The 72,089-nt window shown below is 37.5% G+C and overlaps 4 protein-coding genes across 6 annotated transcripts in view; 3 read left to right on the top strand and 1 right to left on the bottom strand.

Annotated features, from left to right (window-relative positions):
- The window catches only part of LOC122045753 (ribosome-recycling factor-like), a 6,471-nt gene extending 4,490 nt beyond the window's left edge, over positions 1-1,981 (top strand). The window contains exons 7-8 of the mRNA XM_042606113.1: positions 1,390-1,458; positions 1,544-1,981. Of these exons, the coding sequence (XP_042462047.1) occupies positions 1,390-1,458; positions 1,544-1,624 (150 nt within the window). The 3' untranslated portion in view covers positions 1,625-1,981. The remainder of the gene's footprint in view (positions 1-1,389; positions 1,459-1,543) is intronic.
- Positions 1,982-2,272: 291 nt separating this feature from the next.
- Positions 2,273-5,872, bottom strand: LOC122045752 (ankyrin-3-like). Its single transcript, XM_042606112.1, has 3 exons — positions 5,231-5,872; positions 4,223-4,498; positions 2,273-4,159 (listed from the first exon to the last, which is right to left on the bottom strand). Exons 1-3 carry the CDS (start codon positions 5,579-5,581, stop codon positions 2,450-2,452), a joined length of 2,337 nt encoding a protein of 778 aa, XP_042462046.1. The 5' UTR covers positions 5,582-5,872; the 3' UTR covers positions 2,273-2,449.
- Positions 5,873-38,727: 32,855 nt separating this feature from the next.
- On the top strand, positions 38,728-41,258 carry LOC122045751 (receptor-like protein CLAVATA2). The gene has a single exon (XM_042606111.1). The coding sequence runs from the start codon at positions 38,868-38,870 to the stop codon at positions 41,070-41,072; it is 2,205 nt and encodes a 734-aa protein (XP_042462045.1). The 5' UTR covers positions 38,728-38,867; the 3' UTR covers positions 41,073-41,258.
- A 6,506-nt stretch (positions 41,259-47,764) lies between these two features.
- On the top strand, positions 47,765-63,250 carry LOC122045750 (diacylglycerol lipase-beta-like). Of its 3 annotated transcripts, XM_042606107.1 has the most exons (14): positions 47,765-48,227; positions 50,010-50,139; positions 51,789-52,008; positions 52,085-52,185; positions 52,783-52,904; positions 52,983-53,074; positions 53,674-53,779; positions 55,827-55,981; positions 57,105-57,232; positions 58,444-58,574; positions 60,660-60,757; positions 60,841-61,109; positions 61,236-61,602; positions 62,738-63,250. In XM_042606107.1, the coding sequence occupies exons 1-14, from the start codon at positions 47,796-47,798 to the stop codon at positions 62,805-62,807; spliced, it is 2,421 nt and encodes an 806-aa protein (XP_042462041.1). In that variant the 5' UTR covers positions 47,765-47,795; the 3' UTR covers positions 62,808-63,250. The 3 variants fall into 3 exon arrangements, with proteins under 3 accessions (XP_042462041.1, XP_042462042.1, XP_042462044.1); XM_042606108.1 differs by lacking the exons at positions 61,236-61,602; positions 62,738-63,250 and having other exon boundaries at positions 60,872-61,099; XM_042606110.1 differs by lacking the exons at positions 61,236-61,602; positions 62,738-63,250 and having other exon boundaries at positions 60,879-61,016.
- The last annotated feature ends 8,839 nt before the right edge of the window (positions 63,251-72,089 follow it).

Raw genomic sequence — 72,089 nt, 5'->3', positions numbered from 1 at the left:
TATGTCCCTATGACTGCATAATAATTGCTTGGTGTTGATCTGCAAATTGGTTATTCTAATTTCTATATCAATACTTATTCCGTGTGCTAATAAACTAATTTTGTTGGCATTGGTTTATGTACCTACAAGCTTGCTAGGCGACGTGCAAGTTAATATGCAATTCAATAAATCTATAGTTTGGCCATTAAATTGACAGAGTGGAGCTCTACCAGTTAGATTCTCTATTCTGTTTTTATAATTATGCCACATAAAAATGTGCATGAATCATTCATGTTCATAGGCAATTTGATGATCCTTATCCTCACCCATGCCCTTTCCTTTCCCCTCCCATCTGAGGTTTACTAAACTGATGTGAGGGGAAAAGGGGCAGGGAGAGGGAAAGCAATACAAAAAATATACATGGGTGAACAATACTCAATGTGCAATTGTATAAAATTTTCCCTCTCTCCCTCCTATCTTTCTATCAAATTAAGCCCAGCATTAAAGTCCATTGAGAAAAGAACACCAAAAGAACTATTATTTTAAAAAGTGGTCAATGCTTTATTGCACCAGAGAAGCCACATGCATGGCCATCATGCAGTCAAGCTGAAGGCAATCAGCTATACTTGCAATAATATACTGAATTGCAAATGATTCTATTGATAAGGGCCCATATACTGTATGTATTCATGTGCAATGATCCGGCTGCATAAGGTTTATACTAAATTTTAAGCATAAGTGAACTGGTGTTATTGAGAATTATGTGTGGTACATATCCATGTTAGATTATAATTACAAAGCATATGCTTTTGAGATGTTTAGAAATGCTAGTAACCTTTTATTTTTGTTAGTTGTTAGTCTTGTTTTTTTAGGTTGTAGCATTAGAATTTAATTTTTTGTTGCATGAAGTAAGTTTCTTGTTTCACATTAGTATTATATTTTGATGTGGACTAAAAATTGATAACTGACCCAATTCAACTTGATCGAACTCAGATTGGGTCCAATGTATTCAACTTGGTATAGGATGCAGTTTCAGAACAACCTTTCTCTGATCCAAAAATCTCAGTTCGAGTCAAATTTTGTTGATTGAGAACTAATCCAATTCAATGCACATTCACCCACCTTCCACTGCTAAAATTGATTTCTTGTTACATAGTAACCATAGTCAAATTGCTTAAGCACATACTTGCTTTAGCACATATTTTTTGTTTTCTGCTTGTAGTTACTCTGCAGACCTGTGCTAATTAACCTCAGAAACTCTTGTTGACCCATATAGAAATCCGACCTGCTCCTGAAAGTGCTGGACAATTAGTAGAGAGAACCTATCTGAAAAACCCTAGCAGTTGAAAGATCATTTTTGCTAATCAATACTAACTAGTGACTTAATAAGTTGCATTGTTTACTTTGCAGGCACAGGACTCTATAAAGAAACTAGCTGCAGGAGTTCCAAAAGATGATATCAAGAGGCTTGAGAAAGAGGTAACAGAAAATACAAAAAGAAAAAGAGAGAATAAAAGTGTTGTGCGTGTAGATGTCTCAGCTTATGTTTAAATCTCATCCACAGATTGACGAAATGACTAAGCGATTTGTGAAGACGGCGGATGATATGTGCAAGGCTAAGGAGAAAGAAATTAACAGTAGCTAAGTCGCATCCCAAGATTTAACCTTTGGCAGTGTCCTGGAGTTCAAAATTATGCTTACCGTCTTTACACCCAACGCAGTGGGGATTCTGTAACACGAAATGTGTTCTTTTCTAGGATATCCAATGAGACTCAGAAAGCCTGCTGGACTTGGGAAATGGAATGATACCTGAGGGAATAAGTCTCTTAAATGTAAAACTTATTTGCAAAAGCTGGCACCAGGAAAAGTTCCACCCTTAGCATAAGGGCATGTAGGAATTGGATATTTCAGGTTGATTATTGATTTTAGCATTTCAAACTCTGCAAATACCATGGTTTTCTGTGGACAATTCTTCCATTAGCAATTGGATGTACTTTCACTAGTTGATTCAGCATAAATACATAGCCTTTGCCCCTCTAGGCATGGACGTAATGGAGCTAAAAGAATGTCATTCGATTCTCTATTGGGACATATGCTAGAGCTAAATTTAATGAAAAAATATCCAAAAAAATCTTATAAATTTGCTCTCACAAGCTAAATATCGATTTGAAGTTGGATGGTCTTGTAAAGATTTCGGATCCAGTATCAACAGTTTACTGGGATTAATTGGGTTTGAACACCTTGGTTATAAAAATAAAATAAATACATAGCCTCCATTACAAGCTACAAAGACTTCCAACCCAATTCTCCAAATCTCAAATAAAGCATCGGATATTGTACAATGAGCTGTAAGCAGAAGAAACCTTCCAAAGATCTCAATGGAGTCCGGATGCTGCACGGTGACACACCACTCGACACAACACAGACGAAATAAACAAAAGTCCAACTGCTGCACAATTTGGGATTGCCTTCAAGAAGAAGTCGAACTGCACAACTTGGGATTCCCCAACGCTGCTGTGGTCACAAGCCTAATCCCTCTCACCCACAGCTGCGCCTCTTCTTCACCTCCCTCGCAGACGAAGTGCACCTCCCTCTTCTTTCCCGTCGCCGTCACCACCCTGAACAGTGCGGCCTCGTCGACGGCGTCGCCCTTCGCCTTCCGGTTCTTCCGAAAGGCTGCGCTCCCGCCCACTGCAGCTTCCCCGCACACCACGTTCCTCCGGCGCGCGCTGCCCCACCGTAGCAAACCCGTTGCCTCAACCATCCTCAGCTCTTTCCCGTGCGGCGCCCCTTTCCCGCCCTTGGTGTGCTTCTCCACCCGGCCGCCGCCCACCACCACTGCCCGCGCTATCTCGTCGAGTATCACCTCCTCCGCCTCCTTCCCCAGCTTCGCGTTCGCCCTCGCCAGCGACAGCGCAGTCTCGCCGCGCCGCGTTGCGACGCGGCACTCGGCGCCGGCGAGGATCAGCGCCTCGCAGGTCGCCCCGTGTCCTTCCCTCGCAGCCAGCATCAGCGGCGTGTAGCCCTCGACGTCGAGGGAGTTCACGTCGCACCCTCTCCTGGTCAGAAGCCGCACCGCCGCTATATCTCCCCGGCGAGCGGCGAAGTGCAGGGCGTGGAAGTGTCCGGTTCCACCTCGTTCCAGCATGAATTCGAGCATTACCTGCTCGAATAGTTCGCGATTCTCCTTCGAACGCAAGAGATCGATCGCAGTCTCACCTTCTTTGTTTCGGTGCTTCATGTCGGCGCCGGAGAAGACCAAGCGGCGGAAAGCCTCGACGTGGCCTTCCTTGACCGTTATCATGACAGGGGTGTCGCCGACGCCGTCTAGTTCGTCGATGTCGATTTCATGGCGTCTCAATAATACCTCCAAGGCTGCAACATCGCCGTGACGGGCAGCGAACGCGATTGGTGAGAAGACGGAAGGATTGCTCGACCGAGGAACATCGCCGGACCAGATGGCACAGAGGACGGCGTCTCGGAAACCGATGCTCCAGTTGCTCGAAGCAGCAGAAAATATAGCCGAATCTCCGGAGAAGCTCCGCAATCCAAGATCGGCGCCGGAGGATATGAGGATTCGCAGGCAGCCGTCGCGTTTGTGGCGCGCGCAGAGCATCAGCGCCGTCTCCCCTGATTCGGTCCTCGAGTTCAGATCGCATCCAGCCTTGTCGACGAGAACTCGCAGAACGGAGACGAAGCCGAGCCGTGCAGCGAGGTGGATCGGCCGGAATTCGATGTCGCGGCCGGCCTTGACCGGGAGCTCGCGGTTAGCGCCGAGGGCCAACAGGGCGTCGACGGCTCCGGGGTTGGCGCAGAGGACAGCATGATGGAGGAGCGTTCGGCCGTGGTGGGGGGCATCAATGGCGGAGTGATGCTGCAGGAGCTGTCGGAGGATGGCGCCGGTGGACTCGAAGTACTCGACGGCGCACCACTTGGCGTCGTAGGGCTCCGAGAGACCGGCCCCGACGCGGAGCTCTTCGCCAGTGGCGGCGTCCCAGGACCACGCGCCAAGCCTAACCTTCGCTTCCTTGCGCACTCCGGCCTGGAGTAGACGCCGGACGACTGCGACCTGGCGGCTGACGACGGCGGCGAAGAGCGCGGTGCAGTCGACATTGGTGTGCAACGATGGCTTGAGCGAGCGGAGGAGCACACGGGAAGTCGCGTTGACCTCTACGCCGCCCTGCACAGCCACATCGAATTAGCAACCAGAACAAAATGTCAACTTTTAGAGAAATTTCCGGACCTCGAGGAGGCCGTCGACGACATCGACGTATCCCCGGGAAGCCGCCGAGACGAGCGCGTGGACGGCGACGTGAGGCCGCACGAGATCAGAGCGCATGAGAAGCTCAACGAGTCGTGCCCTCCCGTGGAGGCTCGCCTCCACCACCGCCTCCTCGCAGGCGGGCTGCGACGCCCCGGCTTTGAGCAGCAACTCCACCACCTCCGCCCGCCCCTCCCTCGCCGCCGCCGTAATCGCATGCCCTCCGAACAGCTTCTGGTTCACGTCCGCCCCTTTCTCCTGCACTCAACAATCAAGATCAGTAACTCCAAATCAAACAGAAAAGCAAGAAAAAAAAGTTACGAAATCGCATCAATATGGTCGGCAACAACCACAGACATGACACCCTGACACAGAAGCAAGATGCAACCAACCACTGCATGAACCACCACACTCCATTCCTCTCTCTGTCTCCCCTTCCTTCTCTCTCTCTCTATCTGCAAATCTTTGGGCTGTTGCTAACTCAATTCGTATTTAAAGTTGTGGGGACGAAGCAGATCAGCTACAAGGCCATGACTGGGCGCACCGACGCTGGAAGACAAGCACTTCTCTCTTCAGGTGTCCCAGATCGACCAGCTGGCGTGCAGCGCTAAAGCAGAGAGTCAGAGGCGTACGGCACCGTACGTCACGCCGGTACTCACGTCTTCTTATCCAAAACGCAGTTTGTCGAAACGTCCGATCCAAATCCCCATCTACATCTACAGGACTGGAATTCCTTCCGAGTTGAAGCGATCGACAGCAACCTTAATTAATTATGCTGATCAATAACTGACCATCAGGGAGCACAGTGGCGCCAGCTAAGTGGTTTCGCTAGTCACGCATCACGAGGCGGCGGACGGAGGAGACGATGAGGTTTGAGGAACGGGATTTTGCCGGCGAAGAAAATAGGGTTTCCGGAAGGGACCAATGACCCGAAATGGAAACGTTTCATATGAAAACGGAACGGAGTAGGGTTGAGGGAGGAGATCGAACCAGGAGGCGGCGGACGAGGGGGAGATCGCCGGCGTGGGCGGCGACGAAGAGGGCGGAGGCGTCGGTGAGGAGATCCACGTACTCCACCCGGATCTCGTCGGCGGCCTCCTCGCGGAGCGCCATCGCGACCCGGCGCGTCCGCAGGCACACCGCGCCGGCGTGGTTGACGTCGATCGCGGGGTCGGCGAGGCACTCCGCAGCGGCCCGCGAGTCGCCGCGGTGCGCCGCCTCCACCAGCCGCTGCGACACCGCCGCGCCGCGGTCCGCCTCCGGGCACCTGCCCGCGACTCGATTGGCCGACGCCAGCGATCGCGGTCCGCCTCCGGTGAGCGAGTGGGCGAGGGCTACCATCCGGCCGCCGATCAGGTTCCCTGATGAGTCTGTCCTCAGCCAATTCACCAGGAGATGGCGGTTTCCGGCATCGATCTCCGCCCCTTCTCCTCCGCTGCTTCCTTTAGCTTCTCGGGAAACTTGAAAACAGAGCGCGGCAGAGAAAGAGGGAGTTCATTCAGAATTATAAGTGCGGAGAGGTGAGGGAGGAGCCAGTTAATTACGACGTGGCGGTTAGTTAAATAGGGTAAAAAGGTGAACGCAAAATAAAAGGGACCGGCGGTTCCGCCAACCAAATGTACTAAAACCCTAAACAAGTATCAAAGTTCATTTTGGCCCATAATTTATCTAATCTTTCGTACCCATGTAATTTGAAATATTATATTTTACCATTAAGGAACATAGGCACGAAACTCCCGTCAATTAGTTTCAGGGAGAATTAGATCTAGACTCTGAATCAATCAAATAGACTCCGAATAAATCAAATGTTTATAAATAGTTTAGTGTATTTAATAAAAATTTATTTATATTTATTTAATATATAGATTAATTAAATAAATAAATTTAAATAACTTCTTAAGCTAAATAAATATATTTAAACATATATATATTCAACCGACTAATATTGTTAATATTCATTAATAACGTTTGGTGGTTCATGAATAATATTTATAAATAACATTAATCTTTATCGACATGTTAAATAAATAAAAAAAATTAAAATGAATAAACAAAGTTATTTATAAAACCAAGTTAAGTTTAAATAATTATGTTAATGGCTTAGTTTATTTTAAGATAGGCTCGGTTAGCTTGATTACTTTATTAAATAAGTATGAACATCATAAAATTTAATTAGGCTCGATTCATTTATAATTCTAAAATTAATTAATCATGTTGAATTTATATATGTAATCTTATTGGACATTACAAAAGATTATTTTTGGTGGCTATAAATTATAGGATAATAATTTTGCTAAAGTTCTCTTTCTAAATATTTTACCTTTAAAATTTAACAAAAATAAAATATCATCTCCTTATATAACACTAAACCATATTATATTATCATCAAAATAATGTTGGTGTGCATAAAAGAATTCTATTTTTCTTCTAGTTTTTCGTTTTTAGAAGTCTTAGTTTGTGTGTGTGTGTGTGTTTTTATAATCCAAGTAGATGGATCTTGGGCTCTAGACGGTTAACCTTCCTTCTAAGAAATTAGATAAATTCAAAAGTATGAATAGCTCTCGCCCGGGGCTTTAGTAGCCTTGTTTGGTCACTAAGAAAGTCGATCGTTAATATATAAATATTATCTTAGGCCAATTGAGATTTTTGACATTAATTTCATCGGCAATATGTATATATAAATATTATAAACGAATACATACATATTTAACATTCAAATCTTGTCCCGGATTAACTAAGCCTTCTTTATTTGATCCCATCGACGAAATATTTGGAAATATTGTGAATCAATTTAGCACATAATTTTTTTAAAAAAAATATTCCATAAACTAGTACATAAATCATATTTAAAAAATATATATATAAATAGCTTCTGCCATTATTCTATAAGCTTTATGCTTATATTAAACAACATTAAGATAACTAATAACACCAACCGCCGACCTAGAATAGTCAAGTATATAAGTAATCACAACAATTTAATTAGAAGTATGAAGGTTGACTCCGAGAGACGGGTACAGTGTGGTGGTAATATACAAGGAAAGTTCAAATTTTATATTGGATATTTTGAACGCTTACAAAATTCGAACCACGGGTGAAGTTGATGACCTCTATGCGATCTATCTGTGTTTTTTGAATTTATTGTTTCATAGGATTGGACCATCCATCTTAAAAATTAGTAGGATCGTAAAAGCCTGGATTAAAACAAGACAAATTAATTGATGAAAGCTAAGTTTAGATGACACAATGTGTGAGAAATTAAGAAATGAGACACAAAATGATATCTAGGCCGTTTCCATCCATGTGTGCTCATATTTCTTAGCCGCATATACAACAAAACCGTGCCATCTAATTTAGATTCCACCATGGCAACTCCATCTACATCCATAGTCCCTATCAACTTATAGATGTTCCCTATAAGATCGGACCTGACTCTTAGGGACCTTTGGACGAAAAAAGGAAAGGGACCTTTATAGGAAAAAAAAATACTAACGTACAATTTGAATATAATTTAATAGAAAAATTTGAAAATCAATATATTTCATTTAAAATATGATAAACTCTATATAAAATATATTTATCAAGATTCTTTAAAAAGTACAACTGTCACGTCCCGGGAGGGTCCCTGTCCAAAAAAATTTCGACAGCACCTCCCCTGTACGGTGGACAATATGAAGCATTACTACATACAAACTATACATCAGCCACACTCGGCTGGAATATATATACAAAATATAAACAACATCACCACGCAATTAATAAGCCTACATGGCTGAACGTAAACACATAGCAGCGGAAGACATAAAATGATACGAACGTAAAACTAACAACGGCACTAACAAAAATGTCTACAACCACTAGACTAGACTCCAAAATCCATATCGAAGCATACAATACCAAGTTCACAAAACAAAAAACATAAATTGCGTTAGCAACCAAAACCAAAAAAGAAGCTATCCTCGAGTGTGTCGTGGGACTGGCAGCTGGGACTCTCCAAGCATCCATGAATCATCTACTGCTACCTGGCGAAAGAAAACCATTTTTTTACGGGGTGGTGAGTATTGGAACTCAGCGGGTAAGGAAAGAGATAGTGCATGAACATACATATAACTAGAAAGTGAGCCAAGAGTATACAGTCTCATACAGAAATAGCAGATACTACAAAAGAACCAAAATAATTGCTCATACCTGAAACCATATCCTAGGCTAGGTATAGTAGGTCAGAACTGGTACTAATCTGCTACATTACTGTTCATAACTACAGAGGTAATAAGCAAGATATATACCAATTTTCAATGACTAGACATCTACAACGAAAACATATCTCAACACAAGTAAGCATATCAGCATATGTGAACAACAACAGTAAGTAAGCAATAACAGCATATATAGACAGCAGCAGCCAAATGAATGGTCGGGAGGCTGGGTCAGTGACAACTGTACACCACTCCGGCTACCACTCACACAAGTGGCGAGGGGACAGTTGCGTAGTAGCTAACTAGCTACATATGCGACGGGTCCCTGCTGCTCGCAACTCCAACTACCACTACCACGAGTGGCCGAGTGGAAGCACGATAGGACAAGCGGCATCAACTCCAGCTACCACTCTCTCGAGTGGCCGAGGATGCATGCCATGATCAACAGTCATCATATATATATATATATATATAAGTCGAAACAGGTATGCTACATGAAGCCAGCATGCTCAACATAGTACATAAATAAACAATAGTCAAAGTATACAAACACGGTATCTAGTATCTGCTACTGATCATGGATAACAACAAGAGACTGTATAGATATGGTACGAATTCCTCAAAGATTGCGTGGAAGTATCAAGCGCAGGAAAGTAAGAGTGGAGTCAAGGTAAACAATCCTTATCCAAAATAATTCATGCACTAAGGTCAAAGTACTAAAAGAAAACAAAGCAAGAAGTACCCGCCTTTACTTATCGATCGTATCAGAATAAATCCACGTTGTGCTGCTTGCCCTAAATCAGAGTCCTGCAAATCATGTGATATACAATTTAGCTAATTCCATAAACAACATCTAGCTACATCCAAACCCAACCTAATTAGGGAAAAAAAAACTCAATCCAACTACGAACCTCGATTCATCTAAATCCATCCAGAAATCTGAGACTAGCATGCCCAAAATAGAACCAACATCGAAACCAAAATAATATTGAAATTGATTCAAAATAAACAAATCTGCCCAGCCAACCAACACTAACTCAAGGAGTGAAAGCACCCTCACACTCACCCAGAGCAACACTTTCTTTCCCACCAACATCCAAAGCTTACACAGGGAGCAAGATAGAACACAACCCAGGCAACATCCTCAGTTATCCAGTAAGTTAAAACTAATACAAGGAACAAAACTAATCACACTTCAACCATTAATCCCATTTGGTCCAGCAAACTGAAGTCATCCCAAAGCACAGGAAATAAAACATCAACCAAAACTAATCACACCTCAAAAGAGAGAGTTCTGCTACAAACCAATCAAACCCCTCAAGGAAAGAATTCTGCTACCAAATCCGTCCATGAACCCATCTGCGTGAGGGGAGCACGTATAGCTCCAATTTAGAAACAGAACTACCCCAAATTCTGTCCCAACAAGGCTGTTAGCAAGGAATCGATACTCATACCAAACTTAGAAATCAATCACCCACATCCATGGAATGCCCTCACATCCAACAGGTCAAGTAATTAAGATTGGTAAAATCTTAGAAATTAGGAACATAACTTACCTCAATGTATGAACAACAATTTAGATACATACATCCCAGTAAGAACACCTAATCAGCCACTCTACATCCGAATGCCCCAGCTGATGGTTTGTTGCTCTCCTTCCGCGATCACTGATGACACAATAGCTTCTGGTTACGATGATGTGGTGGCCTATGTCGAAGAGAGACCAACAGAGGTGAGGCACCCGACTGGTTGTCGCTGTCCAACGGAGAAAGGAGAGATTTGGTGGTGTTCGGCATGGGTCGACTCATGCCCGTGTTGAGATTGGATCGGGCAAAAGGGCGGCGATGCTAGGTGGCTCGTGTGGACTATCATCGGCGTCCAAGATCATCCGGCGGATGGGGTCGCGATCCTGCGGACACGGACGTCGCACAGGCTCGGCGGTCGCGAGGTTGCGGCGACCACGCGGAGGCAACGATTGTGAGGAGCCGACGGTCGTTTGGAGGCTCGGGGAGGAGGAGGGGCCAGCGGCGCGAGAAGAGAAGGGAAAGGGGAGGGGTCGGCTGCGTGAGGAGTTTAGGGCAGGGGAGTTTGTGGTGTTCAGCGACAAGGAGGAGGGGCACGGGAGGGTTTTTAAAGAAAAGGTAAAAGAAAATATTTAAGAAAATTAAAAATTTTCTCGTTTAAATCAGGTAACTTAAACCGACTTTATCCTGGCCTAATATCTCTATTCCCTATAATTATATCCTACGAGCTCCAATTAAATTCCAGAAAATCTCTAAAAATTCCCAAAAATTCCAATTAGATTATTCGCCCATTAACCTTATTATTTAATTATTATCTGGGCGTCGTACTTTACAACAACACTATACAAAATATGTTTCCTAAGTTTCTCCAAAAAAGTGTAATAACTACAAATACAAAAAAAAAAAGTATGAAATAATCATTGAAAAAATCTATATCTTTTAGTATTTTGAGAAGCAAAATCATCAATAAGATCTTCAAAATCAAATTTTTCTAACACCTGATTTTTTATACATAAAATTGTCAAGTCATTTATATTCAAATCATTTTCATTATTTTCTCTCAATTTTTCCTGCTCATTTGTTGCGTGATTATGATCATCATTTTCTCTCAATTCTTCTCGCTTATTAATTACAGGATCATTTAATTCTTCTTGATTACTCATTGCTACTCATTTGTTGCATGATTATTTAGTTCTTCTTGACTTTCTTCTTGTAATTCATCAATTGAATTTTTAATTTTAAGAACTAGCTTTAAAAAACTTACGAAGAACACCTTTGTGAGATTTAATAATTTGTTCTACTCTTTTTCTTTTGTTTCTTTTCTGACTCGAAGATTGATATTTTTTTGAAATATGTTTGTACTATAAATTTTAAGTGTAAAAAAATACACAAAACCAGCAACAAAGCTAACAATGAAACAAACACAAGCAGTGAAAATAATAGTTAAAAATAATAAAATCTTGTTTGTATTTGAAGCAGTCGATATAATCTATTCTATGATAATTAAAATTGAAATAATTTATTTAAACTCTTTTAAATCTGTAAGAAAATTATAAAATATTGACTCCAATACAATATTAAAAATTAATATTGAATATTGACAATAAGAAAAAATATAGATAAGTAGGTAACTTAGGTTGTAAGTTTATATATTGATGAATGATGATATTGATGCAACTAAAATTTTAATTAGAGAATAAACTTTTTAAATTTAATTAGAAGAGATTTAAAGGAGAAGAAGGGAGGAAATTAATGTTCAGGATTTATACTTTTCTCTTTAGAGTTTTATGACTTATAAATAAATTAATAAAGAAAGATTTGTACAAGAAATAAAATCTTGAAAAGAAAAAAAAAATCATTTACCTTCCTTCTTTTTTCTATCTTTTCTTTTTTAAAATTCTTTCTTAAATTTTAATATATTACCTTTATTAAAATAATTCAACAATATATATATTTTTGGACCTTGATTAAAATAATCCAATAAAATATATTTTTTTAGTTTTATTAAACAATCTAATTATATATAATAAATATTATATATATATATGTCAAATTTGGGGCCCCTAAAAAATCGGGGGTCCTTGGTCGTCGCCCCCGGTGACATACCTCAGGGTCGGCCCTAGTTCCCTACTAATTTTTGTTCCTTCATTACAATCAGAGCTCACTGACCTTCATCAACCCGGTCATTGATTTGTAGATACAATCAATATCGTCTAGTGTACCTAGTGAGATCAAATACTTCCTCAGATCTGGTATGTGTATGACATCACATAGGGTTCTAATCACACCATCAAACATCAAACATCTTGATTCTGACGTTCTCTATGTTAGGACCTTCGGATAGCGGCTAGAGAGGGGGGGTGTGAATAGCCGACCTCAAATTATCGTTTCTTCCTACAATTTAGGTTAGCGCAGCGGAAATACAATGTAGAAACGAAAGTGGAGAAGATCAAACCTCAAACACGATGATGTAACGAGGTTCGGAGATGATACTCCTACTCCTCGGCATGTCCGTAAGGCGGACGAAGCCTATCAATTCGTCGGTGGATGAGACCCCTGAAAACCGGCTAATATGAACTCCTTCTGGGTGGAGAAACCTCGCCACAATCTCTCTTGCAACAGCAAGAATGGAGTACAACCAATAGAGAAAGAAAACAAGAACAATATAAATGTAAAAACACTTTGCTTGCCTTCTCGTCGACTGGAGTTCGATGAAGCAGCAACTTCACGATGTCAACAGCAGCTGATCACCCAGTCGAGGGAAGCTCACACGAAGCTTCAGGAATAGGGAGCTCAGCAAAGCTCAGATCGCAAGAGTGAGGAACAAGAAGAAGAGTTACTGTAGAGGCCCTCGACCTCGATATATATCCTGCACCTGCTGCACCTGTGAAGAAGACAAAGAGTAACACAGAAATCTAGCCGTTGTGTCGCAACGGCTAGGCCTGGACCGATCAGGCTCCAACCTGATCGGTCTGGGAGTCTCCTGATCGGTCTGTGGACCGATCAGGCCCTAGGCTAATCGGTCCCCAGACCGATCAACCAACTCTCTGTGAGAGTTGGCTTCGAAGCCTGATCGGTCTGTGGATCGATCAGGCTATAGGTGGATCGGTCCACAGACCGATCCCCCTACCTTTTTCTGCCTCTGATCGTTTTATGATCGGTCTGGTGACCGATCAGATACCTTATAGTGAGCCACTGTTTGGTTACTGATCGGTCACCAGACCGATCAGATAACCCATAGTATCACTGGATCGGTCTGCAGACCGATCCAATTTCTCAGCCTTAAATCTAAAGCCTTCCCGGTCTAGAGAACGAGCTACCGAGCCCTCTTTGATCTAGTCCGGAGAACGAGCTATCGAGCCCTCTCAGATTTCCTCATCCGGTCCAGAGAACGAGCTACCGAGCCCTCTCTGACCTAGTCCGGAGAACGAGCTATCGAGCCCTCTCCAACTCTGTCTGGTCCAGAGAACGAGCTCCCGAGCCCTCTCTGACCTAGTCCGGAGAACGAGCTACCGAGCCCTCTCCGACTTCGTCCGGTCCAGAGAACGAGCTCCCGATCCCTCTCTGACCTAGTCCGGAGAACGAGCTACCGAGCCCTCTCCGACTTCCACGTTCGGTCCAGAGAACAAGCTCCTGAGCCCTCTCTGACCTAGTCCGGAGAACGAGCTATCGAGCCCTCTCCGACTTCGTCTGGTCCAGAGAACGAGCTCCCGAGCCCTCTCTGACATAGTCCGGAGAACGAGCTACCGAGCCCTCTCCGACTTCCACGTTCGGTCCAGAGAACGAGCTCCCGAGCCCTCTCTGACCTAGTCCGGAGAACAAGCTACCGAGCCCTCTCCGACTTCGTCCGGTCCAGAGAACGAGCTCCCGAGCCCTCTCTAACCTAGTCCGGAGAACGAGCTACCGAGCGCTCTCCGACTCCATCCAGTTCAGAGAACGAGCTACCGAGCCCTCTTTGACTTCCCATGACAAGCTTCCATACTTGGACTTTTCCCCGTGCCAAGCTCCCTGCTTGGTCTTTTCCCGTGCCAAGCTCCCTGCTTGGACTTTTCCGTGCCAAGTCTCCATACTTGGACTTTTCCCGTGCCAAGCTCCTTGCTTGGACTTTTCCGTGCCAAGTCTCCATACTTGGACTTTTCCCGTGCCAAACTCCTTGCTTGGACTTTTCCGTGCCAAGTCTCCATACTTGTACTTTTCCCGAATCAGGTCAACTCAAGTCGGGTCAACCAGGTTAACCTTGACCAAAGGTTGCACCCACACTCCCAAGTTCCTATTCTTGTCAAACATCAAAATATAACTTTTCTATTCTCGTCAAACATCAAAATATACCTCGAGTCAAGTCAACTCGAGTCGGGTCAACCAGGTCAACCTTGACCTAAGGTTGCACCAACACTCTACACCGATGATTCTACAAGACACATCATTCTCCATTAACACTAAACTAGAGTCCACTTCTCTATAGGTGTCAAATCATTTTTTGACTGGCATTATATGATATGAACACGCAGAATCGAAGATTCATGCATTTATCAGCTACTCCGAACTCAACAAAATTGATAGCATATTGTTGGTGCAGCGGGCCCGACAAGAGGGGGGTGAATTGCCTGAAAAATAAAATATACCCTCCTCAAGTCTTTCAACTCAAAAATGCAACACTAATAAAATAAAAAATAGAAATAAAAGAGGAGACAGAATTTTGACTTGGTTACAACCAAGACGGTTGTTAATTCAAGGCAATCAAACAGCTCTACTAGAATATCTCCTTTACTGTAGGCAGAGAAGCCTTCTTTACACACTTAGAATGCTCAGAGGTTGCTAGGAACTTAATACAGAGTTGAATACTTGATTTATCTTCATTTTCTAGCTCCAGGGGCCTTTATATAGCTCCTGGAAAGTCTATCTCGAACGTCCAAGGCACCTCCAACAGGGGTTCAAGGCACCTCTAATAGTTTGATCGGATAAAACTTTATCTGAATCCAAACGACAACTTTGGCTGGGTCTGAGGCGCCTCAAATAGCCTTGGAGGCACCTCGGACTGGTCGGAGGTGCCTTCAAGGTGATGGAGGCGCCTCGAACTAGTCTGAGACGCCTCGGACTGCATGGTATAAATACTGCATGGTATAAATAGTTTCCAGCTTCTCTTTTTCCTCTTCTTCCGAAGCTCCTTCTCTTGGGTGATTTCGGCCAACCGAAATAGGGCTCACTCGAACCCAATTTTCGACCTTCTCCTCGAGCAGGCTTCCGACCCGGCTTCTCGTCCCTCAAACGTCGTGCACGTTGTTCTCGTCCACCAGTGTACTCTTCCGCAGCTCTTTCATCCTTCGGACGCACCGAGCTCGTCGGCTCCCTTCCCGTGCCGTCCTTCTCACTAGCTGCGTCTTCCGCTCGACTTCCTGCATTCCTAAGTTCATGCACACTTAGACACAGGGATCAAATAACAAACAGGACATAACCTAATTTGGTTGATCACATCAAAACACCCACGGGGTCCAACAATCTCTCTCTTTTTGATGTGCATCAACCCAAGTTCAAGTTAGGGTAAAACAAACAAGTAATAATTTAAAGAAATTATTAAACTACCAGTTTAAGCATAAATTTGCAATTAAAATAAATTGCAACATCAAATTTAGGTCTATGTGACACCAATTTTTGAAAAGAATATCATTTTACAAAAATTCAAACGGAATGTGAAAATATTTCTAACTCCCCCTTAACTTATGCCTATTTCTCCTCCTTTGATGACAACAAAAATGGGGGTAGAAAACATGTTCAAACTAAATTCTAAGTCTTTTAAAACACATTTCTGAATTAAAAATAATTTAAGAATTTTTTAAGTTAAAACTTAGGTAAGAGAAAATTTTTCTAATTAATTAGTTCTAATTTCAGAAGAAATTTTAACTTAGGCAAAAAAAAAATATTATTTGAGAATTTTCCTAAGTAAAAATTTACGCAAGAAATATTTTTCTAAGTTTAAAAATATTTTTGTTGAATTAAAAAAATGTTAAAGAAAAACTTTCTAAAGCATTATTTAATTCCAATTTTAATGCTTTTCCAAAAAATTAATTAAACATTTTATTTCAATATTTTGACTTCCAGGTCGTGGTGAGACACTGGGCCTTCTTGGTTATTGGAGCAACAACCACTTCCTTAGACAAAGTCTTATAAAGAAACTCATTGTTTAATTTTCTCGTTGTAAGCTCTAACTAAAAAAAATATTTAGTCTAGAAATGATTTTGGAACCCAGTAAAGGTTCCTTCCTATTAGATTAATTAAGAACTTAGGAGGTACATAGTTTCTAGAAACTTTTCTAAGTTGTCCCTGATGTTTTTTAATATACCAATTTAATTTTCCATAAACTCTAAGTTTTCATTTTGGAAATTTAATTAAGCATGCTTGATTTTTTAATTTTTTAATTTTAAATTTTAATTTCTCATTTTCTAATTTTAAAATATCATATATTTCTAGTGGGCATGCTTTTGCTAATTTTAATTTCAATTTCAATTCAACATTTTCTTTTTCTAACTTCGCTAGATCTTTTGTAAGTACTTTGATAAATTCAAAAGACTGAGTAGGGGTAATATCACGAACCTTACTTACCTCACTTGGTGATGCTCCCCCTTCGTCACAGCTTTCTTCTTCTGATGATGATCCTCCCCCTTTATCTATGCTCATCTCCAAGCTGGTTTCTTCGAAAAGATGGTTGGCCATCAGTGCTACTCCCGAGAAGGCTTTGACTTCTGATTCGGAGGATGAAGAATCATCTCATGTAGCCTTCAGACTCTTGCGCTTCGAGGGCGTTGGTCTTTGAGACTTTTCTTTGTCCTTTTTCTTTAAGTTGGGGTAGTCATCCTTGATGTGCCCTTCTTCATTGCAGTTGTAACACCGGATCGTCCTTCTATTGTGCTGATGCTTTCCCGGCTACGATCAAAATTTATTAGTTTTAATAAATTTATTGAAACATCTTACCAGTAGCGTCGCTTCGGTTTTGTAGATCAATGCTTCGGAGTCGGGATCGTCCTTTTCGGCTTGTAGGGCAATGTTGAGGTTTGACTTCTCTACTTGTTTAAGTTCTGCAAGTTGAGACTCGTGAAGTTCGAAAGTAGAAAATAAACTTTCTAAACTACTTACCTCAAAGTCCTTAGAGATGTAGTAAGCATCTACTAAGGACGCTCATTCAGGAGTTCTGGGGAAGGAGTTGAGCGCGTATCGGATCGAGTCTCAGTTCGTTACCAGTTCTCCAAGGTTGTTGAGTTGAGTTATTAACTCCTTGATCCTCGTTTGAAGTTGCGCTACCTTCTCACCATTATTCATCCGGAGGTTCGTTAGTTGAGTCTGGGCGGAGGATGTCCCGCCTTGCCAATTTTGCTTCTGAGGTACCTTCGTGAAGCTTCAGTAATTTTTCCCAAAGGTCTTTGGCGGAGTCGTAGTTTCTGATCCGACTTACCTCCTAGGGCAGCAGAACGTTGGGCAGATAGAATTTCGCCTTTCCGTTGGCCACAAAATCTTCTTGCTCCTTCATCCAATTGTATTCTTCCTTGTCTTTAGGTGCTGCAAAACTATATTTCATAATAAGAAGAATATCAAACTCTGTTTTGAAAAATACCTCCATTTTGCGTTTCCACGTAGCGAAGTCTCCGTCGAACTTCGGGGGATGAATGTTCGCTCCGCCCATCGTCTTGATCTTTGTGCTTCAGTTGGCGGTTAGTCTTTCTGAGGCGGTCGAGCCCTGATACCACTTGTTGGTACAGCGGGGCCGGTAATAGGGGGATGAATTGCCTGGAAAATAAAATATACCCTCCTCAAGTCTTTCAACTCAAAAATGCAACACTAATAAAATAAAAAATAGAAATAAAAGAGGAGACAAAATTTTAACTTGGTTATAACCAAGACGGTTGTTAATCTAAGGCGGTCGAACAACTCTATTAGAATATCTCTTTTACTGTAGGTGGAAAAGCCTTCTTTACACACTTAGAATGCTCAGAGGTTGCTAGGAACTTAATACAGAGTTGAATACTTGATTGATCTTCATTTCCTAGCTCCAGGGGTCTTTATATAGCTCCTGGAAAGTCTATCTCGAAGGTCCAAGACGCCTCCAACAGGGGTTCAAGGTGCCTCCAATAGTTTGATCAGATAAAACTTTATCCGAATCCAAACGACAACTTTGGCTGGGTCTGAGGCGCCTCAAACAGCCTTGGAGGCGCCTCGGACTGGTCGGAGGCGCCTTCAAGGTGATGAAGGCGCCTCAGACTGTAGGGTATAAATATTGCATGGTATAAATAGTTTCCAGCTTCTCTTTTTCCTCTTCTTCCGAAGCTCCTTCGCTTAGGTGATTTCGGCCAACCGAAATAGGGCTCACCCGAACCCAATTTTCAGCCTTCTCCTCAAGCAGGCTTCCGACCCCGCTTCTCGTCCCTCAAACGCCGCGCACGTTCTTCTTGTCCACCGGTGTACTCTTCCGCAGCTCTTTCATCCTTTGGACGCACCGAGTCCGTCGGCTCCCTTCCCGTGTCGTCCTTCTCGCTAGCTGCTTCTTCCACTCGACTTCCTGCGTTCCTAAATTCCTGCACACTTAGACATATGGATCAAATAACAAGCACGACCTAACCTAACTTGGTTGATCACATCAAAATACCCATGGGGTCCAACGCATATCTCCATCACCGCTTTCTTAATTTTCCTCTTCAAGTATGTTTGTAGACATCGTTGAACTATCTTTGTCATCTAAAGTATTTTTTTTTAGCTTTGAACAATTTCTCTTCATATGACATTTACCCCCACACCGTGATCACTTTCTTGCTCCTTGACTTAGAATGAACCTTATTTTCGTTACCCGATCTATACCGAGTTTTGCTCCTATCATGCTCTTAGTTACTATATATTCATCACATATCCTTCTCCTTGAGAAACTTCATCACTTACTTTCTTCCAATGATGAAAGTCCAACAAAGCACTTGTGACCTCCTCTAATTTGAGTGTTTCTTTCCCTTAGAGTAGTAATCAAATTTTCATAAGTAGGAGATGAAGATAGAGAATTTAACAACATCAGTGTCTTGTCTTCATCCTTGATCATCACATCAACCCACTTTAGATCACCTAAAATCTGATTGAACATGTTGATATACTGGCTCAAATCGATTTCCTCTGTCATCTTTAGTCCGAATAACTTTTGCTTAAGATATAACTTATTTGTAAATGATTTAGACATATATTGACATTTCAACTTTTGTCAAACTGCCACCAGTGACTCATCATCTATGATGTGGTACATCACATCATCTGTAAGACAAAGTCTGATTGATGCTACTATCTTTGCCTGAAACTCCTCGAAATTCATCCTTTCCATGTTTTCCTTTCTCCTAACACTTTCACCATGCCTGGTTGCACCAACAGTTCCTGACCCTCCTCTACATAATACAAAGTTTTTAATTTGATACTCCGGTTTTGTCAAATTTCATAAGATCAAATTTTGCAAAAGATCTCCCTGACATGTTGAAAATCGTCCCTTTGATACCATTTCTTGTGTTGTGGGCTACAACCTCTCCAACTCCAGTTGCGGAAGAAGAGAGATAAAAGAATATGACGCAACAATAAAACAATGAAGGAATCTTAGCAAGAGAACACGAGAAAGAGAACACAAGAAAGAAATAAGAAGAAGAGACAATAGAGAATTACCATAATTAGACAATGTGCCTAATTTACGAAAATGGTCGAAGCTTTTATTAGACTTCTCTCAACTCTAACATTAGGTTTGCAATGATCTTATATATAGTGCGTGAACCCTTACATGATATTTTGGATCAAAAATATCAAAAGACCCTCATTTTCCATGTTTCTGTTGCTTCCCATATGAGACATGGCTAGGTCGTACCTCCTGGGCATGTTCGTGCCTGATCGTGTCGCTCATCTAGATCCAAATATGACTAGGTCATGTCTAGTGGGCACACCTGTGCTTGGACGTGCTGCGTTTCTAGAACAGAACATGACCAAACCGTGTCATATGGGCATGCCCGTGACTAGGCATGCCACGTCTCTAGAAACAAACACGATCATGTCAGGTCATGCCCCTTCTTCCCTCTTTCGCGACATCCTTTGTATCAATCTCCACTCAAATATGAGTCACTTGTCAACACATTTGTTATTAATTTTTTATTTATATATCTTGTTTTTTAAAATTTAATCGACTCTTACTTTAGTAGTATTGATTCTGCCTAACACTGCTAGTGATTTTGGGTCTTTCTCCTCTCTCATTGGTATTCCAGGCCCTTTTTATCTCTCACGTAGTAATCCCATTCTTTTCTCCTTAAAATATTCTCAAAGGACCTAGAAAAAAGATAATTTTTTTATCATTCCATATAATTAAGTATTTAATTGATTCTTCTTTATTTGTTACATAAATTTAAAAATATCACCTTCTCTTCGTACTTTTAGATGGAAAATTCAGATTTTTTTTAATATTTAAAACGTTTTAAAATATGATATCTTATTATTTAAATTTAATTTCAAAATTAAATTAAAAGAAATAATAACTACAAAATTAAAAATAGCACTTAAATACTAAACTTATAAAAAATTATTTTTTCCCGATGTATAGATACTACTGAAAATAACTATTAATATATATTCAACAATTTATTTTAAAATTAAAATTAATAAAATCTATGGTCAATAATATCTCAAAAGATTAAATAATTAAATGATTTTATCAATTATAAAAGATTTTTTGATATAAAAATTTAATTAGTAATTTTACATTTCAAAAAATTAGGAAATTAAATTTTATATAAAATTTTATTTTTTAAAAAATAAGTATTAATTTAAAAAAATTGCCTAATGCCTCTAAAATAGTTGAGACGACCTAGGTAAGCGAAACTCACTTAAAGCTAAGAGCAACTTGACATGAACTTCTTTCGGTAATTTATCAAAAGGCATATGTGGAAATCTAAATTTATCAAAAGGCGTATACTACTTTGGTATTTATCAAAGAGTGCACTTTTTTAAATGCATTTCCTATTTTACCCTCATGATAGTTTGACTTTTTCTACTATTTTTCTTTTCTTCTCTCTCTTCTCTGTCGGCAGAAGATAGGAATAACATAGTCAATTTTTAATAACATTTTAATACATTTGAAGAAGTCAAAATAAATAATGGACATCATATTTGGACTCCTTGTAATTTTAGAAATCCACAGGAACTGAAATGAGTGCAATCGGAGCTTTCTAGGTCGATCAGTGGATTTCGGTCAAAACCCACTGATGGACCTAGAGAGCTCTGATTGTACTCATTTCAGTTTCTATGGATTTCTAAAATTACAAGAAGTTCAAATATGGTGTCCATTATTTATTTTGACTTTTTATAGATGTTAACAAGCACAATCAAAGAATCAGCATAAAAGGCCACGTTGGGCCTGATATGGAATCATATCAGGCCCAACGTGGGCCTGATATCATTCCATATCAGGCCCACATTCCATATCAGGCCCACGTTGGGCCTGATTTGAGCCAATATCAGGCCCAATGTGGGTTTTTTTGTCGATTCTTTAGTTTTGCTTGTTAACATCTATAAAAAGTCAAAATAAATAATGGACACCATATTTGAACTCCTTGCAATTTTAGAAATTCATAGAAACTGAAATGGGTGCAATCAGAGCTCTCTAGGTCCATCAGTGGGTTTTGACCGAAACCCACTGATCGACCTAGAAAGCTCCGATTGCACCTATTTCAGTTTCTATGAATTTCTAAAATTGAAAGGAGTTAAAATATGGTGTCTATTATTATTTTTGGCACTCCTAGTGGTGGACCAGAGGTTTTGAAAACCCTAAATCTCTCTTTATTATTTTTTTTTTGTTACTAGGCTTGATATCTCCCAAATCAGACCCACATTGGGCCTGATATGGAGAGATATCAGGCCCACATTAGGTCTGATATGAAGAGATATCAGGCCCAACGTGGGCATGATATCTCTTCATATCAGGCCTAAACAAAAAAAAGGAAAAAAAAAAGAAAGAGAGATTTAGGGTTTTTCAAAACCTCTGGTCCACCACTAGGAATGTCAAAAATAATAATGGACACAATATTTGGACTCCTTGCAATTTTAGAAATCCACAGGAACTGAAATGAGTGCGATCGGAGCTTTCTAGGTCGATCAGTGGGTTTCAGTCAAAACCCACTGATGAACCTAGAGAGCTCTGATTGCACCCATTTCAGTTTCTATGAATTTCTAAAATTACAAGGAGTTCAAATATAATGTCCATTATTTATTTTGGCTTTTTATAGATGTTAACAAGCAAAATCAAAGAATAGTCATAAAAGCCCACGTTGGGCCTGATTTGAGTCCATATCAGGCCCAATGTGGACTTTTTTTTTGATTCTTTAATTTTACTTGTTAACATCTATAAAAAGTCAAAATAAATAATGGACACCATATTTGAACTCCTTGCAATTTTAGAAATCCATAGAAACTGAAATGGGTGCAATCAGAGCTCTCTAGGTCCATTAGTGGGTTTTGACCGAAATCCACTGATCGACCTAGAAAGCTCCGATTGCACTCATTTCAGTTCATGTGGATTTCTAAAATTGCAAGAAGTCCAAATATGGTGTCCATTATTATTTTTGACATTCCTAGTGGTGGACCAGAGGTTTTGAAAAACCCTAAATCTCTCTTCTTCTTCTTTTCCTTTTTTTTTTAGGCCTGATATGAAGAGATATCATGCCCACGTTGGGCCTGATATCTCTTCATATTAGGCCCAATGTAGGCCTGATATGGGAGATATCAGGCCTAGTAACAAAAAAAAAAAAAAGAGATAAAGAGAGATTTAGGGTTTTCAAAACCTCTGGTCCACCACTAGGAGTGCCAAAAATAATAATGAACACCATATTTTAACTCCTTGCAATTTTATAAATTCATAGAAACTGAAATGGGTGCAATCGAAGCTTTCTAGGTCGATCAGTGGGTTTCGGTCAAAACCCACTGATGGACCTAGAGAGCTCCGATTACACCCATTTCAGTTTCTATGGATTTCTAAAATTGCAAGGAGTTCAAATATGGTGTCTATTATTTATTTTGACTTTTTATAGATGTTAACAAGCAAAATTAAAGAATCGGCAAAAAAACCCACATTGGGCCTGATATGGACTCAAATCAGGCCCAATGTGGGCCTGATATGGGGCCCAACGTGGGCTTTTATGCCGATTCTTTGATTTTGCTTGTTAACATCTATAAAAAGCCAAAATAAATCATGGACACCATATTTGAACTCCTTGTAATTTTAGAAATCCATAGAAACTGAAATGAGTGCAATCGGAGCTCTCTAGGTCCATCAGTGGGTTTTGACCGAAATTCACTCATCGACCTAGAAAGCTCCGATTGCACCCATTTCAGTTCCTGTGGATTTCTAAAATTACAAGGAGTCCAAATATGGTGTCCATTATTTATTTTGGCTTCTTCAAATGTATTAAAATATGATTAAAAATTGACTAATGTTATTCCTATCTTCTGCCTACTTAGAAGAGAGAGAAGAAAAGAAAAACAGTAGAAAAAATCAAATTATCAGGAGGGTAAAATAGGAAATGCATTTTAAAAAGTGTGCTCTTTAATAAATACCAAAGTAGTATATGTCTTTTGATAAATTTAGATTTTCACGTGCGCCCTTTGATAAATTACCGAACTTCTTTTCACTCAGTCTCGAGGTGTGTGGTTTTTGTAACTATTATTCTTCTCGTCGAAAGTATCTATTTTTAAAAAAACATCATTATCCTAGTATATTTTTTATTTTAAAAATATTCTTATTTCAATATTATTATAATATATATTAATTTGTGACAAGATCATAACTACTAAGATATATTAAAGTAAATTAACTTAACTTAATCAAAATTATTATATATAAAATACTTTAGCAAATCAGTTAAAATGATTTAATCTTGATTAAAAATAATTTAATTTTAGTCTAAAATATTTTAAAACTATCGTAGGAGCTATGACCATAGCTTTTCTAATAGTTTTGAAATGATTTTAACCAAGTTAAATGATTTTTATATTGTTTAAATAATTTTGATTAAACTTGTCATCAAGAGAATTTTTGATAAAAACTATACTCCATAGTAGCTATTATTGTAATTGAAATAACAACGCTCTAAAAATGGATATATTAAATACTATTTTAATATTTTTTGAAAAAAAATTATCCGGTGATAAAATAATAATAAGAGATACAATGAAAGAATAATTAGAAATTAGTTATCTATGTTTTTTTTTTTCTGATAATCTATACATGAGGCTTTCTCCCATTAATCTCGAAAGGGGACGGTCTTCCTATTATCTATTGAATAAATTTGAAATACAACTTATACACATTTAATTTATAATATGACCTCTAAAATATTAAAAAAATAAATCTAGAGGTAGGGCTGTAAATGAATTAAATATTCATAAATAAGTTTCGTATTTTGCTTGGTAAAAATTTATTTATGTTCGTTCAATATATACAAGTTCGGTTAAATAAACAAGTTTGAACAACTCGTTAAACTAAACAAATAAGTTTGAACACATATGTGTTCAGCTCGTTAATGTTTGTGAACAACATTCGTGAACAATGTTCATGATTAACATTCGTGAATAATGTTCGCGAACAATGTTTATAAACATTGTTCGTGAACAACGTTCATGAACAATGTTTACGAACCTTGTTCATTAATAAATTTTTTATAAATATGCTAAATAAATAATAATAAATAAACAAATAAGTTTAAATTATCAAGCTCAATAACTAATCAAACAAATAAAAATTTTAAATAATCAAACAAACTTGAATTGAGAGATCAATAACATCTAAACGAACCAAATTTGAATTAAGAGTTCAATAACATCTAAACGAATCAAGCTTCAAACAAGCTCAAGCTCATAAAAAATAAACCAAATCAAACTTGAACAATCATTTCAAAGGCTTGCAGTACTATAATATTCTATTTTAAGCTTGGATCAGCTTAGTTCGATTATCTTATCAAACAAGTTTGAACACCCTAAAGCTTGGATCGGCTCAGCTCGGCTTGTTTACAGCCCTATCTAAAGATACCATGTCAATTAACCATAGTTTGCATAGTCACGATTCCATATAGAATCAATTTGGGGTCAAAATTGAATGGGTCAGGATCAAATTATATCATCGTATGATTCTACTAAAAATCTTTAAAATTTTATAATATATGATTAATAATTAAAAAAATAAAAAGTTTATTTTCATATAAATAGATTAATAATGTTTTTAATTTAAACTTACTAGGAATTTAATTATCATTTTAGTACAATAATATTAAATGATATTTATATTTTCATATCATAAAATAAAATAGTATAAATTTTTAATAATAATAATAATAATAATAATCACATTTAACCTTAAAAATATTTCCTTGATTTACAATATGACCCACTTTAAAGGCTAACAAAACAACTGACATAACTAATGTTATTGAGTCATTTGATTTGAACACAAATAACGAAAATAATCTTTCATAAACCCATTGATTCCATAGAAAACCAAGTAATAGATATATGAAATCTCATTATTTTGGTAAAAAATGACAAAATATTATTGATAAAAAATAATTAAATAAATATTTAAAGAAAATTAAAACCCTAACTCTATCTCTACAAAAGTAAAAATAAATAAATAAATAAATAAAATCTTTCGAGCGTCCAAAAAGACTTTATAAGATGTAAGTTAAGGATAAACCTTATAATTAACTATAGATTTCTAAACGAGTTTCAATTTGATATATTATAAGTCTCATGGTTCAATCTGAGTCAAAAATTATGATCTCTCAAAGCTTAGCTTCTATCGATCTTGATTCAATTTTATTTTGATCTTACTGATCCTATTCTGATCCTACTGATCTTGCTATGATTCTGCTGTAAAAATGATTCAGCATGATTACAGATCGATTTCTACTTCTAAATCATAAGATTATATGATTCGATAATCTAGGATCACAATTTTACAAAGTATACAAGTAACTATTGGGAATGTGGCATAAAGCGACCTTCTTTGAATGTTTGAAGTTGTCACACAGTCTAGTAAGAACTGGGTCTTGTTGGATTGTGAGCATGTGAGAGGGGGGGAGAGAGGGGTGAATCATATGATTTTAAAAACATTCTTTTTTTTTTAAATATCGAGTTCGCAGTGGAAATAAAACTAAGGAAAAAGAAATGAGATGAAAACAGAAAGGCATGCGCTAACACAAGTAATTTTTTACTTGGTTGGAGCATTCGACGACTCCTACTCCAAGGCCCACACTCGTTGAATGCTTTCGTTGGACAATCACTATTAGTTTGAAAATTAGAATTACAAAATTTGTGTACACGAACTGTAAAATACCTTAATCGTCGGTTGTCGGAGTAGCTTTTCAGGATCGTCGAAGCCTTCTCGGAGTAGTGTGCAAGAATAAAAATTGTAGCAAATGTTGTATTGAAGCTGCTAGTCAAAAGCTCCTTTTATAGCCCCATCCGGGAGCCTGGATCCCCTCCCGGACGTCTAAACTTGATCCTCGAAGTTTATCCATGTTGGGGCACTTACCGCTGATGTGGATCGGCCACTTCTCACACTCCAACTCAGCTTTTGGATAAACTTTGTTGGTTTGGGTGCCTGAACATGCACCGTGCGCTTGGACTGTCCGGGTGTCTGCCTGGTCTCCCTCGATAGTACTGACTCGGGCGCTCAGAGCTGCTCTGGGTGCCCGGACAAGGTCCAGGCGCTTGGAATCCTATTTTTCAACCATTTTGCGACTTTTGTTCTCTGCAAAATATGTTAGTCGAAGCAACAAAAATTATCCTACAAAACAGAGTTAGCACATTAAAAATATGATCAAATTATAACTTAGATCCTATCTTCTCAAGACTAGGATCTAATCATGGTCTTAAATTAGACTTCCTAAATGGCTCTAAGTTGATCGCGCTTATAGTCCCATTGATACTCATCTTCACTAGATCTGTCTCCTCTAGTGACTTACCTCACTTATCAATCACAGACTTCCTTAATATCAGGTTCCTCGACCTACCAAGACTTCCTGCCAAATCTCAACCAATCTAGACTTCAACCAATTGTCAACCGAACTGGACTTCCTTCTGTAGCCAATCTAGACTTTGTGCCAACTATTAACCTAGGTGGACTTCAGCCTACTGTTTTGGTCTTATAGATCCATCAAGTTCATATCTTACACACTTAGTAAACAGATTAAACAAATATAACATCTAATTTTAATCTATTTACCATATAGTATTTTCAAAGTTTGCAAACCTTATTAGGAGGATGATCATAGCCAAGTGGAAGTTGCATATATACTTCCTCTATTAAATCACCATTGAAAAATATATTTTTGACATCCATTTAAAATAACTTCCAACTTTTACTAGTAGTCTTTGTAATAAGACTACGTACTAAAGTCAAGTGGGCAACAAAGGCAAATGTCTTCTCATAATTAATGTCATATTCTTGAGTATAGCTCTTAGCAACAAGTCTAGCTTTATTTCGTTTAATTGAACCATCTGCTTGAGTCTTGATTTTAAAAACCCATTTGCAGCCAACAATAGATTTATTGAAAGGTGCATCAACTAATTAAGTTCCAAGTATTTGTTTTGGTAAGTGCCTACAATTCTTCCTTCATTTCTTGTTGTCATAGAGGCTCATAAAGAGAGACAATAGCAGAGTATACATGAAAATCATGAAGAAGAATAGAGGAGAGTCTGATAAAGGGGGATCAAATAGAATATGTGCTGGATCCTCAGTTGAAGAAGGTACTAAGGTAGAAGGCTCACATGAGGTTGAGTTGCCTAAACTATTAGATGATCTTGCAAAAAAGATGTCAGAGAACAAAGAAATAGTAGAATCAGAAAAAAAAAATTGTTGAGGGGGTTCGTGGACTCAAAATTTGGAGAGAGTTGAGAAAATCTATTATTCCTAGAAGATTACATGACGAGATATATGAAGTCTTTGAGATAGTAGATCCTAATATCTATACACTTTGTGTTTGATGTCATATCCTAGTAAACAACATAGTTGGATTTGAGGTTCTAATTTGGTGTATTCATAAGGTTGTAATAGTACAAAGCAAGTATAGCTAAAGACGTTGAGAGTATGATAATCAGGGGCTCGATTAAAAAGAAGCTCAAAGGGAGAGATGTTACTTACGATGGGAGAAGGGATACAATTGATAGTATAAATAGTCGTGAATATTGCTTCCCCCCAAAAGGTACCAGAACAAGAGGAAGAAATTAGAAGGGCTCAAACAACATTGATGATATGTTTGTGTTTGCTTTCTACCCAACCATTTTGTTGAGAGGTTCTAGGACAAGATCTTTGAATAATGATATCCTAATGTACCAGAAACTGAGTGAATTTTGAATCTGTGTACTCCATGGCATTATTAGCATGTAACAATTTGATTATAGTAGAAAACTGAGTCTGAATCATATGCCTTATTCAAATAGTCACCCAATCTTATGCCCTGTTCCAAGGATCTTGCCCGTTTGTGGATCTTGCACAATACAACCATGACTTAAAAATGATAACTTAAAGCTAAGGTAACATAATTATCTAACAGATATAGGATTTAGGTAAAGTTTTGGAACAAGAAAAGTATCAGGTAAAGACAATGTAGATGTTTGAGCATTGCCTATACTCTGAACATGTAATGTAGTATTATCAGTGACGTAAACAATATGTGGAACAAATAACTCCTAGAGAATGTAAAAATAGAGAATTTAGAAGTCATATGATTGCAACAACTAGAATCAAAGAACCATAAAGTAGAAGTATCTGAAGTAACTGTTGGATCGTAAGCGTTCGATAGAGGGGGTGAATATCGATTAAAATGTTCGTCGAGTAAGCGCAGCGGAAAAGTAAAGACAAAGTAAGAAGGCAAGGCTAACACAGTTCGCTTTTACTTGGTTCGAAGCCTGTGTCGACTCCTACTCCAAGGCCCGCACTCGTCGAGTGCTTTCGTTGGGCAATCACTATCAATTCGAAAGATATTACAAACAAAGTACAGGAATTAATAGAATGAAAATACCGACAAACTGAAAAGAAGTAAACTGAAAACAACACTTTGTCGGAGCAGCCTCAAGGCGTCGCAGGAGCACAGTAGAGCAGAGAGTTCTGAGCTGTGTCTGAGGCTCCACCCCTGCCCCTTCTTTTATATGAAGCTCGGGGCGCCCCGGATCCCTTCCAGGCGCCCTGGTGAGACGTGGCAGGTCCAACCAGCGAGCTTCATGTGGCGACGCGCGATCGGGATAAAACTTCCCTCCCGGGCGCCCGAACCACCTTTCTCCAGAAATCAGCTTTCCTGCAAGACAAGGTTAGACCGAGGCAAATAAATAGTATATATATCCTGCAAAATAGAGTGTTAGCACAGTTCATAAGTTTGACATAAAAAGTATGACTTAGATTCCGTCTTTCCGAGACTGGAATCTAGTCACGATCTCGACTTAGATATCCAAAATGGATCTAAGCCGGATCGACGCCTAATGTTCCCTTCCCGGGAACGCGCTCTCACAGTCACTCCCTTCCAGTGATTTACCTTTACTCACCTGCCAGACGTTCGGTCAGCCCTTCGACCCGTCTGGACTTCTCGCCAAATGTCCGGTCAGCCCGTCGACCCGCTTGGACTTCTCGCCAGCTATCCGGTCAGCCCGTCGACCTAGCTGGACTTCTTGCAAGACATCCGGTTAGCCCGTCGACCTGTCTGGACTTCGTCTGCACACTCGGTCAGAGTGTTAGATTACAACAAACCTAACTTAACCTGATTTGGCATTCATCAAAACCCGAGTTAGATCATTAGTGCTAACCGCACCAACAATCTCCCCCTTTTTGATGGAATGACAACCTGGTTAAGTTAGTAAAAATATGCGAGAAAAAAACAGGTTAAACATTTTGTTCTAGCATGAGGTTTAAGTTAGTTTTTAATTTTGATTTTCTAACTTAACCACCTATCCCTCCCCCTTTGGCATTCATCAAACAAGGATATAATTAAAAAAAATACAGAATACATAAAGAAATGTAGGAAATGATGTCAAGTTAACTTGGGGGAGTTTTAAATTCCACCATATAGGAATTTAACTTTTGTAACATAACTAAGTTTTGAAAGATAACTAGTTTAGCAACATAACTTAGTATGAATTTGCAAACTTTTAAAAGCTAATTTTCAAGTATAGGTATTCAAATTTCAAGAAATTGAATTTTCAAAATAAGTTTCAACTTGAAATTCTTTACAAACATGAGTTTTCAAAATCAAAATTTTAAAAATTAAGTGTGAAAATCTACTTTTTAAAACCCTTAGTTTATAAAATCCAATTTAAACCCTTAGTTTTATTTTAAGACTAAGTTTGAAAAATTTGCAAAATCCAGATTTTCAAAATGAAGTGAAGTTTAATTTTCAAATCAAACTTTAAGGCTAGATCCAATTATTGAAATTTTCAAAATAAGCTTGTAAGGTTAAAACACCTTTTTAAACATAAGTTTTATAAAGATAATTTTGCAAAAAGTAAGATTTTCAAAACCAAGTTTATTAGATTTTACAAAGATAAGTCAGATTTGTTAAATAGATTTAAAGTATTTTTATGAAAGTATTTTTTAAAAACCAATTTTAGTAAAGGAAAAATAAATATGAGACTAATTAATCTTCCCCCTGAACCTGACATCTAAAATAACTGTCTAACCAATTAGTTACTTACTGACTATCAGAAGATGACAGCTTTCACTTGGTTAGTCAAGTTAAGTTCATTGGGATCAGTTAGTGGTTGACTAAGCCGAATAACTTAACTTGATTAATGTAGGTTTTGTATTTAACGCCCAGACTTACATCGATGCACTGATATAAGCATCTTAAGTCCAGGCAATTGGACTATACATCTCACCCCTTTCTGAGTTTGTCAATCACAAGCAAGGTAAACCTAGGGTGTTGTTGAGATGCTCAAATACTAATCCTGGGGGAACATGATTTCTAAGGGGATTTTTCTAATCTAAGGCTAAAGTTATTTTGAGATTCTAAAAGTTGGAAGGTTTTGAAACAAATGAAAACAAATTTAACCTAGAATTTTAAAACAGATTTTGAAAATCCTAGTCTATTAAATTAGAGTAAGACCAATCAGATCTGAAGATGAAGATCAATAGAATATGTACTACAAAAAGCTGTAATAGTGTCATAACAACGCTGCGTAATAATCATGACTACTGAGACGATGAGGGGGGTGGTCCGGAACCCATTGACCGAAGCAGTGCCAATATCTCAGTGTGACGAGCCCGGTCGTCCTCTCGTAGGTCTCGTCGTAGGTCGGAGATCTCCTGCCGGATCTCCTACCGCACATCTCGCCGTAAATCAGAGACCTCCTGTCGCACCTCTCGTCGGAGATCGGAGACCTCTCGTCATATATATCGGTGGAACTCGGAGGACTTATGCTGGAGGCTCGACATTACTCTCTCTAGCCCGGATACTCGATTGGTTAGAGTGCGAGGAGCGGGACGTGGGGCTCGAGCTAGTGCTGGGGCAGGAGCGGCCTCGTCAGGAAAGAGTGCGAGAAAGAACTCATCGACCTCCTCCTGCTGTGCGTCTGGGTCCGGCTGGTGCTGTGCCTCCCTCTGCCAGGTCATGATACCCTCATCATCTATATGAATACTAGCTAGGGAAAAGTTCCTAGCTCCTATAATGTCAAACTCGGTCATATAGCGGATGTCACCTCTGGTGACATCAATGCCCAAAGAGAACATATATGCTGTCAGAATGTGACAGTAGGGCATATGAACTCGCCCACTCGTCACATATCCGGCCGAGTAAATGATGGTGGAAAAGATATGCAGGCTAATGTCAATATCTAGCCTATGACACAGAGCATAGAGGAGAAAGGAATGGAATGGGCGCATCATCGTGATGTCGCGAGTGCTCAGTGGTAGAAGGCAAAAGACTAAGACCCTATAAAGGGCGTAGTCCTGGACTCGAAGGGTAACTGACCTAAACTGGGTCACTGTGGGTACTCGCTCGCCCCCGAAAAAATACGAATAAATCGTATCAAGAGTGATATGCGAGTAGGGATCTCCAAAAGGTAGCTCCCTGGGAGGATAGCACTGAAAAGTACAGGTAGACTCTCGTAACTCCAAAAACTCTCGAATGACAGTGGGGGACAACGTGATATCAGTCCCGGCTGCCCTAGTAGTATAGGTAAAGTCGTCTACTTTTACTAGGTTGTTATAAAATTCTGCACACAAACTTATGTTTACTGAGCTAGTACATTCAACAAGGTTCTGAAGGTTGTAGTGGTTGATGGCCTCCATAGCCGGAATGCAAGAGCGTAAAAAGAATACTTTATCTATACATTTGGTCCTAATGGCCATGTAGATGGTTGACTCAAACTTAATCCTAAGATCATCAGTGAGAAACCTAGGATCAACACTGGGAGTAGAGGGCCTAGCACCATATTTAGAATGTTTCCTAAATAAAATAATACTAATTATAGAAAATAAACAGGCAATAATAAACTTTAAATAGAAGACAAGAATTTTACCGAGGAGTCATTGCTAAAATAATTTTAGAACTGACGACCTCGGTTGATTCGCGAGCACGTATTAACCGCAGAACGAGAGAAAATTTTAATTTTGAATGCTTTCGCAATAACGCTTGGAGAAAGCTTGAACTTGGAGGTGTAAAGGAAGGGGGCGCCCTGCCCCCCTCTATATAGGGGAGTCCGGGCGCCCGGGATCAAGTGGGGCGGGGCGCCCGGATCCCCTCCGGGCGCCTCGGGTCCGTATACCAGGGGCGCCTGCCCCTAGTTTTTGACTCCAGTTTTTTTTTTTAAATGAAGTTTTAAAATAAAATTTTAATTTTTACAAAAAAAAATTTTAAGTTAAAAAAATAACTTTGAAAAAAGAACATTTAACTTTAATTTTAACTTATTTTAATTTAATTTTAATTTAATTTTAATTTAATTTTAATTTAATTTAATTTAATTTAAACTTTCTTAGTCATCTCACCCGATCTATGTTTTCAATCAGGGAATCCTATAATTTTGTGAGATGAATTTTGATTCAGTTTTGGAGTTTGTTTTTAACTTGTGTTAGATTCAGGTTTAGCTTTGGGTTCAACAAATAGGCGTTCTCTGGATAAACTTCTGGGCTATGGTGAGTCACTCGGATATTATTAAAGTAATCATGCCTTTGAGGTTTTCCAAATAGTTCTATCCACTGGACTTAGTACAAAACCTTGGTATAACTAGTTAGGATTCATAAATGGTAGCTTCGGTCAGTTTCACTTAGCCAAATGCACCAGGAAGCCATATCTTCCTAGACATGCATAGACTGAGCTTCTCTAACGTACTATCATCCAATATTTCACCAGTACCATATTTTAAGTTAAACTTGAACCCTTTTTAACTAATCCTAATTACCCTGTCGGGTAGGTTGGTTAGGGTTACCCTGCCGGGTAGGTTAGTTTTGGAGGTGCCAGCTATTCTGGAGTCTCCCTTTGAATTAATTACCATTAATTTGTTCTTGGTTTATGTCTATTTCTTTTATAATTAAATTTCACTTGATGATAGTTTATATTTTGTTGAGTTTTAATATGTTTAGATTTTAACCCTTTTGGTTCAGGTTTGTATTCTGGTTTATTTGATTTATAATATATTTTATCTTTAGGGATGTAGTATTGATTAAGTCCTACTTGCGTGATTAAACACGCTTTCGGAACCCAAGCTTGTTTTGTTGGTTTGTGTTGGGTTATTAATGATTTAAAAGTTTTAGTTGAACTTGATTTGTAACCAAGTCCAGTTTTGTTGTAACTTGCTTTTTGATTGTTTAAAATTAAATCAAAGTTCTTTGACCTTGTTGTGAATTTTTCTAATATTTCTTTTAAATTATTAATTTCTAATTTTAGTGATAGATTCTCCTCCTCAAATGTTAGATCTTGAGTTAGACTTGAGTTTTTGATTTGTTCCTTGAGGTATTGATTTTCCTCGAGGAGTGACTTATTTTCATTTTCTATTTTTACTAATTTATTATTTAAGCAGGAAATAATTTTAAAAAAATTTCTGTTTAGATTTCGGTATACCTCTTCGAAACCTTCGGAAACGAGTACGGACTCATGGCTTGATTCGGGTTTAGACCCGTCTTCCGATTCATCCTCCGATTCTTCTTCGCGGGCCATCAGTGCAAGGTAACTCTGGTTCTTTTGTTCTTCGGCTTCCGATTCATCCGAGGAAGTGTCATCCCACATCGCTTTGAGCGCCTTATTTTTGATTAGCTTCGGTTTGTCGTTCTTCAGTTTCGGGCACTCGTTCTTGTAGTGCCCCTTTTTGTTGCATCCGAAGCACGTCACGCTCCTTGATTCGGGGGAGTTGATTTTCTGAAGGTCTTTCTTGCTGAAGCCCCTTTTTCTCCTGGTGAACATTTTCCTTACCAAGTTCACCAGGTGCTCTTCATCTTCAGAGTCCTGGTCAGAATCTGCTTCAGGCTCAGGCTTGTTTTTTTTTTCTTTGGAGGGACCTACAAACAAAGCAATTCCTTTCTCGGCCCCGACGTTAGTTTGTTCGTGTAGTTCTAATTCACAAAACAACTCATCTAATTTAAGTTTCGATAAATTCTTAGAAATTTTATAGGCATCTACGATAGATGCCCACAAACTATTAAGTGGAAATGCGTTTAATGCATACCTTATTAAGTCCCGGTTCTCCATTTGGTGGCCAATGGCGTGGAGCCCATTGAGGATGTCCTTGATCCTCGCGTGAAGTTGACTTGCAGTTTCTCCTTCCTGCATTTTTATATTAAATATTTTATTTAATAATAAGTCTCGTTTTGTTACCTTAGCATCGCTCGTTCCTTCGTGCTGCTCGATCAGTTTGTCCCACAATTCTTTGGCGTTCTTATGTGGTCCGACCCGGTTCAGTTCTTCTCTGGTCAATCCGCACTGTAGGGTGTTGATTGCCTTGTTTTCTATTGGCCCTTTCTTCTTTAGGTCTGACATCCAATCTTCTGGGTCCAGTAGATTTTCGGAACTGTCTACTGGTATTTTATATGGTCTGGTGATGCTCATCCACTGGTCGAAGTCCGTTTTGAGATAGACTTCCATTCTCTTCTTCCAATACGGGAAGTCATCCCCGTTGAAGAGGGGAGGACGCACTGTGCTGAATCCTTCAAGTTGAGACATTTTAATCCTGCACACAAGTAACAAATAGACAAAAAAAATCTCAAGACTTGGTCTTGGATTAGCAGCGTGGGAATAAAAAGATGATAAAAAGATCTAAATGAATGTTGCAGCAATTTGGATAACGAAAAAAAATCTTTCCAAAAAGGTAAGATTACCGGTTTGGAATTATGCGAAAAAAATAAAAACAAAAAAAAACTTAACAGAAAGTTCACCCCCTGTCTGATTGGTGGTTGCACCAAATCAGAGCGGTACCTACTCTGATACCACTTGTTGGATCGTAAGTGTTCGATAGAGGGGGGGGGTGAATATCGATTAAAACGTTCGTTGAGTAAGCGCAGCAGAAAAGTAAAGACAAAGTAAGAAGGCAAGGATAACACAGTTCGGTTTTACTTGGTTCGAAGCCTGTGTCGACTCCTACTCCAAGGCCCGCACTCGTCGAGTGCTTTCGTTGGACAATCACTATCAATTCGAAAGATATTACAAACAAAGTACAGGAATTAATAGAATGAAAATACCGACAAACTGAAAATAAGTAAACTGACGACAGCGCTTTGTTGGAGCAGCCTCAAGGCGTCGCAGGAGCACAGTAGAGCAGAGAGTTCTGAGTTGTGTCTGAGGCTTCACCGCTGCCCCTTCTTTTATATGAAGCTCGGGGCACCCCGGATCCCATCCAGGCGCCCTGGTGAGACGTGGCAGGTCCAACCAGCGAGCTCCACGTGGCGACGCGCGATCGAGATAAAACTTGCCTCCCGGGCGCTAGATCCCTTCCGGGCGCCCGAATCCCCTCCCGGCGCCCGGACCACCTTTCTCCAGAAATCAGCTTTCCTGCAAGACAAGGTTAGTCCGAGGCAAATAAATAGTATATATATCCTGCAAAACAGAGTGTTAGCACAGTTCATAAGTTTGACATAAAAAGTATGACTTAGATTCCGTCTTTCCGAGACCGAAATCTAGTCACGATCTCGACTTAGATATCCGAAATGGATCTAAGCCGGATTGACGTCTAATGTTCCCTTCCCGGGAACGCGCTCTCACAGTCACTCCCTTCCAGTGACTTACCTTTACTCACCTGCCAGACGTTCGGTCAGCCCTTCGACCCATCTGGACTTCTCGCCAAGCGTCCGGTCAGCCCGTCGACCCGCTTGGACTTCTCGCCAACTATCCGGTCAGCCCGTCGACCTTGCTGGACTTCTCGCCAGACATCCGGTCAACCCGTCGACCTGTCTGGACTTCGTCTGCACACTCGGTCAGAGTGTTAGATTACAACAAACCTAACTTAACCCGATTTGTCATTCATCAAAACCCTAGTTAGATCATTAGTGCTAACCGCACCAACAGTAACATATAGGACAGGGGAAGATACGATACCATTATCAGGTTGGAGATGTTGGAGAAGTGACTGAAGGTCTTTAAAGGAGAATTTGGGGAGGTACTCTCAATTGGACAATATGTGGTAGTAGCAGCAACATCAACAGTAGAAGAAGATGCAAAGTGAGGAACTTTGGATGATTAACCTTGTGCAACATTTTTGTAGATCAGTTTTCTGCGTTCAGAAATATGATGTCCATACTTTTTACAATAATTGCAGGAGCCTCTATATGACTTTTTGATAGATTGATGAGGTGTCAGAGCAACCAAGATAGTATCAACTGATGATACAAACTTTTCTATATGTAGAGCATGTATACTAGTCTCTTCGGTGATTAACTCCTTAATCACAATGTTAGGGTTTGAAAAGGATCCTCGATGAAAAAGAGAACTTCTAATAGACTCAAAATCATCTCAAAGAGTCATCAACAAGTGTTAGATATGTTGATGATTGTGGAGATTGACATGGATGATAACTACGTCAGTACTTGGTCATACAGGAAGTGCAATATGATCCTATATTTCTTGTAATTCTGAGGCATAGCTATGAATTATTTGTTATGGTCATTGTTACATTCAATTAAATCTCCTCTATAACTGAAATTGGTTGACATTATCAGATACAAAATACCGCTTCTTTAAAAAATTTCATACCTCTTGAGCAATATCAAAACATCAAAAATTGAGCTTAATTCTCTTAGCACAAGTATTTCTAAATGATGTCAAAATTTGATGGTTCATGCCATCCCAAGTGACCAGACGTTCTGTAAATGTATCTTCTGCTTCTTCTAGCTTTTGTGTGAGTTTAGGTATTTCACCAATAACAATGCACCAAAGAAGTCTTCCTTTAAGAAAGCTGCACATCTCTTCATCCCACAAATCATATTTTGTTCTATCAAATATAATATTTATAAGATGGGGAATATATTGAGAAAATTTAGAAGCTTCCATTGAAGAAATCATCTTACTATTTTTAAAGAAAGTTGATGACAAACTCAATTTGGATCTTGATTGTTAATAATGAAGATGGAAGGAAGATGTTGTGTCCACATAGATATATTGTTGCTGCTGTTGACGACTATCAACCATTGAAAAAGAAGAAAACACAAATCTAATTTGCACAGGTGTGAGAAAGAAACCCTCATAAAAAATAGATTTTATAAGATAACTGATTGTTGGAGTAAGAAGAGCGGTTGCTTGCTTGCTCGAAGAAACCTGATGATAAAACATAGGGTGAGAAAATTGTGAAGGCAATGAAGACGGGATCAACTTTGAAAAAGAAGAAAATCAAAAAGATTCAAGGACCTATGTGAATTTTCATCGACCAAATATCTTAAAAATCACAAAAACCCAAAATACCCTAGAATTAGTGCTCCACCAATCAAACACGAGTTGGACCACTATCAAATTCTCAAGTATCCCTTGACCATTGAATCTGTTACGAAGAAAATTGAAGACAACAACCCTCTTGTCTTCATTGTTAACCTTAGAGTGGACAAGAAGAAGATCAAGGGTCTGACTATGATGTCCTTGACGTTACAAATAAGATTGGTATCATCTAAGACTCTCTTTGGTAGGGATGATAGGATTAGGATTGGATTGATTAGGATATGATTGGAGGTATTGATTAATAATCACTCCCCATGCCTAGAGATTATGAATCTCACCCCTAATTAATCCTAATCCTACCCCTAATCAATATTATCAAATGATATATTAATAATTTTTTGAAAACATATTTCTAATTCTATCACCCTTATTAAACGGAGTTTTATATGTAAGTCTCATGATAATAATATATTCATTAATTGTTTGACTATCTTCTAATAAAATAAAATAGTAAAAAAAATATTTTGATTCTTCTAATAAATCAAAAATATATATATCTAATTAGACTTCACCATGATGAAGGTGTAGAAGTGGATCGGAAAAAAAATTCTAATTGTTGTGAAATATCAAACGAAATAGTAGCACAAATTGAGATCTCATTTAAAAAACAAGATAATAAATATTTGAAGTTTCTTGTTTATCCTAAGCGTGATTATGAATTGTTTGATTATCTTTCTCGGACGAATACGGAGAAAAATCTAATCGGACTAAGTCTAAACATCTAAATTACTTATACAAAAAAAAAACATAAAATCAGAGTTTCAAGAGCATCGTGTTATTTTTCATTTCATTTCATTTCAAAATAATTATTCTGATGCTTCACAAAAGCAAGCTGGTAACACCCGCCTTGGCTTTAATGGCGAATAATCTTTGCAGAATGTCGGCTCCAAAAGACCGCATCAATCTCAGTCTCTCGTAGTCACCGCGTCGTCTTCTCCTCGCTCGCTGCTAGTTGCCTGCTTTCCTGCTCAGAATGCCTCCCCTTCCCATGGCGTCGGGAGCCCCAAAACCTCTCAACCCTAAACCCCTCTCCCCCTTCTTCCTCGTCTTCCTCCTCCTCTTGTGTTCGCCCTCCTCCGCCGAGGCAATGGAGCCGGATTTCCACGCCGGCGACCGCGACGCGCTCCTCCGCTTCAGATCCGAGCTCAACGACACGCGCTTGGGCCTGGCGAGCTGGAAGGGATCCAATTGCTCCGCCTGGCCCGGTGTAACCTGCCAGAACCGGACCGGACGGGTCGTCCGGGTCGACCTCGGCGGGTTGGGCCTCTCGGGCGCCGCACTTCCCTTCCTCTGCCGGCTCTCCCTCCTCGAAACCCTAGTCCTTCACGGCAACGCCTTTTCCGGCCCGTTTCCGCCCTGTCTTGGCCGGCTTCGAGGCCTCGGAACCCTCGATCTCGGGCAGAACAAGCTTCAAGGGCCTCTGCCGCCACAGATTGCTATGCTATGGCGTCTCGAGACGCTAGTGTTGGCGGGAAACCCCAGCGTCGGCGGTCCGGTGCCGGAATGGGTCGGTAATTTCTCTGCCAGGCTGAAAAAACTCGATCTTGGATGGTGTTCGTTCGAGGGAGAGATTCCAGAGGGTCTGTTCCATCTCCGATCGCTGGAATATCTCGATCTCTCCGGAAATCGCCTGGCGGGCGCGTTGGAAGATTTCCGGCAGCCTTTAGTTTATCTCAACCTCGCCCGAAATCAGGTTTCAGGAACCCTCCCCTGCTTCTCGGCGTCTGTCTTTTCGCTCTCGGTACTCAACTTAGCAAGCAACGCCATCGTTGGCGGAATCCCTACGTGCATCTCGTCGCTGAGGGCGTTGACAGTGCTGAATCTCTCGTCAAATGGTCTTCAATACAGGATGTCGCCGAGACTCATCTTCTCCGACAAGCTCCTGGTTCTTGATTTGAGCTCAAACGCGCTCTCTGGTCCGATTCCAGGCAGTCTAGTGGAGGAATCAGAGAGATCTTCGTTGCAACTTCTAAATTTATCGCGCAACAAGCTCGTTGGGGAGATTCCAACGGAGCTAGCGGAGTTGAGGAGTTTGCAAGGCCTTTTCTTGTCGCAGAACCAGCTTACTGGAGAGATCCCAGTGGCTATTGGGAATTTGACCTACCTCCAGGCCCTTGATCTTTCATACAATTTTCTCTCTGGTCCAATTCCTGTCAGCCTCGCCGGTTGCTTCCAGCTTTGGCAACTGAAGCTAGACCACAACAACCTTTCCGGTGCCCTCCATCCAGAGCTTGACGCCCTTGATAGTCTACGCATCCTAGACATAGCTGGGAACCAGATTTCCGGTGAGATTCCTCTTCCTCTTGCTGGTTGCAAGTCACTTGAGGTCGTCGACTTCAGTTCAAATAAGCTCATAGGCATGCTTAGTGGAGCTATTCTTAAGTGGCAGAACCTCCGATTCCTCTCGGTTTCTAACAACCAATTATCAGGCGATCTTCCAAGCTGGATTTTCTCATTCCAGTCCCTACAGTTGCTTGATCTCTCCGGCAATCACTTCTCAGGTTTTATTCCTGATGGAGACTTCAACGTCAGCTCAGAGTTCAATGGCAATTCTAGTGAGTTGAATGAAGGATTCAGCGAGGGCTTGGTTTCAGTCTCAGTGGACTTCACTGGTAACCGGCAAATGGAGTTCAATTACAAGCTACAATCACCTGTGGGAATTGATTTGTCCAGCAATGCTCTTCGCGGAGAGATACCAGATGGGTTGATTGGATTAAAGGGAATAGAATACTTAAATCTTTCATACAACTATCTATTTGGCCATATTCCTGGAAATCTAGAGAAGATGGGGAAGTTGAAAAGACTGGATCTTTCACACAACTCCCTCTCTGGAGAAGTTCCTGCCAGCATCTCCGGGCTTAGGGAGCTGGAGACACTAAACCTCTCCTACAACTGCCTTTCAGGGCCCGTGCCAACGAACGATGGGCTACAGAAGTTTCCAGGGGCATTTGCAGGGAACCCTGCGCTGTGCATGGAGTTATCAGGGAAAGGTTGTGCGGAGGCACAGTTAGCTGATCGGGAGCCGATAAGTGTAAGAAGGGGTGGAGAGGAGACTTGGATATCAGTGGGGGCATTCTGGATCAGTGCTGTAGCTAGTTTCTATGCGTCAGTAGTAGCATTGCTTTGCTCACCGGTGTCGAGGGAATATATCCTTCAAGCGTTGAAGCCTGAGTTCTGAGTATGGTTTAGGAATGGACCAGAGTTCACCATGTGTACAGTCCAAGCTTCTTCTTTTCTGGTTTAGTAGGCTCAATAGCTCAAATATTTGCTTTGGCAGCTGAAGTTAGGATTAGGCATATTGCTTGCATGACATGCATTGTAGCTCGATGTTTAGATGTATCAATGTAGCTTGATGTTGACATTAGTGTTTCATCTTGCTGAAAAGGTGCAGGTTAATTCATTTTCCGAAACAAAAATATGGTCTCATCACATTTGAAAGATTCAGGCAGGTTCTTGATGCTGTTAGATCAGAAGCAAGCAACCTTTAGATGAACCTCAAGGTATAATTACAGATTTTTTTCTTGTATATCCTGTTGTTTTTATAAATATTATCTGATTCTGGGCATCATTTGATTTATATGCTTGAATTTCAATTGTTATCTTGAACGTTTAACACAGGTTTTTCTTTGTCCACTTCAACTACTTGTTGGATTGAGAATTGGGATGATTGCAAATTGTATGATATCAATCTCGATTTGTCTGCGATTAGTAGCATTTCCTAAAGAGCTTTTAGTGCTCCCCTGATTATCTCCAGTCAAAACTAGATTGTACAGGTACCCCCCCAAAATAGATGCTTAGAATTGATTTGTGACCTTGTTTTCGATCCTGAATGATGTTCCTTGAAGCTTTTTCATGTCGGTGATATACGAGTGAATGTTTAACCAGAATTAATTTCTACATTGTTATCATATGGTTTCTTTGCAAATGGAGAAGATATTCCAGAAGGAACAAATACTAAACGCGGTAAGTTAAACATTAAAAATTAGAAATTAAAATTTATTAAAAAAAAAGCTTATATTTATTTAAGTTACCTACGTATCCCTTTAGGGGAATCAAAGTTCACGTAGTTCTTTTACATTTTTATCCTTTTACATTTTCATTCATTTCTATTTCCTGTTCCTGTCGTATTTGTTCCTTCAGTATCAAAATCTTCAACTTCGTCATCTGAAAATTGCATTCCTTGGATTCTTTTCTCCGCTCTGGTCCAATCGTCCAGTAATGTTTGGGCTTCCAATGAGTCGGGAGACAAAGTTGATCGTCGTTCATCTAATATGTTGCCGCCGACACTGAACGTTTGCTCCACAGCAACAGTTGACACTGGACAAGCTAAAATTTCTTTTGCGATCACGGAGAGAACGGGAAAGCTTTGAGCCTTCTGTGACCACCACTTTAAGATATCGAAGTTTTCGCTATCTGCTTCATTAAAAATCAAAAGAAGTCGTAAAATAATTCTCAAGTTCCTGTGTGGAACTTGAGGATCTCCGTGGACGTTTTGTCCGTTCTTTTAATAAGAGTTGCGCTTTTGTAAGTTTTAAATTACTACTAGTAGTTTGTTGAATTTCAGAAATATTAATTTGTGTTCCATATTTTACATAATATTGATTATAAATATCATATAAATAAATTCTAACATTATATATAATATTAACTGGATCAGGGGAAGAAGAATTTTTAATTGGAATTAAAGCATCATAATATAAAGTTAACATTTCTTGTAAAACTTCTAATTTAAATATAGGATCTAAAGCAAATGCAATTAAATAAATTTCAGGAATTAAATAAAAATATTTTTCCCATTTAGTTTTTATAGTTAAGATGCAAGGAGATAAAGATTCATTATTAATATGTTCATTTAAAACTAATATTATATTAGAAAAATTTTCTAAAACTAATTGACATCGAAAAATTGTTCGATGTATCATTAAATACTTTTAAAATTCCACTAATACTACTACAAATATTCTATTGTTGTGAAAATAAATATATATTAATATTAGTATTTTGTGCAAAAAATGAATATAATAATTCTTTATATTGAAATGAATCTTGTAATAATTGGTATGTTGAATTCCAACGTGTTGGTACATCACGTGAAATTTTTTAGGTCTCATTCCATTAGTTTTACAAAACCTATCTCATTGTTTCATTATAGATGAATGAGACCATAAATAAAAAATTATAATTCTAATTGGTTTAATACAATTTTTTAAAAGTTTTAATCTATCTTGAACACAGAAATTTAAAATATTACGTACACAACGAATATAAAAAAATAAATCACCAATAATATGGTGACAAATAAATTTTAGATTATCTATACAAGCGATAACATTATCTAATGATATTGAAAATATTTTATGAATTAATTCATATTCTTCTAAAATTAAATATAATAATTATGTGATGTTATGAGCATTATGTGATTCATCAAAAATTCTATAAGCTAACAATCTTTTTTGGAGGTTACAAGAGTTATTGATCCAATGGCAGGTTGCACCCATATACAAATGTGTTTGCCAATGATCATCTCCAAATATCAGAATATAAAGAAACTTTATTATCTAATTTACTAACTTCACTAATTAAATTCTTTTTTCCTTATTTTATTAATTTTTTAATTATACGAGTAAGTGTAGTCCTAGGAACACGCTTAGCACATGGATTAAGAGATTTTTTACAAAAAAAATCTTCATATGTGCATTTAGATCCAAAATTAAAAGAAAGATGTTCTACAGAAACAAATTTAGCTAATGATTCTCTTAATTTATTATCTGAATATAAAAATAAACTGGAATCGGTACTACCGCTAGTTGAAGAAAATCTTGATAATTGTGTTTGAGAACGGTCGAGTCCATATTCCGTCGGGTGCTTCGTTTCTACATGTCGTTTCAACGACCCATAGTCGCCGCCGACTTGGAATTTATAGGAAGCATTGCAGTGCTTACATTTTGCACGCATTTCTCCTGACGGAAGAGTGACCTTCTCAAAATGTTTAGTAAAAATAGAAGACTTTAGAGGAGGAAGTTCCCGAACCTTAGAAGTAATTGCATCGGTACTTCCTTGTGTGTCGGATGTCGGATTCGGAAGATGCTCGATCTCATCATCGGTGGATTGAATGTTGGGGTCCTCCTCCCGCGGATTCATTATTTGCTTTCCCTTCCGAGCTTGAGATGATGCACCTCCGCGGTCTCCTTCCATTGTAATTGAAAATTGAAAACGAAAGCGTGTAGAGATTAGAGAATACGAAAATGAGATTAAGAGTAGAGAAGATGTGTGTGAAAAATGATGAAATAAGCTCTCTATTTATAGAGTTTTGATAGTAACGGACACTAAATCATAGCCATTGATCAAAAAACGGTCAAATGATCCTAACCGTTGAAAAAAATACCTAAAAAACCCTCCCAACGGCTACGAACTGCCGGTTAACCGGCGGTTCCAACGGCTATGAACCGCCGGTTAACCGGCGGTTCGCCGGTTTTTACACCCAATGAACCGGAACCGGCCCGGCAACTTGCCGGGCCGGTTCCAGTTCGACCCGGCGAACCGGGTCAACGGGCAACCGGTCCGTTGACCCGGTTACGGGCCCGGGCCAGGTCCGGGCCAGACCCGGCGTATCTTTACCTAAAGAATTAAATCAATTTTTTTATAAAAAAAATATTGTTATTCGTATGTACATTCATATACTATATTACAGTATACACATGGAAGTAAGGACCCACCTGATATAAAGAGCACTCATGTAATATTAATCTTGACTAAGATGAAATGTCTTTATTGTAATCGTTATAAATTATAATTATTATAATACAATTTATTAGTATTCATCAGAATTGAAGTGCTGAATCTGCAACCATACAATTTTTTTTTGTGTTAATCAAAATAGCTAAAGATTCGGAGTTGTTATAACAATAAAAAATAATAAAAATGCACTTAATGTTCTTTACCAATTCTAATAAAAAGAGTTGTCTTTTAATTTTTACGCTTTTTTTTTATATGCAATTATATTGCTCATTTTTCTGATAAGATGTCCCATCGTCTATGCACATAATTTGTTTTTTGTTTTCCAACGAAAGATGGCAGTTATCAGGTATATTTCTCAATTTTTGTAAGCAAATGCACGAAACACACTTGCCTTCGATTCTTTTCGACAAAGGGGTTTATGTAGTTGCAATATTTGTTTTGTTCACTTCTTCAGCAGTTTACAATATCTGTTTTTTGAAACTTTTTTATAATGGAAGATCTTATCTTTATTCGAATTCAATAATTGAAAATACCTTAGAATATATACTTTGTTTACGGAGAGAGTTTTCCTCTGCACAAGTAAACATCTGTTTAAAATGTCATGATTACATATAGGGATACGATACCTTGGGGCTAAAATGGAACCATCAAGTTGGGACTGACTCATAAGCAATCAGCTTCAATTCTCTTCCAAAACAATGTCCACATATTCCGGGTGTTTGAAGATGGTGAGTTTCCGGGTCCACATAACCCTGGCCGAAAGATCCAGGGTTCGATCCTCAGAGTGTCATTACCTGGGGTTAACATCCCGGCTATGCGCTTTCAGCTGTGTACCTGTATTTACCTCCCTCCATATTCATGGGACCGACTCTAGGGGGGCGCTGATGTGACGATTCCATTTTTTTTTTTTTTTTTTTTTTTTGAAGATGGTGAGTTTCTTTGTTTACAAGTAAACGTCTTTTAAAATGTCAAGATTGCATATGTGGACATTATACATTGGGGCTATATGGGCACACTTCCTTGGGATTACAATGGAACTATCAATGTGGAACTAGTTATAATATCAGAGATGATTAATTCAATTTTATGATAATTTTTTATCAACTATAAGGATAAATTTAAAAGTGCTCGTGATAAATAATTCATAAATCCAATATCTTATGATTGTATATTTCATTTGGAGGACAAAATCTCTGTAAATGTATTGTAGCTAGAGATTGAAAAAAGGTAGATTCGTTACCTTAGTAGCCCCCCTAGTGCCTGCTCCACGGATATGGAGGGAGGTTCATGCAGGTACACAGGCCATAGGCACATGGCGGGATAAATCTCAGGTCGTCAGTTCTTGAGAATCGACTCCTGGCCATTACGCCAGAGATACCATGCGTCCACCGTTTGTGCTACGCCCACCGTCTACGCTGGAAATTGAAGCGTGTGTGTCTGGGTGATAACTTGATGTCCCTCCGTTGCAATGTAGTCTAAGGATAAAAATGATGAACCAGGTAATACCGAACCCAGGGTGATCAGTCTAGTTCTATAAAAGTTTTTCACCAATCATTAAGATAAATCGAGAAATGCTTGCGGTGGACATTTCAGAAGTCCAACATCCCTGTAGTTGTGTGTCCTATTTGAAGAATTTTTTTTTATAAACGTAGCTGAGGATTGAATCATGAATGTTTGGATGATAATTTAGTATCCTTTCGCTGTATCATGATCCCATGCTCATGGTCACTCAGGTTCGATATTATTTAATTCATCATGTGATTTTGATTTTTTTAAAAAAAATTGGAATTGGGACCGACTCATTAGGAGAAATTTATATTTTCAGTTCTGGAACTTACATCTTTTTCAATTTTAATCCTGTTATGAGTTAATTTACGTTCTTAGTCCTATAACTTATACTATTTTTTAATTTCAGTCATTTTTTCCTCCAAAATTAAAATTTTTCAACGAAAAATATCTAGTTTGTGGTTGGAATATAAAAAACACATGAGTCATAAAAAATCAAAATCTCCAAATTCAATTTACAACTTATCATTTTCCGTTGAAAATTTTTAATTTTAGAGGAAAAAAGATTGAAATTGAAAAATATTACAAGTTACATGACTAAAAATATAAATTTACTCAGGATTAAAATTGAAAAATATAAATTATAAGACTAAAAACGTAATTTTCTCGACTCATTAGCAACAGGATTCAACTCTCTTCCAAAATAATATCACACGTTCATGTTTGAATCACTTATAATATTAGGTCATCCATCAGAACGATTTGTACTTTTTAATTTACTATAATGGTTAGTTGAAAACTTACTCATCATCTTAAAAATTAATACGATTAAAAAAAAAATTAGAGCAGTTTGCGAGAATAAGTAAAAGGATCTGAATTTGAATTTCAACAGGGATGGATAATTTAGCATACTAAGTGTTATAAGTAATTTTAAATTAAAATTGTTGCTCGAGTTATAATTTTTTGAAATATTAAATTTTTTGAAAATATAAATATTTTAAAATAAGAGAGAGTAAAGTGATATAAATTTTAAAAAACTATTATATGGACAATTTAAAATTTATTGAAAACATTTTTTAAAAAATAAAAAATATATAAAATATAAAAGAATTATAAAACAATAGATATGAAAATGATATAAATTTCAAAGAAAATCATATTTTTAAAATGAGTCAAATATAAAAAGTATAATAATTTTAATTAAAATTGATTATTGTAGCAGTTTCTACATTCATTTAGTAGTTTTTGTTTAAACTCATTAAATAAGTTTATTTATATATGTGCCGATAGAAAATAAGATGTTTTAAACTGATATATGAAAAGGATAATTTTATTAGAAAATTAAAAAGAAACCTTAATCATTTATATTATTAATTTTTTTTTAAAAAATTTATCAAAATAATATTCTACTTATGATTTAATATTCAAAATATTAATCTTAATTTTAGTGATTGAATTGAAACAAACTTTTATCAGGTATTTCAATGTTGCCCGTAATTAAATGAACTTTTGTAATTAAATTGGAAAAAAGACAAAATAACAAAACAAAAAACAGAAAAAAAAAAACTAAAATTACTAAAACCGAAATGAAAATTTTCCACTACTTTATTTTTCATAGTTTGGTCCGCTGTGGCAATGGCCGTGCTTCTCCCAAATGGCTAAGAAATCCTCGCCCAACCTCCTCCTCCCTGTCTTCGCCTCCCTCATCCACTTCCGCCCCCTTGCCGCCCTTTCGGACTGCGTCCCTCGACGGAGGCCCTACCGCTCCTCCCTTCGCATGGACCGCGACTTCGCCTCGGGACGGTTTACACCCCTCGCCAAGCTCCGCAGCGTCCGATGGATCGCCCTCCTTCTCGGGGTTTCGAACCTCTCCGTGATCCTTTTAGGCGTCTTCCTGCTGATCTACCTCATCCGCAGCTGCTCCGGCGATGAGAAACTGCCTTTCGCTGCCTCGATCTTGAGTGCGAGCATCAGGGTTCTCGCCATGGTCGGCGCCGGCAAAGCGCAGCATGAGACGGCTGAGATAATTGTTAGTTTCCCTATTGAGTCCGCTGCCGCTGATGCTGCCGTTCGTCACGAGAGACGGGTATTTTAGTTTCGCTGTTTTCCATTGATATTGTTCATTCAATTATAGAGTTCATTGCAAATCCAGGTATTTCATTTTGACGAACCTATTAAACAATTCAACTATTGCTTCCTCTTTTTTATGCGGAAAACATAAAATTGGCTGAGTTTGAGTACAGAATATGTTTTCATTGCATACTTCCTACTACCTTATGGCTGAGAAGATTTGCTGCAAACCTTTGCACTTCACTGAATTACTTCAATGGAAGTTATTTGTGTTACTGCATCCGGAGCTAATTAGTACTTTTATAGGACATCCTTACCTGGAAGCATGTAGTTGCTTAGTGTTCATGCCTATTCCCTATGATGGTATATAATGAGATCTCTGGTTCTTTTGGCATCTTCGTCCATCTCTCTCTCTCTTTGTTGATCCAAATGTCGTCAACCCATTTGCAGGGATGGATGTATATATTTATCGTCACATTGCTAACATAGAACATGTTTGATGGATGGTTGTGGAAATGCTTTGATGGTGTTAATATCTAGCGTTGGGGATGCCGGGTTCATTTTATTTTATGTTTACATCAACCTTCAAGGAATTTTACAATCCACCTAATAAAATTTGTAATTTTAAGAGGGTATTAATATACTTGAATGAACAAGTAACAACTCTAATTTCTCTTTGTATTTGGTCTGCTTCCTGTTTGTTGAAATTTTAGAATGCCATGGAGCATGTTGCATTGGTTTGTGGACCGAATTCTAAGCAACAAACTTCCTTGAGATCATCCATGCTAGTTTGTGATGGCCCACGGGCCGTTGAATGAACCCAAGGTTTGCAATCCAGTGCCATTTCTGTTGATGGGCAAAGCTTATCATTCTTCCCATTGGACAGAGTCATCATTGCCTCAACACAAAAAGAGATGATGATACCAACAAAAGCCGCAGTGTGGCACTGCCCTTGTTGGTATCATTTGAGACTCAGTTTTTGCTCTAGAAGAGATGGGGAGGAGGAGACTTTGGAGTGGACATGGAAAACTTTGGTTCCAGTAAGAGGAAAGGACGAGCAAAGGATCCTAGAGGAGGATACATAAAGAAAGGGGGGGGGGGGGGTTGGAGGGGGGGGTTTCATTTATTTGTCTCAGTGACTGGATGATTTCTCTTTGGCTATAGAGGCTTCCTTGCTGCCTCACGTTTCATGGGGAAGAGCAAAATTAAATTGTGAATTGGGTGTCTAAGTAGGGGTGTTATAAGGACGGACCACTCTCGATCCTTTTGCTCATTTGACCTCCTTACACGGGAAATTACAGAAAAACTTGTGATAGAATGTGCAATAGCACTGGGAGAGAGTAGAAAGGAGAGTGATAATTGGATTCATCAGAGGGAATTTCTAACCTCACTTAGCCATTGTTTCGTATGGACCTTAGAGTGACTCATGTTGTAGTAAAATAACTTGGTCTCAATTACATAAACTAGTCTCAACTAAAATCCAATCATAATTAAATGCTTAGTCGTTGATTATAATTGCTTGATCTTTAATTATAATTCATTGGCCGATCCATCTTGATTCCAAACCATCTAGTTGATTTGTCCATCTTTCTTGTTCCCCATCCATGGGAGAATGAGTCCCTAACATATATCCTACTGTCACCATAAGTCAGTTTCAGTCAAGGCTATATACTTGTTATGAGCACCATGCTAACTTTGTCTACTGTGTGTTATCATGCTGTTCTTTTTTGCTTCAGATATAAATTCTTATGACATGGATTATTGTTTCATTATTCTTTTACTTTTTTCCTTTGAGTAGCTAAGGTATAAAAAGTGGCTATGGTGGACCAGATTTGGGATAGCAGTCACAGTGTTACAATCCATTGGAGCAGCCTACTTAACATTCATCGCATTAACTGATTTATCTCATGGTGGATCTTGTCTTTTAGGTAATTCTTGTTTTCTTTTGAGTTCGGTTGAGATTGTTATACCATATCTTGTCAACTTTAGCTACTCAATATGTGCTTTATGGTTTGCATCAAGAAATATGCCTTATGGTTAGAGACACTTTCCTCAGCTTAACTATTGTTAACCTGGATTGTTTAGCTATTCAATACTTGTATGATAGCTCTATCAGTAAAAAAAAAAATTGATGCTGCTATTGAAGCTAATTGTTATCCATGATAAAAAAGCTGGAAACAATTTTCATTGGTTGAAAACTAAAAATGCACTCTACTGGATAAAAATTCAATCCTGCACTAGTCAGAAAACATGAAAATTTTACCCATTTGATTTTAACTTTGGTTGTAGTTAACCAATCAAGAGCTCAGTTATTTGTTTTTTTTTTCATGAGATAAAATATCTCAGTAAACTTTTGGGAAGAAAATTTATTTTGCATAACTTAACAATTATTTAATTCAAAATAAGTGGATATGATGCAACAGGGTTTCTCACACTCACAATTAAGTTTATTGTAGCTTAATTATGCTGCATTTTGAGGCATCTACCACTTTCATTGGGTGCTTTGGACTTTGGATGCTATTTACCAGATTATTATTATTAGTTCATCTATTTCATACATTTATTTGAGTTGTTTGATTAATTTTCTTAAACTATTCAGTCTAGCTTACAGAGATTTGACTCAGTTGCAAATTGTTCTTTGTAGTTTCTGTTTGTGATGTAATGTAATTTTGAAAGTTATGACTTTGTGGTACAATTTCTGTTGTACAAAGTATCAGCTAATAGATTGTGTTTCTGACTTGGATAGAAGAGCTTGTAGGTTGTCAGAGTGGTGAAGTATTGATTTTGCATATTAATAGATGACATGTTTGTATGGTTACTCAAAATATGGTGTGTAGTTTATGCTGCTAATGTCTCATTGTCAACTGGTAATTTTTTCCTATTATTCATAAAAAAGGTGATATAGATGAAGATTTATAGGATAGAGTGAATTGTTGAAAATGAAGAGGATCTTCTTGATTGTTGTGTAACCGTCATGTGCCCTTTAGTTTAGAAAATTTTACAGGACAGTCATATTGTCTACTATACTTAGTACATCATATTGTTAGATAGGAAATAACAAGTAAAAAATGTTAAATGCAACATGGATAGAATTACTAAAATAGATGTGTTGGATCATTAGGATTTTTTTTTTTTAAATTCTACCATGTTGGAGTAATTTGGTGCTCCTCTATAGATAACAGAATCAGAAAAGCAATTTAAGTTGGTATGGATTATGACCAATAATTTCTGATGCCTGATGTTAAATGCTAGAAATTAATTGTATTTGGTTCATGAAGTTGGGTTTTCATGTCTTTATTATAAATAAAAAAAAATCAGTTATGCTAATTTATTCATTGTGGCAGGTTAATCATGTTTTCCATCTCAGAAATTGCATAGTTTGTCCATTAAGTGAATACGCCGATGTTAGTTTCTCTTTAACACTAGATTGGGAATAGGCTTATCTTGTTTGAGCATTATGATTACTACTCAATGCCTTCTGTGTATTATTTGGATTCTTTTGGCAAAGAACTTGTTTTCTGCTTTCTGATCTTAATTGCTAACTTCCCGTCACTTGATTGACACAATGGTGTTTTAGGACAGCATACAGTTAATCAAACATGGAAGAAAATTTTAGTGGTTTCTTTTCTTCTTCTGGCGTGGCTTGTTGTAATCATACAGCTTTTTATGGGAGCTGACATATTGAGATGGAGGTCATTTTATTCAACACATGATACCGCATGGAAAGCACACTACAGTGAAGTGTTTGATCATGGAATTCGGGAGGCTTTGTGCTGTCTAGGACGCGCCAAGTACTTGTATGGTCTTTCAATAATTTCAATTCATTTACGTCAACTTTTCTAATTTCTTACTTACATTTCTTTGTTTACTCAGGAGTGTTTTGGAAGAAGACGAGATTTACTCTGTTGCAAGGTTGCTAGGTGATCTTGTAGCATATCGTGCATCAGGAACAGGGCATCTTGAACTATTGGCAGGTCTAGTTCTTCATAAAGAAGAATTTTAGAATCTATAAGTGATTGAATAGTTGATTTTTTTTTTTTATTTCCTCTAAAAGTTTAAAATTTTAAGATAACAAAATCTTCTTTTTGACTTATGAAATGGTATCTTTATGTTTCATACTGCAAACAATTAAACTCTGATCATGTAAAACATAATGCATACTAGTTCGTTCTTGCTCATGCTTCCACTATAAATTAAGAACTACTTATAAGTTGGGATTGGGAACTTTTGCAATGGGTGATTCTGTCTTGGAGGTCAGTACAATTTAATGCTAGTTAGCGATCACAGATACAATTGGTTAAACAGTAAACTCGGGATGTTTGGAACTCTATGATTAGAAATGTGACATTTCTCAAGTTATATATCAGAAAACATAAAACATTTTTTTGTGTGTAAAGCAAGTATGTTCCTTTAATGCTCACTTGCCACTTCGAATATTGTTGTTCTTGCTTTAGTTAGATCTGATCTGGTGGTAACTTCTATTACAGATGTCAATGAAACATGTTTTAGTAATTTTTGATGCCTAAAATTTTGATCATCATGCTGTCCTTTTTATCATATTGTTTGCTCAGGACTTGCTCTATTGCAAAGCCAGAAGCAGGTGCAGAACTTGCACAATAAGCTTATGGATGTGCCTGACCAACTTATTGAAGATGCAGCATTCTTCCATCAATTTGCTGAAGCTGCATACACAGTTATAACCAAAATTCTTGAGAATGTTTATCTCCTCTTCAGAATGTTTTCTACTCACCATATCTGTTTCTGAATGCAGGGACCACTGCTTGATTTTGGTAGAAACCCTATCTTGTTTCCTTGTGCATGGCTCTATAGACAAGGAATTGTGACTCCCTGGGCTCGGAACAGGTTTTTATATCTCATCAGTCATGATCATATTTGTTTTTTTGACTATACATATGCAAAAGCCTTTCCTGCTAGGATCATAGTGAAAATAAAACTTTAGTAATGCTACCTCTCTAAAATGGTGGAACAGACTAAACTAGTTGAATAAATCATTAGCCACAGATGCATGATGCATCAGCATCAGCATCATCCAGCCATGTTTGTCCCAACATGGGATGGCTATATGAATCTTATTTCTCAAATTTATCTGGTGTTAGTGTATTATTTCTTATCCAAGTTGCTTCCATAGGCCATTGTATGGAGAAAAACAAGTACATATATTTTTGTGTTGTATCTTTGTCGTGGACATTAGTACCCAGAGGCCATAGCTATCATCTTACCTATATGTACATTGGTCACAAACCATAAAATGCTAGCCAAATATGAGTTTACTGTGCATTATTAAGTATTATTTTATATAAATGTTTGATAGAACCATGAAATGTTATTCAGGACTTGTGTTTACTGGAGCCTCATCGAGTCTTATTTTATATGCCTAGACAATCAACTTTCAATTTCTTTTAGGACAAAGTTCAAATGGTTTCTTATGATTCCTTTGTCAGGAGGCCTTCACTTGAAGGTGATAATTGGTGGCGGGGACATGCAGCTGCCTTCCTCAAATTTGTCAATTTACCTCCTGAAGCTCTTTGTATGGGTCGAGTCAGCCAAGTAAGCTATTGATATTCTAGCCAAGATTTGATAGCCCTTTAATAACCACAAATGGTTACACCCTTTAATCCCATATAAAGACCACTCTTAAATTTTATATATGTAAGTAAATAACCACCTCTAATAACCCATCATGACTATCTAACATCTTAAAGGGTTGTGGCAATCCATAAAAGCTTTCACAACGATGATTCTCATGCAATTTGGTCCTCTTTCCAACATTGTGATGTGTATTAGGACTTTAATAATGTCCATTATTTTGGCCCCACATTTAAGTGCTATTTAATGCACTAAGATGTTCTATCCATAAGAAAGTAAATCCAGAATGCTTTCTCAATTGACTTTCACTATATATTTCTTGAGATATTGTCCATCACATGGCTAGTCACAGTCACTATATATTTCTTGAGATATTGTCCATCGCATGGCTAGTCACATATGCTCTTCTTATGAGTGATAAGTCCAGTGTCCACTTTACCCCGCCCCCATGTTCGTAAGGTTTAGCAGCATACCGAAGATAGGTGTTTATTCAGTTTTTTTAGTTCAACTCATGAGAACCAGTATGTTGATTTCTAAACGAGATGAGCATGATCATCACAAGTTCAAGAACCAGTTACAACCTGCATGAGAAAGTCTATAGACATTTGATAAATATCAAAAGAGTTTTCATGGTGAATAATGGACAGGAACTTGCTCTACAATGAACACCTGCACATTTTTGTCTTGTAGGCCTAAGATTATTTACTACTATCCAACAATGGAAGCATAGTGTGTATTAGTGTAAGCGCAGAGTTGAAATCCAATTTGAACATTACTACTAGGGACATTTAATAGTATTATCTTACATCTCTAAGGTCAATCACTAATATAATACTAGTTTATAGATCATCCAATTCTGCAAGATAATGAAACGTGAAATACAAGATCTATTTCATTAACATAGTTGTGCATTTTTGTTACATTAGCGAAATTGTCTCTAATGCACCTTTACTGACAAAAGCATCCTATTCTTAGTTTGCTACTTCTAGAAAAAGATTGAGTTATGTTATCCATCTTCTGTAGACCCTTGAGTCTTTTCCTTTTGTCTTAGTCTACTATGTGCTACCATATGAAGAAATCTATTTGATTGCTTTATTTTTGAGAATAGCCTAATTTTGCAAACCTTGAATCTAGATACAATAGCTATGGTAAGAGGTGCCAAATGGGCTGAGCCGCCTGTGACTCTACCTGACCCAGCTAACCTACTGGGCCGGGCCCAATGCTATATGTGGGTCTGTGCTGGGCATGGGAATCATGGCTCAGGCCTAGGCTCGAACCAGGCCATGCTCGGGTCAGCATGGCTTTTGGGCCAAGTTTGACACACCATTTTCTTTTAATTAACATTAATATTAATTCTAAATATATTAGGCTGGTTTGAGCCTGGCTGTGCCTGACCCAGTATGAGAACTTTTGGATTAAAACTCGGGCATTCCCTGTTGACACCTCTAGCTTTGGTGCAAAAGGCTCAGTATTCCATAGACTATACAGAATCATGCAGCTAACTATCAGAGATACAATTTATTCCAACCATAATTAGGATACAGCGAACATGTTTTCTTTGATTAACTATTTAAAACATGCGAACTTGGATAATTTGTGATATTATCAAAATCTGCATGTTGCTAATTCTTCACTTGTCGTTTGATATAATACAGGCTTTCTGGACAAATAGTATGCTTTTTTTTTTATATAGTTTAATTAATTTGCAACTTGGCGCTTAAGTTCAAGGGAAAATAAATATATTTTTGTCATCTTTTCACTGAAAAGTACTAGATAAACTCATAATTCTAGTTAGATTTTTCATATTCCTTGGCCTAGATGTACCTTCCTTACAAATGATGAAGATGTTTTCTTCAAAATGCATACTATGAAGATTTCCTTTATATATTTCTCTCACTTGAGCAAGCTGCTACTGTTTGACACTTCTCCCGAAATATGCATCATATTTTCATTTCATTATTTGATGTTAGATATTTCACCTTTTTTATTCGTTATTATTATATCACAGACAAAGAGGGAGGCTGCCTATTTTGTTGTGGTTCTACATGATAAAAGGACAATAGTAGTCGCTGTACGTGGAACTGAGACACCTGAAGATCTCATAACAGATGGTTTATGCAGAGAGTGTGACCTTACCATGGAGGATTTGGATGGCTTGATAAAGTAACACTCTTCTCTTTCCATCTTTCATACTCTTTTGCGAGAATGTTCTCATGGATTCACTTGTACATTTGTTCATTCTAAAGTTACATATACAGAAAACGAGAGTAATGCACATGGTTCTAAGTGGTATACCTTTGATACTATGATATATGCTTTGCTCTACTAGGTCTAATCATTTTTTTATTCCTTGACATGAAATGAATATGTCGAGCATTGACCATTTGAATTGCTTTCATGTTTTTAAAGTTGTTCCTATATGATAAATCTATTTGCGATCATAGGTTGTGTTGGATTAGGAAATGGCTATATGAAACAATGTGACTTAGGAGGTATTTTAATAATCTCCAAGATTTGTATTGGCGATGGTGAAGTATTAAAAAAACCCTATGCGATGAGTCAACTAACTCTTTAACTTGATAAGCCCAACCAATAATTCAAAATTCTTAAACTTAAGTTAATAACAATTCTCTCATATAAGCCTTGTAAATCCTCATAATTAGCCTAAAACTTTCCCATAGGAACAAACTCTACATCCTCATCCAAAGGCCCCAAATCTCTAGTTGGTGGCATGTGATGTTAATCTAGTAGCAACCCACTGCCACATCAGCTGGCTGAACCTAGTATAGTTTGTTATGAAACCTAAATGTCATGATCAATCCAACTGACATAATTGACTTATTGACTTGATAGATGTACCCAACATTATCCAGCAAGCCATGTTAAAACTAGATTGATTTTGGAAGCTAGTGTTTCATGTCCAATTATTTGAAGTTGGCGACACGAATCTTATCCCTCCACTGAGCCAGGCTGCCATATGCAAGGCTAAATTATTAATAATATTTAAATCAATTATTTTTTTTCTAGTCAAAATTTCTTACTCCTTGGTTAATGATAGTCCACTGAAGGGGTCTGAGTATGGATATATAACTGGCAAAGAAATTCCATAGGAATTTCAAAAGCTGAGATCAAAATTACAAAAGGAATTACCAGAACTAGACAACATATTATTGGTTGATTATACTGGTTCATTTTAATGCTTATTGATCCAAATATTGTCATCTTTATAATGCTTTCCTCCATGTTCTTTCAATTAAGCTGAAGCTTGAGTTGTTCACTAATGCAGTAGCGAACATTTACCTTCAGATGTTAGACAAAAAGTTCTGTCTTCTTTCCCACATTATGGACATGCAGGGATTATTGAATCTGCCAGGGAACTTTTCATCCAACTTGATGGCCAATCTGAAGTTAAAGGTTAGACATCAGATTCAGATCTATGAGTTAATCTTTTACTAAATTAGTTTATTGCTGCCTTTAACTATTCTTTCTTCTTGTTTGATATACTCAGATAAATAATGACTTTCATGCTTGATAATAATGTTAGAACCTAAAACTTGCAATTGGAGAGAATCTGTTAGTGTTAGCTTCTAACACTGTTGTGCATCTTTGTTGCTGGTCTTTGTACCTTTTAACTGCTAACCTTATTTCATTAGATAAAAAGTTGATACTTTAATTTGTCTATGGGTTGTTGTCAAAAATTGATACAAAGTGTTGCTACTTAACAATGAGTCTGTTGAGAATGTTGCTACTTGTTAAAAATGTTATAATTTCGCAAGATGAGGTAATGGTCATGATCTGTTAATCAGTTGTTTATTGAGTTGTTAAACCAGAAGCAAGATCTGCTAGATCTTCAACCTGGTTCCTCTTTCCTCTTTCATTAATATAATTAATCATTTAGAGTGAAGCGAGAATTTATGCAACTCTTCATCTGGGAAATAAAAAAGAACAAGTGCCGCCTATGATCCAAAGTCAAAATATAAGGTATAGAATTCTAAAATCAAGAATACGCATATTTCAGTAGTTGAATTTGAAGATCTTTTAAGAATCTAATATAATAAGATAAGAAATATCAAATTGGAAATTTTTTAACTTACCTCTTAAAGTTTTTTCGCTTAAACTTTATAGAAATTTCAAACCGGATTAAGTTGCTCATGACCATTGTAAATTTTATGTAATAAGGATCTTTTGGATTAAATGGAAACTAAAATCTAGAACTTTTGAATTTAGATTAAGGTTTGCAAAATTTTTGGACAAAATTGTCAGTGGTCAAACTGAAGTTTTCCCTTGCAATATAAGATGCCAATTTGATCTTTCATGCACCATGAAACTTGAAAGATTATTAAAGTTGCAGGTTAGTTGAGATTGTCAGTGGCCAAATTGAAGTTTGTTCTCTGTTTGGCAGTTCAAGAAATTTCTTTATGCCAAATAGCTATGAATGGAAGCAAGTTTGTTATATATTTTGGTAATACTTTTGTCAACATATCCTCTTCTTTTTCTTTGCTGTGCCTATACTTGTATGTCCACAATTTTATATGTATGTCTCTATTTTACTGGCAGAAAAGTTGATCCAGTCTTTTATTATATCTGTATGTTTATATGATCTCACTTATGGTATGGATTTCCAGATTCCTTGCCATCTAAAAAAACTGGGTTTTTGTCATCCTTGTTGGCAACTGGATCTGAATGCCAGGGATACCAAGTTTGTGTCGTAGGCCATTCTTTAGGAGGTGCTATTGCAACATTCTTGGGATTAAGAGTGAGTAGCTTTGGTTGATTGCTATTTATCATTTTTTTGAGCAAATTTGATTTCTTGATCCACCTAATTTTTTTTTAATCATATGTTACTTCTAGAGAATCTCAAAATATAAAACTTGTATGCATGTGAGACAAGACGCCATTTATAATTGTTCATTTCAGTACTTCTTAAGTAGATGTTTTATTCGAACTGAATAAAGAAAGGTGGAACATAGCCATTATGAAAGTATTGTTCTTTACTTGGTTAAAACCCAAAAACGTTGGTACATTCATGGATCAGCAGGGGTTTGCTACAGAAAATGAAATAACTAGTACTCTAAAGAAAGACTTGGACATTTTTCATAGTTCAAGTTCACTGACATCAAAGGTGGAACAGAGCCATTATGGAGGTTTTGTTCTTTTCTTGATTAAAACATAAAACGTTGGTAAATTTATAGAACAACAAAAGATTGCTACAGTGAATGAATTAATTAGTACTCTATATTGTACCTCTCATGTGCTTAGCAGATCTATTTTATAAGCTGAAGACTTTAAACTTGTATGGTCTGTATAGAATTTTCTACGAGTTATAAACAATTAAGCTTAAACATTGGACTCTTGAGTCTTAAAAATCCCCCTTTATTGCTTCTAGAATGTTGCTCGAGGAGATTCAATCACTTTTGGATTGTCTCCTCATACGGTTCTATGTAAAGAATCCATTACAATCTGCTATAAATGAAAGCCCCAACATAAAAAGTGCAAGTTTATTTTTTAAATACAGTTTTATTTTCAGCATTATAGAGGATGTGTTTGGTGTTTAATACACTTTATTCATGCTACAACAATAACAACAACAATCAAGCTTTATCCCACTAGGTGGGGTTGGCTATATGAATCCTTCTACACCCATTGAGCTCTATCCCCTATTATATCATTATCTATACTTGACTAAATTTTATCTTATTTTATTGTTGCTAATCAAGCTTTTTTCGGTCTTCCTCTTTTTCGTTTCATGTGCGTATTTATCATATACGCACATGACGTTTCATGTGCGTATTTATCATAGTTTCATGTCGCCTAATCAGAGTATTTATTGGACGTCTAAGTACATGTTCGTACCATCTTAAACGTGTCTCTCGGAGTTTTCCCTCAATAGATGTAACTCCGACTTTCTTTCTAATATTCTCATTTCTTATTTTGTCCATCCTCGTATATCCACACATCTACCTTAACATCTTTATCTCTGCAACTCTTAGCTTCTACTCATGTGAGTCATAGCCCAACATTTAGCGCCATATAACAGAGCAGGTCTAATTGCCTTTTGGTAGAATAATAGGGTATGGTATGTAGCATTGAAAATCTGATAGAGAGGATCACATTTAGAGAATACAAGTATGGAGATGGTCACATATAGAATATAAATATAGAAATGGAATCCACTAATCATAGAAATGTATTCAGTTGTGATTTTAAACATCAGGTGTACAATTATTACTAGATCCAGGTGTGACGAATGAAATGAATCTGTGCTTTCTGTGAATAAAGAAGTTTTGATTTCACTATTTTTAGATTGTCAAAATATGTGATGCAATCTATATTCAGTTTGTACACCAACTAATTAGATGGCTAAGGTAAACAACTTATAAATCGATTTGTTTACATTCTCAAATTATGTTTAATTTTATTTTTTGAATCTCTTGAATAACAAGTTTATTGTCAGTCTGATTGCAATCATTGAATGATAGTTATAAGAAATGTGAACTGTAGTATGCAATTTGAAGCATTGTTTAAGATAACTTGAAATAAGGAACTGGTAACTTGTTTCGTTCTGTTGCTATAACTACACATCAGTTTGATGAGCACGACAATTGCTGTAATATTTTTGTACTATTGATTGTTCTTAGGTCTACACTTATACTAGTGATTTACGTCACTGAAATTTGGAGAATTAGTTACCATATACTCGTTTTCGTATTTAGTTCGTTCTTTTATAACTTAAATGTTCTTCTCAATGTGATATGTTCTTTTGGCATTTTAATGTTCATGTTTAACTTTTTTTTGCTTGATGTGTGTGTGTGTGTATAATTTTTTTTTTCTCTCTTAACAGTTATATGGAAGGCACCCAAAAGTACATGTTTATGCTTATGGAGGTCTTCCCTGTTTGGATTTTGTGACTGCTGAAGCATGCTCCAAATTTGTTACTACGTAAGCTCAGTTTGCATTTTTTTTTTCTGTGCTTTCTTTTTTGCACACTGGACCTTTAATTAATCTAAATAAATTCCTTGTAGTATTGTATACAATGATGAATTCTCTGCACGGCTTTCAGTTAATTCAATACTTAGGCTTCGTGCATCTGCAATTAGTGCTCTATCAGATGATTCTTTGGCTGAATCCGCCATGATACAAAAACTTGCACGCCGAATCCTGCATGCTAACAAGTATGATGTAAATCAGCAGTCCTATGACCTTTGTGCCTCACCATTAAGACAAAACTGTCTGGCAACATTTGAAAGGAATCACATTTCTAAGAGGTGGCAGTCAAAAACATCGACTACAGGTGGATATTTATGTACTGTAATTTAGTAATCATTACTGCTGGTTCATGATAATTATGCTTTACGAACTGTTAGTTACATCTGAATTATGGGATTTACCTGACAGAAATCTTTATTATTTTATATAGCAATTGAACCAATGAATCAAGAGCTGCGTCTGGATGAGACAGCCTCAGGTGATGATGCTTCAGAGTTGGCGATTTTGGTAGATCAGGATGATGTGAGGTTAAACTCTTATGAAATTGTCAAGGATCAGATGGCCCAATGTTTTGAAGAAAGAACATCATCTGTTCAAGCATCAACAGCACCACCGGAAATGTATCTTCCGGGTTGTGTTGTTCATATAACATATGAACCAAAAAGAGTCTTGCCTTTCTGGAGAAGTTGGACAGTCCATGAGAGAGACCACACCTTTAGAGCTTTTGTGGCAAATAGGGAAAGTTTCAGAGACATCAGAGTTACCTCACGTATGTTCATTGATCATCTACCATGGCGGTAAAAACCTAAACTCAGATCCTTCTAATTTTTGGTTAATATTTATTTGTTCATTTCCTAGGCACTGTCATTGGAACAAAGGTGCAAGCAATGCAACATAGTTTATGGTTTTGTTAACGATATCTTCCATTATCCAGTTTGGATCAGTTAGGAACCAAACCAGAACTTTGGTTTGCCACATCAAGATTGGGACTGATGTTACACTGAACCAAAATTGAAGCAACAATATATAGTTCATTTCAGTTAATATGATGCTATATTAGCTGAAGTTGGTAAGGAATTGAGAAACCCTCATAGCTGGAGATGATGGAATATACTATATTTTTCTGACATTGGATAGATGATGTTTAACCGTGAAGATTTGAGTTGATTGTCGGATTGAGAAACTGTTACTGGATTGCCACATTCTCTCCAAAGGGCTCAAGGCCGACGGGGGCAGAGCCACCATTCATCTAAGGAAAGACCCACAGACATGATGTTAGGGGATTAAGGAGCTGATCCTACCTACCTACCCACCCACCTACTTGACTCTAACAAGTATCTGCTGGACTAGGTCACCTATTGTTATTGGTTGCAGAACCTAAAGTGTGCACAAACACCAAATTGGCAAGAATATAATACACATCAAGCAAGGTCCTAAGACATTCTTGGTATCTGAGAGTCACCTTGCCTACTTTTTGCTGGGAAGATCCTACCTTTGTAGAGCACACTTTGCACTTGTCATGAAACTTTGCAAGCCTGACATGACTGAATATATCCGGTCTTAACTGAATGGAAGAGGATGCTGCCTTGCTTACAATGCCTGATCAACAATTACGACTACTTAGAGGGCGGCCATAATTTCATCAATAGTTGAGGGACTCTCATCCCATATTTCATCGTTTTCTATTCACATTACAAAAAAGTAAACTCATTACATGTTTGTTTTATGCCCTATTCTCTAACCTAGTGACATTTACAAGTTGTCAATACCCTAGTTTAAATTGGCATGCCCTTAACACACATTTAGGCAATGACACTAATGGGAACCTACATCGATTAGGTGCACTTATTTTCGAAGTAGAATTTTAACTCAAATATCTGATCCGTTTGTATCATTGATTCCATCTGTTTGTTTTTGTTTATTGCTACGCAGGTGTCATTATGCCATGCAGAGAATATTGAAAGAACAAAAGCTTAAAGGCAAAATTCATGCGATTATTTAGATGAACAGGGCACATCCAAACTTAATTTACTGGATTTGAATTCAGAAGTTGATTACAATTTATTGTTGTGCATACCCCCTCTTTAAGCAGGCATGAAACTTGCATCATCCACCTGATCAAATGTTCAATTCTGTCAAACTCTTCTTCATGTGGATTTACATCCCAAATCAAAGAGCACACATTTTGCGGTAAATTTACATCCCAAATCAAAGAGCACACATTTTGCGGTATTGCTATGTCAACACGGATGTACATATGGATGGTGCCGATACGATACTGACCCAACTTCTCTTATTGTATTGGTTCAATTATTTGACATGCATTCTCTCATAGGAATACTATATCATCCATGAACAAACACTTCACTTTTTACCTTTATTCATTTCCATTTGTTATCTTGTATTATTAGCAGATATGTCATTAGTTAGTGGATTCTTGCATAAGCAAACCTGTCATCAGTTAGTGATTTTTTAGTAGAATTTTCAGCAATATATTTGTTATGGTTTTTACATATTGGCTGATCAATATATTTAAAGTCATAAAGTTCGTCCCAGATTAACAACTAGCCCATGTGATTATATCTAAGATGAGAGTACATGGAAACGGTCAAGGTGGCAACAGGTAACCAAGTTTTATTCTATAGTTTGTTTTTGCTCTGTTGCCTAAATCCTGCTAGTTTGCTGAGTTGAATATCTTAATTTGTTAGTTAATTAATCTTTTTCTGTACATTTTATATCCATTTCATACCTTTATTCTCGTTCTGCAATCAAATAATTCCATTGAGCTTATATTATTATTTCTGTGTTATTTGAATGTATCTTTGTGCCCTTTCGCACCTGACCTGTTTGGGCTGTGCCCAGCGCGATCTCATATGGGTTGGGCCATGTCTAGCACAATTGCAGGGCCTGACATGGTTTCGGGTTTCAGTGGGAAAGAAAGAAAAAAGTTAATTTTATATATTTATCTTCAATTTGTTTTTCATTTTGTTTTTGGGGTAATTCAGTATTTAGATGTCGCCCTATTAATCTTGAAGGTAGAGGATTTTTCCTTTTGAATCGTGTAAATAAGGATTTTAATTTTTGAATTTTTAGAAGTTAACTTTTAGGGTTCTATTTGAAATTTAAACCTTAGTCTTCTTGTAATATTTGTGAATGTTTTACTCTTGCATTATACATGCGGGGAGCCGGGGACAGAATTTTTTTCTCGTTTCCATTTTTTTGGCCTTAGTTTTCTCTCGAGTGGTTTTACCGTATTAAGAAATGTACTTTATATATATATAAGTATGTTTCTGTATAAAACTGTGCAGTCGTAGAATTTATTTATGTATCCTTTTAATTTACATGTTTGTAATTTGGAATTTTATCTTTAGTATTTAAAATTGGATTATGCTATATATATATAGTCGGGACGCTTAGGGACGTCCGGACATATAAGGGACATTTACAAGTGTGTGCAGGTACAATGTTTATAGGTTAAAAATTATAGGTAAATTGTTTTTCCCTCCCCTCTGATAGCACACCTCCCTCTCTCTCCCTTGTTAAATGACCTTTTTACCCCTCGCCTTTAAAATAGTAAATTATTTTTTTTCCCAATTTTATTTACTTTCTTAGTTTTATTTTTTTTTCAATTTTATTTACTTCCTTAGTTTTATTTTTTAAAATAGATTTTATTTATTATTTTTTCATCAATTTTTTTTATTTTTTATCCATATTTTACTTTTAAATTTTTTATAAATAATAACTCCTAAAATCTATTATTAAAAAAAACAAAGATTATAAGATATCGAATCCTCTATTCTAATATCACTTGTTCTCGTGTCTCACTCATTGTCCCAATCCATCGTCGGTGGCACTATCGGTGGCTTTCGGCCGCCGCTCCGATTAAAATTGTATTCTAGGAGGAAGTGAATGCGGTCGCCATCGACGCGATCAACCTCGAAATTCGGTCGGATTTGAGTAAACTTTTTTTCGTCGACGATCTGAGTCCCTGCTTAAATTCGGCCGAATTTCGACGTCGATCGCCCGGGAGCAGATCTCCTGGTCCGCAAATTGTGGACCAGGGGATGGTCCACTACATGTGGACTTTTGATTTGAATAAACCCCACTTATTAAAAGATGGGGTCCATTCAAATCAAAGGTCCAGATCAGTGGACCATCCCTTGGTCCGCAATTTGCGGACCAGGAGATCCCTGCTGCGATCGCCCTGATAGAGACCCTCGGGTTCACCTTTCCTTAGGATATAGTTCTGATCCGAGTGACGATCAGAGGTTGCCGGTAATAGGCTCGAGGCGACGAGTGGGATAGGAGGACAGAGAAAATTAAGAACAAAAGATTCAATCTCATATTACAAATATAAAAAAAAACATGACATTTTTGTTGAGAAAATACTTTAAAAAAATTAAAAAAAAATTGTATAAAGGTAAATAATATGATGGGACTGGAAAAGGAGTGTGTGTGAAAATCTACGACTAAAAAAAATAAAAGATGATAAATATATAATAATAAAAAATTAAAATTATAAAAAAAACTGATTAAAAAAAACAAAAATCAATAAAATAAAACAAAACAAAATAAAACGTGACACTGCACCCTCAATATATATTAATTATATATATATATATATAATTTTTATTTTGATTCATATGTTTATACTATTTAAATTTTTACAAATAATAAATTTTAAAATCTAAGATAAAAAATAAACAAAGATTAAAATATATAATTAAAAAATTATTCAAAAAATAAAACTGATAAAAAATAAAATTAGTTAAAAAAACAAAACTTAAAAAATTAAAACAAAAAAAAACGTGAATAAAAAAACAGGAATGAGGAATAAGAAAAAAGGTAAAAGGGTAAATACTATTATATTATATGGTGGGCCAGGGGAGGGGAGGGTGTCAGCATGGTTGGAAAAAACAGCTCTCTTATATATCTCTAACATCGTACTTCGTGCACATTTCAAACTGTTTTTGATTTGAAATGTGTCGTGGACTTAATATTATAACTCAACCAATAAGCTCTAAAAGTAAATTCTTACTAACATAATTGGAGGCTTTTATAAAATAAATAAAATAAAAAAAACGTGAGTATATAGCCCTATGAGCCCTTAAAAATAAATTCAGTTTAATTTTTTTTTTTTAAGTTTACTATTTTCACTCAACTCCTAAATTTTAAAAATAAAATTTTATTCACATAAACAAGATCCTAAAATAAATCAGAGAGTCAATCATACTAGATACTTAAATTGGACGTCTAGGATAACAAACCTATACATATAGCCTAGGCCGTTGTCATGGACGGTGGCCTTCTGATTATACAAATAAATTTTTGATTTTAACATTTAGAGATTGAGTTGCAATATTAAGTATAAAAAATATTTAAATTAAAAAAAAATTTTGGGTGTACGTTGGGTGTGTGTGGGGTTAGGTGTGTAGGATATCAAATATATATATATTAGACAACACTTCGTACGTGATCGTGAGTATTGCGTAGACGTGACGTTACCAACTTGATTTCTTTATAAAAAAAAATATTCCTTTTATTCTCTCTCCCTTTCCATCTTCTATCCAAATCGGTGGCGAGAGAAATTGATGCAGGATAACAAAAAAAAGAAAAAATATATATATATATATATATATATATATATATATATATATATATATATATATATATATATATATATATATATATATATATATATTTGTTATCCTGCATCCTTACACACCTCAAAAATTTGTTATCCCCGTGCACACCTTGAAAAAATTTCAATTTGATTTTTTCTACTTAATACTATAATCTAATCCCTAAACCCTAAAGTCAAAATCTTATTGGTATAACCGGAAGTTTAAAAAAATAAATAAATAAAAGGAAAAAAATATATTATTTTGCTGTTTTGTGAGGGCGGCCCACGGTTATCGCTCATGAGAGCGTTAGAACATCCACTATGAAACTTCTCCTTCTCAGAATAACACTGAAGGTGGAGAAACCTTACACAGTTTATATCTCTCTCTCAAATGAAATAGCTCACAAAGAAGAAGAAGAGAAGATATTACAATTTTGGTAAAGCTTCTCCTTTTTTGAGTAGCTTGAGGATGTAGCAAGGATGAGAGTTTGAGCACTTGAACTTGAGCGCTTATGAGCAATGGAACAGTGACTCAATTTGTGCCCAAATCTTCCCTTTTGAACACTTCGAAATTTAGTCATGTCTTAGCTTTTCATCACCTCTAATCGATTAGAAAGAATTCTTAATCGATTATGAATTTTTTGACTTATCTGTTGAACGATCATTGACTTCAAATCAATGGCTGAGATTACTATATTTTGAATCTTAATCAATTAGCAGGAGTCTTCATTCGATTAGTAACCTTAATCGATTGCACAATCGATTTGGCAGCCTTCTTTCCTAGCAAAGAAAGTCTGCTAATCGATTGAACCAAAGCCAATCGATTGGGCAATTAATTTGGCAACTTTTTGTGCATTCGCAGATAGTTTCTAATCGATTGCACCAATTGGGTAATCGATTAGGCAATGATTATGTATGCTTGCAAAAAACCTTTAATCGATTGTTCCAATCGATTAGTATTGTCTTAATCGATTTGAGCAATCAATTTGGCAATTCTTCTATGAGTCAGAGAAAATCTTTGATCGATTGCATCAATGGATTAGTATAGTCCTAATCATTTGGGCAATTGATTTGAAAACTCTGTGCCTCACAAAAGGCGTGCAAATTGATTGCACAAATCGATTAGGCTAATGCCTAATCGATTGACTAATCGATTTGGGAAACCATATCAATCGATTGGTAAACACATCAACCGATTTCAATTACCTCATGCCAAATAACTTCCTGTTCCCTGGACTTTGTGCTTAGAGTTTCCTCATCTCCGGGTCTTCATTTACCGAAGCATCTGATCTACTCGGGTTCCCACCATTTGCCAATAATATACTCCTCGACCTTTTTGGACTTCTCTTGCCTTACATCCGGTCTTCCAACCTATAAGGGCTTCATCTTACCAAGAATCAGACCCTTGACCTTCTTGGACTTCTTTTTCCTTGCTTCTGGTCTTCTAATCTCCAAGAATTTCAGCTTGCTAAGAATTTGACTCTTGACCTTGTTGAACTTCTCTTGCCTTGCAAACTTGTAACTTAAGTTAGATTCAACATATTAACCTAAATTTAAATAATTGTCAATCATTGAAGCATCTCATCAAGGGCATGCTTTGCACTAACTATCTTTTTTTTTTTTTTTTTTTTTTGACAATCTATTTAAATTTAGACTAATTTTTAACATATCATAATATTATCAAGATATACGATAAACATAAGAATTGTAATCAACATGAATTAATCAACAAGCATGAAATGATCATGTCATAAGAACCATGAACTTAAATACATTAAATCTCCCCCTTTGGCAAATATCAAAATAATGCTAATACAAAGGAAGACAATAATGATAAAGAACTCCCTCTCAATATATGCACCCAAGAAAATTGGCACACCTCTAAAACATATAGAAACATAAACATAATCAAGATAAGGGCACTCCCCCAAACCAATTAACGATGGGGTACACTCCTACGTATCATGCAAGCAAACAACTAGTAATGGAATAACAAGGCGAAGTACACCTCCATCACAATAAAAATCCATAAATCTGACACATATGATATATCACGTGTAAAGAGTAGCTACAATACAACAAAAAAAACATCTAAACGCAAAACAAACATTCTATACAAAGAGCGTGGACTGCATATGTCAAAGAGGGACATAGAACTCAACAATATCATCATCAACAAAGTTAGTATCCACTAGGCAACAACACTCGGAGGAGCGTCGACAATAAGAGGGATAACACTCGTTGGAGGAGGAGGCTGAGGAGGAGGATGTCTCGACATCCACGAACATACTAGATCAGTCAAGGAATCAATGTTCATCTATAGATCAATCTATTGGCGTCCGATGGTCACAAGCTCGGTGTGCACCTTAGTCATATCAAAAGTACGATCCATGCACATCTCCTCGAAGCGTGTGTCCATAGTCTCCTTGAGCTCCAAAACATGAGATTGAAGATTGTCATCATTGCCATATACGTCGTCAGTAGCATCGTCGTCCTGATCTACTGCGTCGAAACCTTGACTGGTGTCTGCCCCGTAGCTCATAGTCGCGACCCTCACCCAAGCAACGGTCATCAATCCATCTCATGGTGTCCCCCTCAATCTCAATGTCAGCCAATAAGAAAGATCGAGTTGAGACCCTCGAATACTTCTTTGTCATCTACTGCAGCCTGTCATGTGAGTCATTTATGCCCAAAGATGTTAACCACTCCATGATGATATGTTTAAATGGCATATGAACAGTACAATGGACAGGCGTGACAAAATGAATGATGCAGTGGAAAATGTTCAATGTGATCTTTGTGCCAAGAGAATAACAGAGAGCATATAAAATGAAAAAGTGAGAATGTCGAATAACAGTTAGTGCATGAGTCACAATAGGAAAAAGACAATTGACAACAACTTTGAACAAGACATTGTCCGACGTTGATATCTTAAGTGTCAAAAAATTGATGATTGCGGCACTAAGGCCGTCTGCATGAGGTCGTTGGTAGAAGTGATCATACATAGAAGATAACGAGAGAAAGGGGGAGGCAGTAGATCTGGTAGAGTGGGATAAAAAAAATAAAAGTATCCATGAATGGACGACAATGTAGAAACTCTTGAAGAATGACGGGAGAAAAGTTGATATTTCATTTTGCAATGCGAGTACAATATGTCGAGTCAACTCCAGTATGCAAATTATTATAGAATTCAGCTACTAATGCTTCATTGATATGATGTTCACAATAAACAATCTTTTGTAACTAATAATGGACAATGATCTGAACTACATCGTCACAATAATGACAGGAGAATGTAGGATCAATTGATCAAGCCGAAATGAGTTTGAACTTTTTCGAGTTGAATGCATGCTGAAGAAAGACATTAGGAAAGCAAGAGTCAGTGGATGGTTGATGGGGGCAAGATGAACCCTTACCGGACTTGACTTACTTTTGTTTCTTCCTAATGGTGAAGAAAGAAGGCATCAACAATGTATGAGAAATAATAGCAATATGATGGAATGATGCATGAATGAGACGTCAAGCAAACCGATTAGCAAATTGGACACGAAGACTTAAACAACTGAATGAAAGTTAGGGATTAGAGTTTTACCTTGGTAGCATTGTTTGCCCAGCAGAGTGAATGGCGAAGAGAGAAGAACTAGCCGACGTCACACTGCCACCAAAAGAAATCGGAGTGACCTAAACTGCGTAGGCACCGCTGGAGAGATGTTGAAGATGAAAGACAGCAAGCACGGTATCGACGAAAGTTTCGGAGGTTTAGGGCTCGAGAGAAAGAGGAAAAATAAAACGAGTGAATGAATCTCTCAGTTAGGGCACGAGGTTTAAGTCGAGCTTCTTAATCGATTAGTGAGTTACCCAATCGATTAGATAAGGTTTAGTCAATTGTCTGATCGATTTCGATCGAATCTAGGTGTGGGAAAAATACACACCAATTGATTGACTTTCAGTTAGGGCACGAGGTTTAAGTTGAGCTTCTTAATTGATTAGTGAGTTACCCAATCGATTAGATAAGGTTTAGTCAATTGTCTGATCGATTTCGATCGAATCTAGGCGTGGGAAATGTAACGACCACCCTTCTTACTACTACTACACTCTAAGGATGACCGTTACTTGACTACTAACTCTACTTAACCGGTATGATTAAAAATCACATGGAAACCCTACCGAAAAATTTCGACAGAATCTCCCCTGTACCGGTGACCAAATCAACAATACAAGAGAAAAACTCTAAATCAATGCCACAAGGAGGATTGTTCATGCTCGGCAAAGAAATGAAGAAGGCAAAATCGCGGAACTACTCCTACTGCAGGTGAGAAGCAACTCACCTTGCGTTCTTAGACCCTCTACTGAAGGAGGAAAGGGCTTCTAGGGTTGCTGAGATGCTTGAGTTCCTGACCTCTTCTTGTACCTATGCGTCCACCTCGCCGAGAGGATCGTGAAGAAGCGAAAAGCTCTCGGATTGAACCCTCGCCGGTCGCCGGAAACACCCCAGCTTCCTGCTGCGGTTTCGCTCGAGAGAGATCGACGCCGTCGCGAGAAGAGAAGAGATGAGAAGAAATTTGTCTCGGGAAGAAAAATAAGCCCTCTTTTACAACTAGGGTTTTTTTTTTATTAAATACTATACCTTAAATATTTGTCGCTGCATATCTGGTTAGCATCAACCGCTGGCGCAGTTGGTTGGTTGCGTTTTGCTTAAGGCACGGCTCGTGGGTTCGAGTCTCGGCTGCAACCATTTTATTTCGTATTTATTATCTATTTCCTAACTACTGCTCAAATAGAACATTTCTCCTTCTTTAATAAGAAACGCCAGCTAGAAGAGTTGGTTGGCTGTGTTTAACCGAAACCTCTGGTCACGGTTTCGAAACCTCGGCCAAGCGTTTAATTTCCCTTTTATTTTAACTGTTCTTAACTACTTCTTAAATATATTTCGTCCCATATATGTTCACAAAAAGGTTGTAGACCAGTTGGTTGGCTGAGTTCGATAAAAACTTGATTCAGGTTCGAAGTCCTGGGTTCAAAACCCGGCTTCAACATATATATTTATTATTATTATATTTTTTTTTAAACTTCTTCCTCTTGGTAAAAATACCAAACGAACTCTAAAAATTACGTAAAAATATTCTAAAAATCTCTAGAATATTTTTATAGCATTTCAAAATATTTTTGAATTATTTTTGGAGCTCAAAATGAGAAAATTTGGGTCGTTACAGGAAAAATACACACCAATTGATTGACTCAATCATTGGTATGTTCGTAATTGATCAGTTGATCAATATAACAAGTTTCTATTTGCATAGCAAAATGACTCCTAATCGATTAGACCAATCGATTGGTCTAACACAAATCCATTAAAACAAAACTCTGTGTCGCACAACAGTTATTATTAATCTATTGATTCAATCGATTTGTAAGTCATAATCGATTAGTCCTAGTTCCTAATTGATCGCGTGATCGATTCCGTGAGTTTCTGCTCGTAGAAATTTACTATCAATCGAGTTGTGTGTGCGGTAATCGATTGATCCAATCGATTACCGTATCTGAATTTCTGATTTAAATTTCAGACTGAAATTCAGAAAATCATAGATAATTCTATAAGTATCAGAAAATCATAAAATTTTACGTAGACATTACTTATGTCATATATTAGGAAAAAAATAA

This window comes from Zingiber officinale, chromosome 2B, assembly GCF_018446385.1.
Source record: "Zingiber officinale cultivar Zhangliang chromosome 2B, Zo_v1.1, whole genome shotgun sequence".
In the NCBI taxonomy this organism is placed as follows: domain Eukaryota; kingdom Viridiplantae; phylum Streptophyta; class Magnoliopsida; order Zingiberales; family Zingiberaceae; genus Zingiber; species Zingiber officinale.
The sequence above is the reverse complement of the archived record's forward strand: the minus strand, read 5'-3'. Positions and strand labels throughout refer to the sequence as shown.

What these genes read in the sequence shown, in the direction of transcription:
- LOC122045752 (XM_042606112.1), bottom strand. Translation starts at nt 5,581, where the DNA reads ATGGTAGCCCTCGCCCACTCGCTCACCGGAGGCGGACCGCGATCGCTG. An exon ending in CCCTCGTCCGCCGCCTCCTG is followed by an intron (nt 4,499 to 5,230) that starts GTTCGATCTCCT and finishes TGTTGAGTGCAG; the next exon opens with GAGAAAGGGGCGGACGTGAA. An exon ending in TCGTCGACGGCCTCCTCGAG is followed by an intron (nt 4,160 to 4,222) that starts GTCCGGAAATTT and finishes GTGGCTGTGCAG; the next exon opens with GGCGGCGTAGAGGTCAACGC.
- LOC122045750 (XM_042606107.1), top strand. Translation starts at nt 47,796, where the DNA reads ATGGCTAAGAAATCCTCGCCCAACCTCCTCCTCCCTGTCTTCGCCTCC. An exon ending in CCGTTCGTCACGAGAGACGG is followed by an intron (nt 48,228 to 50,009) that starts GTATTTTAGTTT and finishes TCCTTTGAGTAG; the next exon opens with CTAAGGTATAAAAAGTGGCT. An exon ending in TTGCTGAAGCTGCATACACA is followed by an intron (nt 52,905 to 52,982) that starts GTTATAACCAAA and finishes TTCTGAATGCAG; the next exon opens with GGACCACTGCTTGATTTTGG.
- LOC122045751 (XM_042606111.1), top strand. Translation starts at nt 38,868, where the DNA reads ATGCCTCCCCTTCCCATGGCGTCGGGAGCCCCAAAACCTCTCAACCCT.